At 41.1% G+C, this 60948-nt stretch overlaps 1 protein-coding gene across 1 annotated transcript; it reads left to right on the top strand.

The window, feature by feature from the left end:
- Positions 1 to 263: 263 nt before the first annotated feature.
- Positions 264 to 38171, top strand: otud7a (OTU deubiquitinase 7A). Its single transcript, XM_015964446.3, has 13 exons — positions 264 to 403; positions 18386 to 18526; positions 22489 to 22642; positions 24818 to 25003; positions 25087 to 25305; positions 27801 to 27902; positions 28144 to 28271; positions 28607 to 28719; positions 29554 to 29681; positions 30015 to 30164; positions 35508 to 35622; positions 36104 to 36188; positions 36476 to 38171. The coding sequence occupies exons 3-13, from the start codon at positions 22558 to 22560 to the stop codon at positions 38027 to 38029; spliced, it is 2865 nt and encodes a 954-aa protein (XP_015819932.1). The 5' UTR covers positions 264 to 403; positions 18386 to 18526; positions 22489 to 22557; the 3' UTR covers positions 38030 to 38171.
- Positions 38172 to 60948: the final 22777 nt, after the last annotated feature.

The raw sequence follows: 60948 nt of genomic DNA, 5'->3' as shown, positions 1-60948 counted from the left end.
GAAAAACATGAAAAATAATACTTTCAATAAACATGTTAAATAAACTTACTAGGGCAATCACAAAATCACAGTGCCATCTTGTGGTGAAACTTTGAACAAAAAAGTTACTTAAACTGCATTTACAGTTAATCTTAACGATTCAATCTTATAATTTCGTTTGAACACCTCTAGTCTGTTCTCCATGAGCTTCTTTCTCACAAATAGCGCCCTCTGGCGGCTCAACGCAGGAGGTGCCTACGGCCCTGACGTCAGGACGCTTGTGGAGGAGGCGTGGCGTCGTTCTGCTGCAGCGGAGAAACATGACATGAGAGGGAGGGAGAGAGGCAGCCTGGTAGGAATAAACGGTTCGTCAGAGGTCGGGATGAAAACGTAATGATGGGGAGCGATGACTGAAGCCACCACGGTAAGAAGCCGAGCCGACCGGGTCCATCCTGTCATGTCTCCTTATTTCCTGTCTGAACGATGCGTGGCTCGTTTGCTTGTGAACACAAAAGGCTGCTCTGCAGAAAAGTGCACCTGCCGTGATGCATGTACGTGCCTCGGTGTGCATTCAACTTCAGCTTCCGTACGATTACCTATATTTTAGGTCGTAGGCAAACTCACCGAGGCCCCGGGTCTCCTCGACGGCTCGGGATGAGACGTTTTCCCCGGTGAGCTGGAGTAAAACGCTGTAGATGCTTAGTCACAGAGCCTGGTTATCTATAGAACCATATAGCCCACATAAGACAGCTGGTTACATTTAGTGATAGTATCACACCCTCTAAATTCACCCCCATTTAAATGATTTTATTTATTTTTTTGTCTCTGAATTCAAATAAAACCCATCTCGGTGTGATTTGGGCCTTTACGTGTTGCTGGTGATTAAATATACAACAGTCAGATGTCTCATCAAGTAAATCACAGCAGTCCTACTTTTGTGTGCATATCAAAACCAAACAGAAGGCCTAACAAATGTGCAAAGCCCTCTCTGCCTAGTTATTGTTGTTCACAATAAACTCCCCATGTCTGCCTGTTAAGATAGGGAGGCCAGTGATTCATTGCTGTGGTATTTTTAAAGCCTTACTCGTGTTCCCTGCATAATAAAACCATTACTAACAGCTTATTTTTGAGTTATTCTCTCATTGAGCAGATGACGATCAGGTCAACGTCAGCGTGTCAACTTTCCTCCAGCTTTAGTCAGATTTGTGGGGCGAGCAGCCGGACGGGAGGCGTGTGTGATTTAGAGGTGTCTCAGATAGTTGGGACTGGGCTGCAGAAATAGGGCCAGGCCAGACCATGCCAGGCCATCCAAGTCCACAGTGCAGCAGCAGGACACGGGGGAGACAGTGCTTGGCACCTGATCAGTTACCACAGTGAATTCTGTTCTTGTCTCTGGCATTTAGCGGCAGAAAAACAAAGCAGAGGCGACTGTTGTTGTTCAACTTGGGCTTTCATGTTGCTGAGGCAGTGCTGCTTCATCACACCGTTCTCTGATGGATACAAAATGACAGCCCTTTGCAAACATCTGTGCCTGTTGCCCACTAACTACATCAACAACCCGAACCAGAGAGCCGCCCCTCATCCTGCGCAGCACAGCTTGTATTGTTTATCTACATTTGGACACATTTTACACCCAGTTTTTAATATGCATTTAAAAATCACTCGTTTGAGCTTCCGCAATTCTGTCAAAGTTTCGTCCACGGTGGACATGTCTGAGTCAAGTGGCCACTGCAATCATGGTCCAATCACTGCTCGGCTCTTGAGTGGGACCTGTTCTTCAGACGTGTCTACAGGTAAGAAAGGCCGTGTCAAGTGTTGTGTCTGCAGGCTGAGGGGGGTCGGCTGGAGGTCAAAGAGGGGGGTCGGGTTCTTGTAGACCAGCTGGATGTGGTGGAAAGTGTCTGTCTTAGATGTGAGCTGTGCACGGGCCTACGCAACCACAGGACGTTCGTGATGGGAAACAACAGCATTAACCACTGCACCACCATGCTGTGTTAATATCTCCCTTCAAAACCCTAAAAAAACACCGGTTGGGAACATCTTGTGTGCAGGAAACAGGACGTCTAGTACAGGTCTACGTCTGGTTTCCCACCTGTACTTGATGCAGGTACTGGTTGCATGTGTTTTTCCTGACTTTGCTTTAACAACAGCCAGCTGCAGGTTTAGTTGAAAAATTGTGAAATTCAATCAATTGTGATAAATTTAGTACACACAATTGGTGACATGAATACTTTATATGTGGCATGTTGTCCAACCTGAGCTGTTCTGTGGCTGCTGTATACAGTTAGTCACTTTTTGCAGCAAACAGTGAAAGTGACAGCATTGTTGCCCCTGTGCCTGATTAAAATTCACACGTTATAAGAAAATAAAACAAACTAATTAGAAGGATAGGCCACTGGGGAACGTATGAGCAGTCAACCTGGTGACCATGGCTCTTTGAATGACCTCAGTTTGAAGAAACAGAGTTTAGCCCTGATCAGACTGACAGGCTAAAAGCTAGTCACTGTAGCTTGCCAGCTACAAAGTCGACGTCTGTGGTCATAAACAGCTCTCATCTTCAAAATTTCACAGCAGTTCATACAAGTGCTCTTTTATAAATCTGTACACTGCTGTCAAATTAGTATTACATGGTTATTACGGTTGTAACGTAACCCTTTGATGCATGAATTATGAAATCTTCAACCATGATTTTTTAAACAATCTTTTTCATTAATCTTTATGTGTGAATGAAACAAATTTCATATTTACATATTTTTTGTAACATTTCATTTACACACAGTTTATTACATGTCCACCTCAGTGGACAGCGTGCATTCTGAACATGAAATATGTTGGCTTGACTTACTGAAGTCCAAATGGAGGGGCTCACGTGCAATAAAGTCTTCAACAGCTGTGCTTAATAGCAAAAATAAATAAATATCAATTTTGAGTACCTGTCCACTTTAGTGACCAATTAGATGAATATGCATTTATTGTAATTATACCCTAAGGTACAACAAAACCGAGGGTGCTCCCACACCACAATAATGTAAGGGAGGTAGAAAAGTCCATGGCATTAAAAAGACATTGCTTAAACAAGCCTACAATTTACTCTTTAGCTATCCTTCTTCCTGTTTCCCATCATGCACTGGTGTCATGGTTCAACAGTTACAGGCGACGGTGGCAGAGGTGTTAAGTGCCCATATCGTAACCGGCGGGTTGTGGGACTGAGTCCCACTCAGTCTGTTGCAGTCACTTTGTCCTTGAGCAAGACACTTAACTGGAGTTGTCTGCTGGTGGTGGCTGGAGGGACCGGTGGCGCCAGTTTTCAGCTGCCTCGCTTCTGTCAGCGCGCCCCAGTGCAGCTGTGGCTACATCGTAGCTCATCACCACCTGGGTGTGAATGTGATTGTGTGAAAGGGTGAATGAGTGATTGTGTTGTGAAGCGCCTTTGATGCTCTACACCAAAACAAGCCATTTTCCATTTCTGGTTACAGTGTCAACAAATGGTAAAATGGCCTCTATTTATAAGGTGCCTTCTAGGTTCTACAACCCCCCAAGGTGCTTTACAATACAACCAGTCACTCACACTCACACACACACACACACACACACACACACACACACACACACACACACACACACACACACACACACACACACACACACAAACACACACACACACACACACACACACACACACACACACACACATTCACTTACGCATAAACAATTCAAACAGCACTATTAAAAGAACAATTTTGATGGGCATACGATAAAATAAGATAAAAACATACAAAGGGAGCAAAAATATGAATGAAGATGCGTATGAAAACGTGTGCAGTTGTTTTATGCAGTAATCATCTTTGTTGTTGGCCACACACAGACTAGCCATTAGCATATCAAACTAGTCAGCTTTACTCTGTGTTTTTCCAAACTGAGGCTTTCCAAAGAGCCATATACAACAATTAATATGTTCTCCCTATAAGGTATTTCCCAAATGGTTAAGCATGAGTTTGGTTTCAATCTGAAGAATTAAAATCATACTTTGTCTAAGTCGAGTCTAAGTTCTAAAACCAAAACTTTCTTTTAGAAAGAAAGAAAGAAAGAAAGAAAGAAAGAAACAATCTTTTAAATAGCGCCTCTCAAGATAAAAATCACGAGGCTCTTTATATAAACAAAAAAATGATAAATTAAGTATAAAAAAGATGACAAAAAAGATACAGAATATGTTTTACAAGATCATTTTTATTCACTCTAAGTTTTATTTAAAACAGGTTTTTCAAATGTAATATTTCCTTTAGCAATTATATTTTAGTGTGTGTAAATGGAAAATATAGCGCCTTTCAGAGTCAGGGGACTCTAGTGATACACTACAATGTATCATTCATCCTTTCACACACTGATGGTGATGAGCTACAATGTAGCCACAGCTGCCCTGAGGCACACTGACAGAGGTGAGGCTGCACAACACAGGCGCCACCGGTCACTCTGACCACCACCAGTGGGCAAGGTGGGTTAAGTGTCTTGCCCAAGGACACAACAGCAGAGATCTCTGTCCGTAACTGCGATCGAACCTGCGACCTTCCGATTACTGGACAACCCATTCTACCTCCTGAGTTACTGCTGTGTGTGTGCATGCGTGCGCACATGCGTGTATGTGTGTGTGTGTGTGTGTGTGTGTGTGTGTGTGTGTGTGTGTGTGTGTGTGCGCGCGCATGTGTGTGTGTGCGTGCATGTGTGTGTGTGCGTGCATGTGTGTGCGTGCATGTGTGTGCGTGCATGTGTGTGTGAAGCTGATTGTCTGGTGCTGACTCTGAGAGTTAAGTGGCTCCATGGAGACATCCACCACTGGAACATTCACCTCTCCGTGCTCAGAGGGCACCGCCGTCCCCTCCTCTGGCACCAATCAGTGAAGGTTTATAAATCAAACAGATCCCTGCTGCCCGAGACATCCTTTGGTAACTCAATTTAGATTCACGCAGCACTACGAGGTCTGTCGTTTCTGTTCATTCAGAAAAATAGGTCACATTTCTTTTTGTCTGAAAACGATCTCTCCATTCGCTGCCCGGCGTGATGTCATTTCGTTATGCTTTCATTCAAATTAAATGTTGTTGATAGTAGATTCATAACAAAGGTAAGCCAGGCACAATGCTGACATAGAAAACGCTGTGGTGGTGTTTATTAGTTTGTTTATTGCATCGTAAGCAACCTAATTACATTTGTTCTGTAAGTAAAAAAGAAAGAAAATGTTTAGTAATCTTTACTTTATAAGTCATCGGATCTCTAACTAAAAGCAGTGCAGAATGTAATTTATTTCAGCCATTAATTACAAATTTCCCTGATAATGAATTATTTCCATCTACAGAAAGGCAGCCGGATGTGACTGAGCAGGTTAACGGTGTGTGAGTGTTTCTGAAGCAGGAGATGCTGTGGTGTGTTTGTGACAAGTGTGTTTGCTGCTTTTTACCGTTTTCTGCTGACCTTCATGTTACAAGCAGCCCTATCCTTCATTCCCATTGTACCTTAAACAAAACACAGTTTTTTGCATCATTAAAACACAGCTGTGGAAACAAATTTCCAGCAGAAAGTATCTTGCGTGTGACGCGGCTGAGGACATGATCTGGATCTGCAGAATCTTCAGAAGTCTTTCTTTGTCAGAATACTTTAAAACAGCGCTCTCGTTACTCGTCTTATAGTTTTAATTCAGCATATTTTTATGTTTGCTTGTCTTTGAAAAAAAAAGATTCATTTTCTCAAACAAATGTTTGTTTTATTGAAGCAGGAAAAGGAAATTCCTTATAACTTAAAGTGCAATAAAAGCTGTTTTTCATAGGTGGGGGAATAATAACAGTTGCTATAAAATGTGCAAAATGTAAACAAAGGCAGTAAATGTGAGGGAAGGGAGGTCGCATAATAGAGGAATGGAAGTTTAAAGGAGCATATAATTTAAACAGTGTCAGCAGCTCCTATGGTACTGAACCATAATAGTTGAATAACTTTAGTTATCACTGGTTGATGTTTTTTTATATAAATTATTATAATTGAATGATTTTGTCCCTTTGTAGGCTCTTATTTTGAAATGACTTCCTAGTGAGATGCTTTTTGTCTAAACTAAGGTTAAACTCTTGTGCATCTTAAAGAATATTTTTAAAAAGTCAGAGATGGCAGAATGAGGGCAAAACACACTGGAGGAGTTTGACACGTATCAAAAAATTAGCCATTACTTTTGTTTATGACAGAAATCTGAGCCTGCAGTTCCCTTAGAGCTCTCATTCGCTGAGAAACTGTGTAACGCTTGCTCTTTTTGAAATACGATAGGTCACTCTGAGTTGCATGTGCATGCTGAACGTTAAAATGCTCTTCAACCCCTATCGCCTGCATTAGCAGCAGAAAGAAAATAGCTCTGCTATGTCACAGGGTAAATTAGCATTTCTGGACCCGCCCTCCTTGGCTTGCGACCACAGAAGGCTGTACAGATTTAGCAACCAGAAGAGGGCAGACGCCATATTAGCTAGTGGTAGCTATTTATTAGCATCGTTACAACATGGTATAAGATGTTTGGGCTTGTGCCATTTGACAGTTGCATTACTGTTAGTCAGAGGCGAGACGTTTTCACATTTTGATTATTGATCAGTAAGACTTGGGAGTCCTGTCTTTTTCTGCCCCCTCCAACCCCCTAGTCCAGGGGTTGGCAACCTGTTCCCATCAAGGAGCCATTATTACCCATTTCCCACAGTAAAGAAAACACTGGGAGCCAAAGCAGCCGCGGCGTTGTGGGCGGGGTCTACCCTCAGACAGCAGAGCTTCTTTAACCAATCACAACAGCTGACAGCAGCCAGTACCGGTCGCTCGTGTACGTCAAAGTAGGGCTGGGCGATATGACGATTTTAGACCGTTTTACGATCTACACATCTGACGGTCTGTCATTTTTGAGACACCTTTTTATCACGATTCACATCTCTGCTGTTGAATTTCTGCCTCTGAATGAAAAGGGAACTTACCTCAGGCGAATGACACGCCTTTGTTTGACCCTTAACCAATCAGAGTGAGTCATAGTAATATATTAGTGCCCCGCTTGTTTTCACCTGTGTGTGAACAAACGGCTTCGCCGCGGTTGAGCGACAACGAGGTTTTCGTTCCGAAGAGGAACGCAGGGTTTCCTTAGCGCGCGGCGCTAACATCTCAGCGACGTGACATGTCTCGGAGAAAGCGTAAAAACACGTTGGACGCTTCTTCTGAAGCAGGAAAATAACACCTCTTCTTAAGCAGAGCACAACATCGCCTCGGCTCGTTCACCCTCTGCCGAGCCGGTGTCGGTACAGGACTGAGCTCGGTCACTGGGTCGTTGGAGCTGCCCCATGACTGCCTGATGGAAAACCAGCGGGTTTCATCACACACGTAGTTTCTTGTTTTTGGTGGGGACCCCCTGTATTTTACCGCTCCCTCCTGCAGTCTTCCCCTATTACAATTTAAAATGATTCTGTAAATTCGTGTATCAATAGAAACAATCTCTGCCTCTGCCAGCTGCAGTAAACGTAGTTTCCAAATAATAAGAGGTGCATTCATCTGTGTATCTCCTTTGATCCACATTAGTGATATTTTCAGCACCAGAACAGTGAAGCAAAGAAACATTCCTGAGTTTGTTAGTAATTTTATTTATTAGGTGCATCTAACCTGTTCTATTTTTCTCTGAAATGAGATCAAATCAGTGCTTCTATGGGTTGTCTCCACTCTGCACTGGAAAGTTTTACTTTATTTAGAGACTTGTTGCAGAAAATATTCAGAATGCGCAGTTATTTGCTACCACAAGCGATCTCTGGTCCAGCCGCACATCAGAGCCGTATTTGAGCTTAACTATCCACTAAATGAGCAAATGGGAGCTACATAGTATTTTGAACAAGTTAATGTTTGCACAATACGTTTGCAATTGACATGTTTGCACTTTAAATATGTTTACGATTTTAATTTATGTTAAGTTACTTGAAAAACGAGAAAAACAGATTTTTGTAATTGTTTCTCTCAGGGCTTTTATCATCTCTGGTGTGAGTTTAAAATATAAGTGTGTTAGCACTGTGCTGATTATCCCTAATATGAATAAATGTTTATTTATTCAATGTTTCTCTTCTTTAATACGCAATTGAAGTTATGCTATCCATGGATAAAAAATCGTGATAAAATCGAAATCGTGATAAAATATTGGAAAAATCGTGATATTCTATTTTTGCCATATCGCCCAGCCCTACGTCAAAGTTATCTTTCATAAGACGATAATCAATAAAACGATTTATATATAGTGGATCCAGAAGTTGTAGCCCGTCTCTGCCTACAATATTTTGATATTATTCACCCTGTTGGTGGTTTTACTGAGCAGGTGCCACTTTTGTCATACGTTTCTTTTTAAAACATGTTTAGACGGTTCAGAATACAAATCCAGGCTCTGCCACGTTTGATTGTTGTAATTGAACTTTGTAGGTGGGGAAGGTCAGAAAAGGATCCGATCAATTTGTTTTTACCTCGTTTACAGTGACGGAGATAACGGTGCAGTGCGCCTGGCTCTGGTGTTAATCAAGTTAAACTATATCTCTTTGCAACAATTTTAACAAGAAAACAGAACAATTAAAAGCAGGGCTTGTGTTGACCGGATAGTTCCTGTATTTGACCGTTTATTTTGACGGAGAAAGAATAGAAAGAATTACCCCGACGCATGCAGACGAACTGACATTTTATTCGTTTCGCACATCGCAGATGTAGCTAAATCACTCAAGAAATGATTCCCATCTGAACATCTGAGCTGGACACTGCTCAGCACAGCTCACTGTCAGCGTGTACTACATAAGGTACACAGCGAGCTGAAGATGTGGAGAGGGGCTTGGAGCGCGTCGCAGAACCAGAGCGCATGCAGGAAGATTCCTCCGACTGAAGCGAGACTTGTCACTTAGAAAGTGTTCCCTGATTATGAAACTTTGGCTGAATAGCACTTGTTCCTGTCTCCAATGTGGCGACACATCCAGGAGCCGTCTGAGGAGAAGCCCAGAATCTCACATCCTCGTCAGCTCAGAAAGCGCCTATGATTACGCACAAGCGTGACGCGTCAACCCGGTCTCACAGTAAGACCGGGTTGGAGCTGTTCAGGTTTACGCAGACAATCTTTACATTTAGAATTGGCATACAGATGTAAAATTTTTGCAGTAAAATATAAAGCATTTTATTTAAATATCCATTCATTATTTTACAAGCACAGAGAGCCGCATCAGATGGATGGAAGAGCCGCATGCGGCTCCAGAGCCGCGGGGTGCCGACCCCCGCCCTAGTTCTTCGATAAACTTCTACCCTCTGAATCAGGAACGCAAGAGCTTTGTTTCCTCAGAAAACTACTTTGTATTCATTTATACTATAAACAACTGCAAATTTGATTGAAAAATAACAAGTAAATGAGCCCTTTAAAGGTGTGTATCACTGAAAGCGTTTTTTGAAATTATTTCTGATATATTTATAATCGGTCACTCTTGAGATTTTCATGCAGGCTGAACATGAAAATAGTCTCCTACACCGATGTCCTGCATTCACTCCTGATAAAAAATAGACGGTGAAATGCTAGGATTTCAAAAGCCTGCAGAAATGTTAGCGTTAGCAGCTCCACCACACAGCTGAACTCCCCCAGGCTTGTGTTATTTGTGGGGATCAAACGCCAACGCTGCAGAGCAAAATGGAGTCACTGGTAGAGTCGCTTTGCTGTTAGCCAATCAGAGGCACAATGTCCAGATATCAGGAAATAAGACTCCAAATCCTGCCGTCTGAAGCTACCTTCTCCTCCAGTTGTGTTGTACTTCCTGCATCTGAGCTCCCCCCCGAGTACAACTTACAAGGCATTCTACTAGCGACCACGGCAAATGTATTTATTAAACGAGTGTTCCACATCTTTGAAACGTGAACTCTGGATAGTGTTTCCCATCTTAATGCGGTATCACGATTTAAGTATTGACCAACATGATTATGATTTTCCTTTTCATTAATTAGCTGGTCTATAGTTTTTTTAGAGGCATTTGTGATTTTTGAATGACCTGAAAGTTCTTTTCAACTAGATAAAAGACTGTTGATGTTGCGTTGTGATGTCCAACATTTAGGGTTCAGTAGAGAAACATATTAGCCTGGAAAGGCTGCAGGACGCCAGAGCCGATCACACAGAGCAGCTAAAGCAGGAAGTGCACTTCAGCTGTATTTACTCTAAACATTTCTGCTGTGTGTTTTCATTTATCCTTGCACAGAACAGCTGTTCAGCAATCTGAGCTTCCTTTTTATGTCTCAGATAGTATGAAGTCAATATAAATGACTGATTTACAGATTTTAATGTTTTATTAAAACGGCTGAATCAAAAACGACCTGATGCGATGTTTGCGGTCTACTCGTGAATTCCCACCTAGTTAGAGATAAAAAGTGACTCACTTAACAACAACACACTCATGTTAGAGTTACTAGAGTCCCAGTTAAACCATCAGCCCTGGGTAATTACTGCTCTGTTACTGTTTATCACAAATGTTTTTGCTTCTTCTTTTTTGTTTCTCTATACTTGTGAGCTAAGTATACAATACGATGAATTGAATTGGTACAAACTCAGTCTGTCTTCCATATATATATGGAAGACAGACTGTTGGGTTTATAGGATTTATTTCCTCTTATTTAAAGAAATTAAAGCAGGCATAAGTTGTGATATGTTTCTGATCATGTGAAATGAATGTAATAATAATAACAATAACAATAATAATAATAATAATAATAATAATAATAATAATGCACCAGTGGCACAGTGGTTAGAGCTGTTGCCTTGCAGCAAGAAAGTCCTGGGTTCGCTTCCCGGCTTGGGATCTTCTTGCATGGAGTTTGCATGTTCTACCTGTGCATGCATGGGTTCTCTCGGGGTACCCCCCCCCCCCCCCCACCCCCCACCCTATGTGGACAAGTGGGTTCAGAAAATGGATGGATAGATAATAGTAATAGGGATGTAAGAAAATATCGCTATCGTAATATATCATGATTTATTCCAGTGATATTACATCGATATTGAAACGCCATGTGTCTAATTTTTTGGAAGAATTTACATGCAAACGTTTGTGTATTTTCTTTTCTTTTGGTGCAATTCAAACACCGGCCGCTAGTTGGCAGCAGTGTGCAATGGGTTCTGTTTCCACCATTGAAATGTAAATCCCTCTATTGTGGTTCAGATCCCTCATGTTAAACATGCTGAGTATCAGTTTGGACTGTTTATTGAATATTGCTACAATAAATTCAGTCTTAAAAAGTTGCTAATAACGTCTGACTAGATGTATATCATGATAATCGTATCGTATTGCCAGAATTTCACCAACACACGTCCCTAAATAATTATACTAAAAAAATATCAAGTTAACATATTTTCTCATGAAAATACTTTTAAAATAGCTACTATCGGCCTGTTTGGAGATTTTGAAAGAATCACAGCTTTTTTACAGTTGGCATGATAAAGGTACAGTTTTTAAAAAAAGTTATTGTCTGACAATGTAAATTTGTTAATTTACAAGAAAAAAAATAATTTGAGATTACAATTACAAATATGTCAGAAGAATTTATGGATTTTACATAATTAATAAACAACCTTAAATAACAAAAGAATCAAACTTTTTTTGCCAAGTTTACAACTAAACCACATTAAAGAACAGCCGGGTTATTTTGTGCAATAATTTCATGGTAATCTCAAAATTTGCCCCTAAATAAATGTTGTTTTTTAGTGTTCTGTCTCATTTATGTCCAGAATACCGCTGGTGCTCGTGCTCTCCTTTACAGCTTTAATGAAAATTTACCTCAAATATTAATGCAACGAAGCGCTTTAGTTCAAAACCGACAGCCTGCGGACCAGACCGCATAGAGGCAAAGTGACATTATTGCTTCCAGCAGCATCTTTCTCACAGCAGGTGAAAAACAGCACTTTTAAAAAATGTTATGTTCCAGGAAGTTATTGTAGAATAAAGTCTGTGTGTAAGAGTTCAAAATGATCTCATAATCTCAGCATCATATGTAAAACTTTGTGGCCTCGATAGAGCGTTTAGTTTGTAGCGAGACGTCACAACATCCCATTATATGATGCTGGTGAAGCGAGCCGAGTCCTCAGCGTTCTAATAGATCGTGTTGATTATTAAGTATTGATGCAAGGTGGAAATAATGCATTTTCCTGGAACCGTGCTGCTTTATTTCTCCATCATAAATCACAGCTGATTGTTTTTCCATTGCTTTATTTTTTCCAACTTCTGCATCTGTTAATTGAATTCACCAGTAATTGGATGTCTCGTACCTACGCTAAAACATCCAAGCTGCTGCCGCAGAAATGACAGGCTTCTGTTTCCCACGGCAGAGAGGGTGTCCTGACATTTTGCTGTGCACCAACATGTACGGGGCAGGGATGAGTGCCATCTTTTATTAGTCTTCTGTGTTTTGGCCGCTCTGTGTGGAAGCACTTAGCTCTTAGATTGGTTAACATTTTCAGGACAGCGAACCACACACACATAAGCACGAATGTGACTTTAGTCCTCGTTTGCCCTGAAGAATCCACAAATATTTAGCCCAACAGAGAAGGATCAGACTGAGGTTTGACCAGTAAACCAAATATCCAGACATTTGCTGAATGAATCCCCCTGTGGCTGATTTACTGAACTGGACTCAGATTTCAGGTTTTATTGGACCTGCTGACAGATCAGACCACAGCTTCCTGTTACACAGAGCTCTTTTATTCACATCTTGTATCTTTTTTCTTGTAGCTGACAAATACAAATAGCTAAATTTGTTGTTTTTTAGAATAAAGAATAAAAATATCCCATCACCAGATGTTGTGCCACCGGCAGCTTGTCGCCTCGTGACTCCCAGTTTCGTTCGACAACCATCAGACTAAACAAATTTACACTTTGTGGAGTCAAGACGGTGCAGCAGGGGAGAGGCTGGCAAGAATTTACTTGGTGTTCAGTCACGCATGACCTCACAGCGTCTGTGACTTTTGTTTTTTCTTTTTTCTCGGGGTCTTTAATCTTTTTTTTTATCTCACTCTGAGAATAAGCAGGTTAAAAGCCTCCTGTTTGGTTTATAGGAGACATATTATGACTTTTTCCCCTTAAGTTATAAAAGTTCGATGGTTGATACAAAACATTCATAAACTTCCTAGCACTAAATCCCTTTGACATGGAGCCATATCAGCAGTTTTATTCTTGTCATTTTCAGTACCTTCCAGAATGAGCCGTTTCAGGGCTCTGTCTCTTTCAGAAAACAAGGTGCAGCTGGCCACGCCCACCCATCCTCCGCTCAGGCTGCTATAAGCTGAGAAGCTCAGCTATCCAGGAGGAGCTTGGATTAGAGCCACTGCTCCTCCAGCAGCAGCTCTCTTTTGGGCATGAGAAGTGGTTTATTCTAACTTCCAGGTTTGTGACATCACAAACAGAGATTTTTTTTAAACGGCTTGTTTTAGATGAATAAAGCCAAATAGTGACAGAAACGTATATATTTTTTCACGTTTAGATTGTTTATAGAGACAAAAAAGACCCACATGGTAGCACAAAAGAATGCAATATGTGATTTTTGCATTGCACATCTTCTTTGAAATGTTAAGGCATGCCCAGCTGCAGATCAGCTCATCCAATAAAAACAAGTGTGCATTAGTTCTGAGCATGAGTTCATAGCGTTATTAAGCTTCTGATTTTTTATTATATGTGTGTAATTTAGGACCGCATATAAAAGGCACCTAGGCTGGATTTGGACAAAAAACCCAACCCTTCAGGCTGACTTGAATATAGGCTAAATAAGCCTGTAAAATACATAATTAATCAAACTGTTAAATGTAGTGTTTGGGTCCCTGTTATAGATTTAGATATTATAAGGTTAATAAAACATTAAAACATGTTTCAAATCTGCCAAAACAGAGACGCCATAGTACTTTCTACATGTTGCTCCAATGTATATTTTCACAAAACGATTCAAAAGTGTTGAGAACTGTTATTTATACTAAATGTTCAGTTTTTGCATGGTTCAAGAACATGTTATTGTGATATGTTATGTAGATGTTATTGGGGTAAAACCAAGATTTCCTTCTAAAAATGATCCTGTTTGGTAACATAGTGACCAATCTTGCTCAGCAACTATTGATCGGAGGGACCGGTGGCTTCTGTGCTCGGCAGCCTCGCCTCTGTCAGTGCGCCCCAGGGCAGCTGTGGCTACATAGTAGCTCATCACCATCAGTGTGTGAATGTGTGTGTGAATGGATGAATGATACACTGTAGTGTAAAGTGCTTTGGAGTCCTTACTCTGAGAGGTGCTATACGAGTGCGGGTCATTTATCATTTATCATTTGATGTTTTGCATAAATCTGCAGCACAATGGTTCAATTTTTAAACATACTTTCTTATCTTGTTTTTGTCTCTTTTGAGACTTTATGAGTATTATTTAATACCTTTTTATTTATTTGTGATTAAAACAATAATTTCCAGAAGAATTTAGAAGAATCAACAATCAAAATGCGTAGTATCCTTATTTGGTGAAAGTTTATGTCTTCGATTATTTCCTTCTGAGTGTCTCTGTGGGAACATCCGATTGGCAGCTTTATTATTTAGCACTAATAATAAGATGAAGTGCAGAACTTGGAGTGTTTGTACAGTACGCTCACCTCCCACCTGCTGCGTTACAGCCTTACATGTGGGCGATCTCTGCTCACTATGGAAACATTTATCTCAGCTGCCGTGTTTCTGTAAAATTCATGCAAACATGTGCATTATGGAAAGACAGAAGCCTGCAGCCTGTTTGCACATTTTAGTGAAAGTGTAAGAATGACAGAGATGGTTGTGCTGCAGCGTGTTTCCTGTGGCCGCTGGTGTTGATCGTCATGCTTTTTTACTCCACCGACTTTCTTTGCTTTCAGTTTAGATTCTAAAATCCTTTATATTTATTTAGTTATTTATGTATCTGAAACACCTGACTGAAGAATTCAGATTATTGTTGGATTATCTTTCAGCATCTGTACATAAACATGCCTCATGTGCATGAAGGCACAGAGCCCTGATGGGGCAGTGGAGGAGAACGAGGCAGCGTTTCTGCTCTGCTGCAGCTTCAGAGCTGGAAGATGAAGCCGAAGCAATTAGGAGAGATGGTGGAACATCGGCTGCTGCACGACCACACGTTAAAAGAAAAGACCACAAGATCAAAGATCGAGCGTGCTGCTCTCTGACACAGATGTACCTAGCGAACCTCTTCTTCTCATGCACGACACACTTTTTATGTTCTGGCTTCTGTTTTAGGATCTTAAAAATCTGTTTTTCTACTTGTGTTTGCAGATTTTTCTATATATTGTTACATATTTAAACTGAGGAATGCAGAAAGCAAAAACTTTCTGTTTACTTGAGGGTTTCATGTTTTAAATGGGAACAAATAAACTTCTTATTCATGTCTAAATATAAATGAGCTGTTCCCATCTCATCAATAACAAGTTTAGGAAAGTTGTAGCAGAAAGAAAGAAGAAATCTTGAAATCAAGGATGCATCAATCCTTCTTAAAGCAGCAGTTTTCCCCTTTCGGGAATCCTGTAGAATGATCTTTTAGAAATCCATTAAAGCAGTTGTCATGAAACGCTCAACATGGACTGCTGAATCAATGACTGAGTGAATTGACTTTGGTTTATAGAGAAGCGTGGTGACCATCAGTGGTGACGTGGGATTATGGGAGAGACAGATTCTGACGGTGATAATATAATAATAATAATAATAATAATAATAATGTAATACCTCAATTTGTTTATGCTTACCTGCCCCCGTCCTGTCAGTCACAAAGTGTGTATCTGTTAGCAGATGTACCTAGACAGATGTAGAGTTGGTGGCATCTCTTATGGACAAGTAAGTCTTAAAGGTCAAATTTACTCGTGTTTTCAATACATTTGCAGCGGTCTCTAGTAATCTCTCCTGTGATTGGCTAACAGCAACGCGACTCTACCACTGACTGCTTTGCAGCTTTGACGTTTTATCTCCACAAATAACTCAAGCCCGAAGGAGTTCTGCCATGTGGTGGAGTTGTTAATGCTAACAGCCCTCCCCGTCGTGAGTCAAGATAGGTGAGTCCATGAATGTTAAGTGACAGTGTGACGTGGATCTGTCAGGCTTTTCTAATCTAGAGTTGCATCGTCTTATTTTCTATCAGAAGCTGATGCAGGAGATGGGCGTAGACCCTAACAAGAGGTGTTGCTTCCAGCCATAATCACAAAAATAGGGAGTGGGGCGTAAGGTGCAATACATTTCTCCGCATCTAGATGGTGTCCTTTGAGAAAAAACTCTGGATATCCACTTTACTACTAATACTACTACTACTACTACTACTATTACTACTACTACTACTACTACTACTACTACTACTAATAATAATAATAATAATAATAATAATGCTTTTTATTTATAAGCACCTTTCAAGGAACACAAGGTCACTTTACAACAATAAACAACAAAGAATCAAAGTTTAAGGGCTTATACAGATTTTCTGTTTTGTTACCAATACTTCTTTCAACTCCAATATAGACTGATCATATATATATATATATATATATATATATATATATATATATATATATATATATATATAGGGATGAGTACCGAATTCGGTACTTTTTAAGGTACCGACCGAATTCCATAGTACCGACCGAACACCGATTCACGTCATTTCAAACGGTGCCTCGTTTCGGTACTGCCAAGACAGTTGCGCATGCGCAAGAGCGTTATGTTGCCGGTCCCTGCGAGCCCGTTGTAAACAGAGCAAGCATGGTAGAAAGAACGCACGCTAAAGCTTGGGTCCACTTCACTAAATGTGATGGGTAACTGGGTGATGAAACTAGCGACAGACAACGATCTAAGTGAGACATCCTCATCTTAATCTGCTCCAGTAGGTAAATAAAATGTTTAAGATAACGTTACCTTGATTTGTTAGCTTCCGTTTCGCTAATGGTGCGTTCGCTTTCTCCTCGGAACTCCGAATTTCTGACTAGAAGAACATGAACGCGCTCTAAAGTTTGGCTTTACTTTACTAAATGCGACGGGTGAATGGATGAAGGTAAAACCAGCGACAACGATCTAAGTTTGAGGCATCATCGTTGATCATATATATATATATATATATATATATATATATATATATATATATATAGGGATGAGTACCGAATTCGGTACTTTTTAAGGTACCGACCGAATTCCATAGTACCGACCGAACACCGATTCACGTCATTTCAAACGGTGCCTCGTTTCGGTACTGCCAAGACAGTTGCGCATGCGCAAGAGCGTTATGTTGCCGGTCCCTGCGAGCCCGTTGTAAACAGAGCAAGCATGGTAGAAAGAACGCACGCTAAAGCTTGGGTCCACTTCACTAAATGTGATGGGTAACTGGGTGATGAAACTAGCGACAGACAACGATCTAAGTGAGACATCCTCATCTTAATCTGCTCCAGTAGGTAAATAAAATGTTTAAGATAACGTTACCTTGATTTGTTAGCTTCCGTTTCGCTAATGGTGCGTTCGCTTTCTCCTCGGAACTCCGAATTTCCGACTAGAAGAACATGAACGCGCTCTAAAGTTTGGCTTTACTTTACTAAATGCGACGGGTGAATGGATGAAGGTAAAACCAGCGACAACGATCTAAGTTTGAGGCATCATCGTTTTAATCTGCTCCAGCAGCTAAATAAACTGTTAAAGATAACGTTAGCTTGATATGTTAGCTTCCATTGCCACCGTTGTTTCCAGCTAATGGTGCGTTCGCTGTCTCCTCGGAAATTCTATCTTCCCAGTAGGAAAAATCAAAAGAAAAAGGACGGCAAAAGGAATGAAGATACACAGTAAATTTAGTTCACAGTAAAGATGTTTGCTTCAGTTTAATTATCAGCTTATAAAACTACAAGGACGATGTTAAAATACAAACTTGTATGTTATTTATCGTGATATTTATCAAATATGGTTATATATATATATATTGAGAAAAATATATATTTAATTATAAAAGAGAATTAAAATAATAAACACTCAAAAGTATCGAAAATTGGTACCGTTAAGTACCGGTATCGACTCGTAGGTACCGGGAATTAGTACCGGATCGATTCAAATGTCAAAGGTACCCATCCCTATATATATATATATATATGATTTTTTTTATGCAAGAATGAATTTATGGACAGGAAAAAAGATTGTTCAGAGTTTGATTGGCTGTTCAGGCTGAATATTTACTACTTGTGCTGACCTTTAATTAAAATCAGGTTTTCACAGATATGAGGGACATCACAGGTGGAATTTGACTTAAATGTATCATCCATAAATATCAAATTCTTGTTTTTAAGACAAAGACGGTGCAAAAGTCTAATTTCTTTTTCATTTAATATGAAATCTGTGTGTTTCAGGACTCTGTGCTTCCCTGGAGTATTCCGCTCCTCTCCTCTGCTGCTGCTGCTGCTGAAGCCATGGACTAGAGCCACATCTGCTCCTGACGGTCCTGTGGTCATCAGATGGCTTCACTACAACTGTCAGCCAAAAGTCACAATGTAGGTTTCAAACAGAGTTGTTTGCATTCAACTCCATAAGACGCCTGAAGCTATAGACTACTGCATTAGTAGATAATAATCTCTTTTTTTCCTTGTGCAGATTGTCTCTGCATGCACTCCATCTTTATAAAGTTATGTTAAAGAACATTTGGCCATCTTTTGTCTCACATGAATTTACGGTAATCTGGTTAAAGTTATTAAGTCATAATGGTACAGAATATTGGGTTTGTTTCCCCTTGTTCGTCTTTAATGTCCACGATTGGTACGTTAATGTATTTGGTCTGACTGAGACAGACTAATAGACTCCTAAAGCAGTTTATTATTATTAGTAGTAGTAGTAGTATTTATTATTATTATTATTATTATAAAAACTGGTTTATGCTGCTTAAAATGCTAAATTCTGCAAATCTGTATTTCATATAGTGCCTTCTAGAGTCCTAGAACCCCCCAAGGCTCTTTACAACTCTATTTGTGAGTCAATGGTCATTCGCCCATGCGCACACACCTTCACACTCTAGTGGTGATGAGCTACAGTTTAGCCACAGCTACCCTGGGCGCACTGACGAAAACAAGGCTACTGGTGCCACTAGCAGTCAATGTTGGTTAATGTTTTGCCCAAAGACACAACAGCCACAAGGGCTCGAACTTGCAACCTTCGATTACCGAGCAGATACTTAACTCCTCTGTCGCTGTTCCCCGCTGTTTACTTTCACTTTATTATGTTTAAAGCAATAAGAGTTCTAATAACAAGAAGTAATCTTACTAATAATTGTATTAAAGTAATAATGCTAAATGGTTGACTGTTATTTATTTTTCAACATTTCCTTAATTTTTTAGAATTATTTTTTTACTTCATTTTTTTTCTTTTACATAAAATGAACTTCGTCTTCAGTGAGTAAAGAGAAAATAAATGTTGAATTTACTTAAATAAGTGATGTGAACTGGTTCCACAAAAGATCAATAAACATGTAATTTTATCATAACAATCAATAACAATTTGTTCAACTTTTTACATTTAAGCAACTAAAGGTTTACTGGAAACAGTTGACATCACCTTGTTGAGTACATTCATCCTTTCCTTTCTTACAGTGTATGTAGACTAAATGTGCTCTAAGTGGTTTATCAGTCAGATAGTAAAAAAACACTTTAAATATCAAGAAATAATCAAAATAAACTTTTGTAAACTATATCAAATCTGCATCGCTGCCTTTGATTCGGTTCAAATCTATTCCAACAAACACGTTATATTAAAATAATCAACCATCTTATAAAACCGGTTTAGGTTTGATTAGTTGTTATTAAGTTAACATGATCTTAGTGCTCACATAGACCAACATTTTTATATAAATGAAATGAAAAAAGGTCATTTCAGGACAACATAACTCTGATAAACAAGGACTTATGTTTTTCAGACTTTCATCCAACATTATTAGAGCAGAAATGTCATCAGAGATCTTAAACTCATTTAAGTGAGGGGATTTGTGGGTTTTGTCTTCGTGCTGCTGGTTGTTTCAGAGCCTCCCGTGCACTGTGGCAGCCTGATTTATCAAATGTGCCAAATGTCATCATGATTAACAAGAATCTGGACACCAGACGTTCCTTTGGCCCACTGTGCTGTTTAATGTCAGCTAGAGAAACCCACTTGATGGTGTTTCTGAGTCAGAATTACCTCCCACAGGGAAACCAATCTGAATAATGCTGCTCTTAAGGGAAAAGCTGAGGTCATGGTTTATAATAATTTGCTATTTTTGGGTCCTGCTCCACTAAACCTAAAGATCTGCTTGATTTTTATGCTAAGAAATACTCTCTATTAACGAATACTTTAATGTTAATTGTGTTGAGTGAAATTTGCACATATTTTACCTGTTGAATGATTTGTTCTCAGATTATTGTAGAACTTTCTGGTTTTTAAAATGAAACACTGACCTACTGGCAACACACAAAAAATGTCTCATAATTTCTTGCTGAAATAAAAAAATGTATTTTTTAAAGATTAGTGAGTTTTCTTCCTGAAAATAAACTAGACTAAATGATAAAAATCCTATATATTAAACTCCTATAATAATGAGAAAATATATGAAGATTTCTCTTTTTTTATGTGTCCTAGTCGGCTGTAAATCAATCAAGGTTGATGTCTGAGTGCCAAAAAGAAGCCTTTTAGTTCTACTCCCACGGCTTCAGCAATAATGCCTTGCCTGACACAAAACTAAATTGGAAATACTTTCCGTTGTTTTAAAGCTGAATGAACACAGAGACAGAAATGAAAGAGAAAGGGGGAGAGGAAAGGAAGAGTTAGTGGGCGAGGGGGAGTTAAAAATAAGCAATAAAGGATGTACAAGAATCTGATTCTAGACCTGCTGTCATGACTCGAGGTAAGTGCCTAACCCAAGACATGCAGAATCATCACACAAGTCCAAGGCAGTAAAGTAAAAATGTCTTTATTGTAAACGGTAACTGAAAACCGCACTGTGCTGAGGGGCCAAGACGGCTCGAGTGTCTGAGGTGTTCCGGTAGATAAGGAGAGGAAGGGAAGCCGGGGAGGTCGCTGGGCAGAGGGTGAGAGATCCAGTAGGAGTGAGGCAGCAGAGGGAAGTCCGAACAGGAACGGCGGAGGAGGACGGGACGTATTGATGAATGCCAGAAACGAAGACAGCGAGGGTGAGAAGATGACGAGGTGATCCTGAAGGAGACAAAACAGGCGTAAGGGATAATCCAATTCCAAATCCAAAAATACTATCCAAGGTCAATAATCCACAAGTCGAAGGCGAGTCAAACGCGAGTTAGCAAAGATCAAAGTTTCAAAGTCGAGTGGCTGGTGCTACCTGAACTGGTACAATCATCCGGCAAAGTGAAGTGTCTCCGTCCTCCTTTTAAACCCGCGTTCCTGATTAGGGAATCGCCTGCAGCTGTTGTTCCCTCTGCTCCTCACCTGCGGAGAATAAGCTCAGATTCTGGTGAGAGGAGATGGTGTGATTCACCTCTGCCCAGGGACATGACACCTGCAGAAAAAGAGAAAAAAATGGGACACACAAAAATACAACAGAACCAAAATATCACTGCGCCAACTGCATGAGGATATATTACAGTAGCTGAAAAGCATACAGTAATATTTTATAGTGCATTTAGAGCCAACCACAGCCTTTGGTTGGACTTTGGATATATAGAAGATTTCTGCTGCCCTATTATTTAATCATATTGTCCTATTATTGTTCTGTTTTATTGTTATTGCATCTTGAATAAAATACTTAAATGTTATTTATCTGAAGCTTTGTTTTGTGCTCTTTTTTTAATGAGAGCTTGGACTTTTGTGAGTCATTTCTTTTTAAATTAAAAGAAAACGTTAAAAAAAAGCATTTCGAGTAATGGGTTATTACATTTTATTTTAGGAACATTTTAGTAGATTTTAGCCCATGCATTTGTGAACAAATGGAAACAGTCCTGTCTTTGATTTGAATAACGATTGTCAGTGGAAGATGTGCAGCTGCTCGGCCCACTGATGGAGTCATGCACTGGTGACTCTCAGCCTCCGGACCACGAGTCTGCAGCACAAAGGCCCGGAGTCAGAGTCTCCGACCTGTAGGTGTTTGTTTTCCCGCTGCCGATGCTCTGAGCTCACTTCTTCTGTCACCCACTCAGCCTCAGCTGGAATGAGAGCAACGCTTGGTCTCATTGGTTCCATCAGCCAAGGGAGGGAGCACATCTGCATGTTATTTACGACCTAACAAGGCCATGCTTGTTGATCATTAGAGCTGCCGTGGATGTTTGTTAGAATGAAACTGCAGAGGATCACACCCGCAGGCTGGAAGAATCTAAATGTTGTTGCTCAGTGGATGGAAGGTTTCCTCCTCACAGAAGCATCAGCACAAACAGACCGGAGCTACTGGCCGGGTCTGTTTTTGTTCTAACAGTGAACAGTTGACTGGGCTGTGATTTTAGTTTTTATTTGTTTTTGTTTCTTTCAGATGAGAACGTGAAGGCTGGCGTCCACCAAGGCCACCGCTGCACCGTGGGCAGCGCACACACATGATCACATGACTCTGGACATGGACGCGGTCCTGTCAGACTTTGTTCGGTCCACGGGGGCGGAACCGGGTCTGGCTAGAGACCTGCTGGAAGGTACGAGACCAAAAGGGCCTGATTGTTCCGTACGAGGGGGAAAACAATAAAAGAGGAGATGTTGGGAAAATAACAGACACAAAAGGATTGGAGAGAAGAAGAGGGGTTTGGAATGGGGCCGACTGGCTGATTTAAGGGTGGAGAGGGGATGTGACGGGTTTACGAGAGCACTCGTCCATTCACTGGAACTCATTGAGGAGCGGAGTGCTGAGATGTAGAGCTACTAGTAAACGATAGAAACAGAGCTAGAGTGGACAGCACAGTGGAGAGCTCAGTTCAAGGTCTTACAATTAAACACGTTCAGCTTCAAATGGATCTGGAAGTTCAGACAATCAGAATCCTCAGAGAGCTGTTCCAGTAAACAATTTAGTAAACTAGAGTTTGACGTCTGCTTACGTCTGCTTATGTTCTCATGAACCTGCCTCAGTGGAATATTTGCAGGTACTTGCTGAGAGGAAAGCTTTCAAAATGTGCAGACACTGACCTGACGACCTCCGTCTTGCTGCTGGTGACATGTGTGGCTGCCCTCTACAGGCTGTTTTAGGAACTGAACCTCCCTTCACCAGGCTCTGGCCTTAATCGTTTCCATTTCAGGGATTTTTTTTTTTTTTTTTTTTTTTTTTTTTTTTACAATTTTAACAGGAAGCAAAAATAATAAAAACTTATTCTTTGGTGAATTTAATTGAAGTAATTATTTCACGTGCTGTGATGATGGAACTGGAGTTGAGTGATGCTGCAGCTTTCCTAATGGATCCATTCTGCAGATGATTTTTAATGTTTTTTTTCTCTGACAGCCATTAACAGTGAAGGTGCAGAAACAGTGGTGTCCTCCTGAGCATTTCCAGGATCCTCTCTTGTATTTCTGCTGGATCCGTGCAGCTTGTTGTGCTAAAATCCATTTGGTCAAATCGGTTAGCATTGATTGGCGCGAGATCCGGTGACCGGCAGGGTTCTCGGACCATCATCCTGTCTGAGAGTCGGAGGCGACTTCCATAGGTCTCTTAGACAGAAGGTCCATTAGAGGATTCTGTTTCACAAACAGGATCTGGTTACATGCAGAGGTTGTAGTTGGAGGCTTTTAATGTGTTGTTAATTTTTAAAGTGACTGATAAGTTCCCTTTCGGCTGAGAGAAATTAAAGAAACTATTTAAAAAGATGGACTTCAATGGATTTCTGTTCATCAGGATTTAAAGATTCAGCCTCTCTTGCTGTCTTTATACTGAGGCATCATCCAAATATGATATCTTGTTCTCACATTTATTTTGAATTTACATTTTCTTACATTTTTTGTGAGAAAAATAATTTGATTTACTAAATTAATCTGACAAACTTCATCATTCTCAACAACTTTTTGATTTTTTCTCTTTGATGTGTGTGATCAGTTATTCTCTTGTTTTACCTGCTATGGTCATCATACACATCAGAAATGCATTCAAAGTGTATTTTTGCATACACACACACACACACACATTTGTGCATGCATACACAATTGTTTTCTCACACGCACACACACATGTTTGCATGCATGCACACTTGCGTGCACTCACACGCACACACACATTTGTTCATGCATGCACACTTGCATGCACACACGCACACACACATTTGTTCTTGCAAGCACATTTGTGCACACACACACACACAATTTTGCATGCACACAAACTCAACTTTATTTGCTTTTTAATATAAAATACATATAAATAAAAAATAAGAAAGTTTCACCACAGTCCAAAATAAAAATGTACAGATTGGAATTTTCTTCCCAAAATATTAAGACAAAGCAAAATCTCTGTTGTGATAAAAGGTCGAGCTTGTTCATTGTGCTTGTGTTCAGTTGAACACAGAGGTTGTCTCAGCTGCTTGTATGTGGAGCAGGAGCTTTAAAACTGCATCTTAGAGTCAGATTTAAACTTCATTTGAACAACTTCAGCCTTAGAAAACAGAATAGGACCACCAAGGTGAAACGCTGATGAGTCTATGACAAAAATCATGCCAGTGCATTCTGGGATTTGTAGTTTCAGTGGGCATCTTTACTAAAAAGCCACCCTTATAAAACATGATCTCCAGGGCTGAAACTGATATGAAATCAGTTTTTTTAAATAAATCCTAATGTTGAGCACATTTTTTTCATCAGATTCTAAATTATTTATTATTATTATTATTTTGCTCCTGCAGGTAAAAATTGGGACCTCAGTGCTGCTCTGAATGACTACGAGGAGCTCCGGCAGGTCCACACTGCCAACCTGCCGCAGGTCTTCAATGAGGGCCGCTACTACAATCAGCCAGAGGCACGTGACACACCCACCCATGTCAACAAGATCGACAGGCCGTGTGCACAGAAGCAGGAGGACAATGCACAAGGTAGTTAGGCTAGCTGAATGTGCACTGAGTTGAAGTTTTCTCCTGAGCTCATATGTTCAAGTCCTCCTTGTGGTCCGTTGCAGAAAAGCGTTTGTCCCGCGGGATCTCCCATGCCAGCTCCGCTATCGTCTCCCTGGCACGGCTGCAGGTAGCTAACGAGTGCACCAGCGAGCAGTTTCCTCTAGAGATGCCCATTTACACATTCCAGCTCCCCGACCTCAGCGTCTACAGCGAGGACTTCAGGAGCTTCATAGAGAGAGATCTGATTGAGCAGTCCACCATGATGGCTCTGGAGCAGGCTGGTAAGTTTTATATTAGCACCTCTCCTGCAGCTGTACAGTAGAGTAGCGGAATATAGTTGGTGTATTCTTACACTTTTATTAAGGTCCAGAGATATCGCTGATCCAAACCTGAGCTGGATCATTAATCTTTGGACCGGGCCCTTAGAATCAAAAGAGGTTGTTTTTACTACAGGGAATTTTATTCAAACACATTGTATTGAATTAGAGACAAGAAGAGAGAGAGGTGGGACGTTTAAGAATATTTATTTTATAATTATTCGAAACAATCACCAGGACTAACTCTCTAATGATGGATGTAGATGAATGTAATGCTGAAGTGTTGGTGTGTGTGTGTCAGTTCAGAATCTCCATCTGGTGGAGGCGAGTCTGAGTGCGAGATGTTGCTTTGCTACTAACTGACCGAAGATGGATTTCAGGAGGAAGACATGAGACGCGATCTATGCCGGTCTACGTACCGTGCTAGAGACTTCCTTGTTAGATCCGGATGCCAGGTTTATGGACCCTCCTTGTGCTGGAGCTGGTGAAACAGCGGTCGGCAGCATGACAAACCAGTCTGAGGATCATCTCTCGTACAACGGCAGGGTTCAGCATCACGTAGAGACAGTTCAGCTTTTATTCTGAAGGAACCGTCGTCTTGTTGATAAAACGACAGAATTTTCCAGCTTGACAGTTCTCAGCTTAAAAGTAGAAAATACAGTTGGCCAGTCTGTACTTCACTTAGCGATGATGGACATCAGATGGATTTGAGAGCTGGTTGAGTACTTGTTAGAACTCCGTTGGAACTGCGTTGAAAACTTGTTGGAACTACGTTGGAACTTAGTTGGAACTAACTTAAAATGGCGTTGTTCTGTTTTATTAAACTTAGTTGTTTTTGATTCTTAGCCAATCGGAGTGGACAGATTAACTAAACACCACAGAGCTCTGCCACGCATCAGAAAGGAAGTTCTGATTGGATGAGTGAACAATGTGTCATGTGTTTATCTTATGTGGATCAGGATGTCTAGCTCAGTTAGCCCAAAGTCCTGTTATTCATTAAACACAAAAATCATAACATTGTGATTTCACAGACCGGTCACCTGATTATTATTGTCCAACAGTTGTTTTGAGTAGCTTTATTAGAAATAAAGTTCTTTGATTAACTAATGAAAAGCGTTCTTCGTCCTTCTTCTGTCTTCTTTGCTGTAATGTAAACATCGGAAGCAAGCGCACGACCTTGGCAATTTATGCACACTGTCACTGTGTCAAAGGGCAGCTGTTAAGGGCAGAAATGGCATATTCATAACGCTACAGTAGGGATGTTAAAACATCCAATCCCTGCATTGCAGTTTAGATTACACTGAAATGCTAAAGCTGCTGCACAGGATGAGACGGATCAGATCAGAGCAGCAGCATCTGGAAGGAAGGCGATAACTGATTCAAAGCATCCCAGATCCCACAGGATTCCTGTCCCCGGTGTTTGAAAACCATCCAACTCTGATCAAGATCTGGAATCCACCAGCCTGCATGAACATTGCATGAATCATTTCTTAATAGAAGCTGTCGTCACAGGTTTATAAATGTGTTTCTTCACCCTTTATCATCCTTAAAATGTCTCAAAATCAGCAGGATAACAGTTCCGTTTCGCACAAAGTCTTAACAAGTGAAAGCAAAAAGTGCAAATTGAGAAAACATCTGCGTGCTGATTGCAGCGACACTGAAGGCTAAATCATTCAGAGGCTCTTGTGTGTTTACTGTTGCTAAATAAATGATGTGTTTGGGTCTCTGGGGCTGGGAGTGCGGAGGCCTGCAGAGCTCTGGGCTGTGAGACGCTCCTGGAGCCGGAGCAAGGATGTTTAGAAAAGTGAGAATGAGGTAGAAAACATTCAGACTGGAACGCTTTCTGCCTCGTGTTCATTTAGTTTATAACATCTCCTTCACTAAATTATAATATTTATCACAAGAAATTAAAAGTTAGCAGAAATACTTAAGGTTGAATAAGTCTTAAGTTCACTTATGAGTTATTTGAAGTTATTTTATCTGTTTTTATTTACATTTGTACTTTTCTGGACTCTGTAAATGTTTGCAAACCAATCCCATCATCATAAAACAGATTAGAATATTCTTTACAGGATTTAGTTTCAGTATAAATCATTAATCCCAAGAAGCAATAAGATTTCTTTTGTTGCCCAATTTGAGCATCCTTGTTGCCCTCCACTGGGATCATCTTTGGAGAAACGATGAAGTTGTTTTTTTTTTTTTAAGTCCTGGAAATAACATCTGTTAGCACTGAGGGACACTTCTGCAAACCTAACGGAGCTGTGGCAATTATCTGATGTTTTCATCTTCAACTGGAGATTTAAAGGATTTGAGGCAGAAGGAGACATTAATTCCTAGGGTAGCAAACAGGTGTGCATGATTGATTATTAACATTTGGCAAAGTCACAAAATGACAGAAATAATGACGGTTGGAAAATTAAAGAATTTATTTCGACATCTTGATGGCTGTTTGTGCACAGGACGTCTGAACTGGTGGTCCACCATGTGCATCAGTTGCAAGAAGCTACTTCCTCTGGCCACCACCGGGGATGGGAACTGCCTGCTGCATGCTGCCTCTTTAGGTGAGTCCTATATGTTAGTGGTGACGTCCTGAACTGAGAGGAGTCATGGCTAAGGATCGTGCACGCTCCCCCATGTGGCGCCTGGTGAAGGCTGAGTTATCTGTCCTGACAGCCTTTCTCTGAGGAAGGCGAGGTCACCTCTGAGTGACAAGAAGAAGAATATAAACTCGGCTAATCTGCATATCGTCTTTAGTTAATCATCAGTGTGCGGTGATGTTAAACGTGTGTGTGTTTGTTTAAGGGATGTGGGGCTTCCACGACAGAGACCTGATGCTGAGGAAATCTCTCTACACCATGATGAAGAGCGGGGCAGAGAGAGACGCTCTGAAGAGGAGATGGAGGTGGCAGCAGACTCAGCAGAACAAGGAGGTTGGGGAATGCGTTTAAGTATTAAGGCGGTCAAACCCTGCCCTCTTCCCAGTCTCCCGATGTTAGATGTTAGATTTTTTTTTTCTTTTAATTTATTAGAAGGGAAAAAAAGTGTGTCACCAAAGATAGCTCCAGCAAAGAAGCAGCCCAGATGCTCATGTTTTAAAAATGCCCGAGGCGTCCCTTTGGCCCACGTATCTCATAAAACTCAGCGTTCTGGTTTCGCTGCAGAGGAGAAACATTGTTGCATGACAGCCATCTTTTTCCTCTTAATACACATTTCCTCTTCAATCAAATATAATTATTGTGTAAAGACGAGGTGTGTGTTTGTGCAGTCGGGCCTGGTGTACACAGAGGAGGAGTGGGAAAGAGAATGGAATGAGCTGCTGAAGTTGGCCTCCAGTGAGCCTCGCACTCACCTCAGCAAGAACGGGAACACCAGCGGAGGGTAAGATCACCCCCCCTCATAGTCATGCATTCATCCCCTACCGTTCCACATCACTTTATAAAACACGAAACAGTGCCATCTACTGGCCACCACGTGCACACATGGGCTTCCTCTGAGCTGTGAGAAACTTTTAGCTGCAGCGAGTTGCATAAATAACCGTAAGCATGTTTTTTTTATGCTACAGAGGCAGACTGGAAACTCACTCTGGTTTCCTCCTCCTACGCAGACACACCTTGTGGTTTCTCAGTGTTTCCATATTCATTGAAATAAACAAATATGTGTTCTTACACACTTTAGAAGCTCTGGCTGCAGAGCCAGTGGAATAAAATGAAATGTGATTAAAGGTTTTGTTTTTTTGTTATTACAGAGAAATCGACTTTAATATATATGTGAATTAAAGCATCAAATGCAACTAGAGCCACTAATCTGACCATTAAAACAAACATTACAGTCCTGAAGATGGTGACATCACTGGGAATGTCCCGTGCAAGGGAGTAATTTACTGGTTTATTGTGGAAGCTGTAACCAAGTATTATCAGGTTACCGCTGTTTGATGGCTGTAGTGTGAGAGCCTCTGAATGGGTTGAGTGGGTTTCACTTATTAAGAGGCTCTTCATTAGAGGCGGCCGTTTGTGAGGCTGAAAATGTTATTGTTGCACGTCCTCGATGGCTCAAGAAGTCTGCCTCCGCCTCGTTCTTCTGTCCATGAACAAAGGTCACCAAAGGAGAAATAAGTCCAAGAGGATCTGGCTGGGATCAAATTGGCTTACTGTTATAGACATGTGTTCCATCTTGTTTGTGAGTGTGTGTGTTGCATGTGTGTGTTTCCCTCAGGGTGGACAACTCTGAGGATCCGGTCTACGAGAGTTTGGAGGAGTTCCATGTGTTCGTGCTGGCCCATGTGCTGCGCAGGCCCATCGTAGTGGTGGCCGACACCATGCTCAGAGACTCGGGAGGAGACGGTAGGCCACACTCATTTTTTTTCTTCCATGGCTAAATTTGAAATGTTGCGATAAAAAAGTTTACTTGCTGTATGGAGAGTGTCTAAATGTTGAAAAATAAGTCAAATTTTCAAAATAAAAGTTGAAGTTATACATCCATAGTAAAGCTTGAAATAAAAGTTTGAATATTTGAGGCTTTTTCAATAATCCTCACTGTTTTGGGCTCAGGGTGGGATTAAACAGGGTCAAACTAAAATGTACATTTTGACTTTAATCTCAAAATGTGAAAACATGAATAAAAACCAAACATGGCGACATGATTGACTAGTACCCTGCTCTGTTTGAACTCCACAGCGTTCGCGCCCATCCCCTTTGGAGGACTCTACCTGCCCCTGGAAGTGCCTCCGAGCCGCTGTCACTGCTCCCCTCTGGTCCTGGCCTATGATCAGGCTCACTTCTCCGCTCTGGTGTCCATGGAGCAGAGAGACCAGCAGCGGGAGCAAGGTAAGCAGACCCAGAGGTAGAGAGCCACGGTCTGACCATCCTATATGAGGTGAATAATGGATGAGGTGGTGGTCTAATTACCTCAGATCCATTTTCTAAATCAGGCGTCAAACAGAGAGTGGTGGACATGACATGCTGTATCTACTGACTGGTTAAGAGGTGGAAAGATACTTAAAACTGCATCACACTTCTCACCCTAAGCCACTGTCATGTTTCGCCTCACGGGCACGTCGATGGCGTTAAGTTGTGGCAGAGACTCTTGTTTTTGTCTTGCCCCACTCCGATGCCGTCGCTCCCACTCCGGATGCGTTGCTTATTCTCGAGGTCAGAGCGTTCCTCGCATGGGGACTCCTTTAATTGACAAACAGAGTAGATCTCCTTGACAACCGGCCTCAGTAGTCACGCCACTCTTTCCATGTCTGGCTCCGTGGGAGGAACTCGCCTGTCATTTGCGTGAGCAGCCGGGTAATCTGTCCCCGTCTCAAGCACAGACGCCCTCACGCAGAACCTATTTCCTGAACGTGTGCTGCTCATGTTCGCAGATAAACACCACCCCAGATGCACACGGCCACTAAAAGTCACTACTTTAATCCCACTGCAGCACTTTAAAGTCTGCCTGGGTGTTTTGGTTTGGTCTGAAAGAGGAGGTGTCTCCTCTTGTCCACCAGGTGGCGCATCCGTCCAGACTACTTGCTTTAGCTCAGCCACAACCCCCCTGTGTGGTTGTACTTTTTCATCCCGGTACACTCTGTCCTGGTGTGATAAGATCTCAAAGTCTGCAGTCTCTTCAGGATGTTATGGAAACACTTGTACTCTTAACTTGATGCAGTAGCGTGCTATGTGATAACTCCTTTTATGCATAACACAGATACAAATCTGCACTATTCTGATTGTGTGTGTGTGTGTGTGTGTGTGTGTGTGTGTGTGTGTGTGTGTGTGTGTGTGTGTGTGTGTGTGTGTGTGTGTGTGTGTGTGTGTGTGTGTGTGTGTTATAACAGGATGACCTAAGACGTTACACAAAGAGTTTTTTCCACGCTATTTTCTAACCAGATACGAGGTTCATATCTAGGAACAGATGCCAGACGGACAGGCGGACCTAATCTCTTCACTGCTAATTAGTGCAGAGATACCCGCCCATAAACCCTCATCACATCACAGATTATGGGCTGGGTCCCCGGCAGCAGGGGCCCCAACCGTCTAACAGCCCCTCCCATATAGTCAGACCACTGTGCGGACATCTCAGGTGCTTTCGTTGGGTCTTTTGGCCGTGTGTGTGTGTGTGTGTGTGTGTGTGTGTGTGTGTGTGTGTGTGTGTGTGTGTGTGTGTGTGTGTGTGTGTGTGTGTGTGTGTGTGTGTGTGTGTTCAGGTGTGGGAGGCTGGGCCTCTGTAAGGAGGATTATAGCTGAGTCCCTCCTGTAGCACCATTCTAAATCCTGCTGACTGATGGTGCGTTTGCTCTGCTTAAAGGCCCCTGGCGTGGCGTCTGAGACGTCACTGATGATGAATGGTGAAGAGAAAAAAAGCTTAAAGCTGGCAGTTATTGCTTTAAGATCAAAAACTTTCTTTTATTACTGTTTTTATGAGCTAAACCCAGAGAGATCTGTCTGGTGGTTTTCTAGAGTCCGGCTCAGAACTTTGGTTTTCCGTCCCGGCCCGCTGCTGCTCACCTGCTGTGTGATTATTAACGACTGACCCCTCAGTAGATGCTGACGCTCTTTTATCTCCGTGTTTGTTTTTTGGTGGTCAGGCAGCGATTGGGAGGGACTGGCCCTCTGAGCTATTTTAAGCTCTGGTCCCAAAAACCTAAACACTTCCAGATTTGCTTTGGCATCAAATCACTGAACTCCTAACGCCCACCTAGGTGAAGGAAACGGTCCGAAGACCACCTACCTGAGATCTTACTGTACTCGTCTAATTCTGCTCATGTCTTGACGTATTCAGTCTTTTACTGACTGCAGTTATTCTCGTATACATAGAAACAGCTTCAGCTGGACAACTCAACCTGGTATTGCATCAATTTGCAACAATACAACTAATTTACTTTAATGTTAAAAATGAATTCATTTTAAAATCCCAAATAGGGATAGACTGAAATATAATATTTTTTAATGGCAGACATACCTCTTTAGTAGAGCCGAGTCAGGCGCATCAGACTAGAACAATAACTGTTCTAAAACATTATTGTAAACTAAATTATCTTGTAACTTAACAGTTTTATACTTTTTACTTGGTCAGTTTATTGATTTGTTTCATTTCGTTTGCTAAAATGTTTGATTTTAATTCTGCACACAGAATGAAGATTTAACAGTTTGTTAAATTCAGTGTTCAAAAGCTGCTAAATGTGCCTCCACTTTAGTTATTAGTGACATTTTAGCATGTAAATAAGGTGGGAAATGTCCATATTCCAGCCATAATTGCTACATTAGGTGACAGCATCAGCAAACCGTGACCTCCACATATTGGCATCGGTATCTGCAGTAGAAAACTCCATATCGGTCCATTTCTGATCCCAAATAGCTTATCCAAATTCTGTCTTTGAATTCTTATTTATCTTGAATTTGTGTTCTTTAATCTGCTGAAAATCCCGTTAAAAATTAGATTTTGACGTAAGTCAGCCAAATTCTAATGCTAATGGAGGGTTTTCATTAGAGGTCAACCGATTTTGGTTTTTCTATTGCCGATACCGATATGTAGAGGTCCAGGTAGGCAGATATGTGCCAACGATTTTTTTGGGCCAATTTTCATGGCTGATCTCTAGACTTTTTCCACCTTGTTTTCATGTTAAAACGCCACTAATATTATATATTATATATTATCAGCTGATGCTCAACATTTCTGAAGCTGTGAGTTTCACCAACAGTTTAATCTTAATTTTGTGCACTGCTCAGTGTTAAAATCAGGCATCTATTTAAAGTTAATCAAACAAATCAATTAACTGACCAAGTATTCAAAATTCAAAACTGGTAATTAAAAAGAAATTTTAGGTGCAAATAATTTTCTAGACCATTTATTTTGCAAATGATATTCAGAAAGGTAAATATACATCCAACAATTTTCTCTGCCTGCTTTTCCACACAGGGTAGCAGGGGGGCTTATGCCAATCTCCAGCAGTCTTTGGGTATGCAGGTGGGGTACACCCTGGACAGGTTGCCAGTCCATCGCAGGGCAACACAGAGACACACACCACGGTATCCGTGGGTCCTTAAAAAGTCTTAAATTTGCTTTTCCAAATTTAAGACCTTAAAAATCCTTAAAAATGACTAATAATCCTTCAATACAGTTTCCAAAGGTCTTAAATTACCAAAGACCCAATAAACAAAATTATTTCATTTCTATAAAATTTTCGTGAATTTCTAGATAGTGTTCAGCATTTTTTGTGTATGTTATTGACAAAATCTGAACCATACACATTCAGTTGGTTGTGAAAGAGGGCTATTTTTAGATGAGCACATTAGCTGGTTAAGCTAGTGGGAGCTTGCACCAAGGAGAAGTGCAAGTTTAATGGTAATGGGATGGCTAATCCCACGTTTGTGACGTGGTTAGCACCAGTTCCAGGCAATAGCTGGAAATTATTGCTTAAATTTAATTTAAAAAATTGCTTACATTTGGTCAAAGTCGCCTTAAAAAAGGTTTTTAAAAGTCTTAAATTTGGCTCCCTTAAACCTGCAGATACCCTGACACACACACACACACACCTAAGGACAGGGAGAACATGCAAACTCCATGCAGAGAGGCCCCAGGCCAGGATTCAAACCCAGGATCTCCTTGCTGCAAGGCAGCAGCACTAACCGCTGCACCACTGTGCAGCCCTAGTAAAAATACATTTAAATTAAATCCTGCAGCATCACTGGGCTGCCCGGGGTGTGCCTGATTCAAATCAGCTTTGCTAGGGTGGTATATCGGCCAATGCTAATCTGGTAAAGTTTGGCCCGGTATATCGGTCTGCCCCTACTTTCCATGCAGGCTTGTTTATGTGCACAACGTGGTGATGTGGAAATCTGCAGCTTTGCAGTCAGCAAATTCAAGAAATGTTAAGGAGTGTTTGCCCATTATGTTTGAATCTCACTGTTTATATAAAAAGGATGGCTAAGGGGCTTTTCCCTCCACATAGGGTTTTTAATAAAGGAAGTTGATCTTTGATCCTTGATGTTTCACAACAAAAAAAGGTTTATTTAGTCAACTTTAGCAAATAAAGTGGAACCCCCAACACCTATTTGCCTTTTTGTCCTCTCGTTAGTCTACTGCTTGAATTTTTTTGCAGAGTAAACACAACCGGGCAAGCTAGCTTCTATGTAGCCCCGTCCACAGCCCATAAGGTAATGATGTCATCCATTCATAAGCTATGGTCATCCAAGGACAACAAAATAAGTCTGGGATAGCAAATACGTTACAGCACGTGCTGGTCTCCCACAGTCCAACTGGCATTATTGAATTTCTGAGTTTGGACCCGGCTCAAGCTGGAATAACTGCACACACAGCACTCTGGAACGCAGAGAACGGACAGCTGCATCATGGGAGCCAGGACGCCACCTCACAGGCCTCTGTTTGCCTGCTGGATGACCCAAGTGGGAACTGAGGGGGAGGTTCTCGTGTTTGTTTGAGTTCAGACTGACTGACCTTTCTGGGCTTAAACTTCTTGGAAAGACATTTCTTCCAGAAAATCATCATTTTCCTGTCGGTACACCGTGTTGCCATGCCAGCGTCCTCATTACCGTTTGGCTGCCTTGCTGCAGGCATTAGTCATGCATTATTTCAGGGAGGTGGTGTAAGCCTCATTGTGATTTTTTAGGTAAAGACAGATTTCTGGACAAACATCGTTTGTCATCAGCGCTCCTGGAAGAAATGGCCTGACTAAATCTGTTAGTGCTACTTTAGCAGCACCACGCTGACTCGCAGCAGCGTGTTGACTCTCAGCACACTGAGGTTCTGCATCCCTGTGAGGCCGACGGAGCTCGGCACAAGGAGGAGACCGCATCTTCCATCTGGATCTGACGGGGAAGGCAGGAATGTCCTCAGCCTGAACATCCTGTCTCTGTCTTTGCTGTCACGTGGACAACAGCCCTCACATTCAGTAGGCTGATGAGAGCCGTCATGTGGGACAGTTAGCTCAACTTGTACTGTTATTTTAACACACACACACACACAGTAAACTCCTGTATTGTGTACACACAGCAGGCTCGTTTCCCATGAGAGGAAACCCGGTTAGGTGTTAAAAACATTTTCCTTGGATGAATGTACTTCCTCACGCTGATATCCCACTCTCACAGGAATGTGGGAACACTGACAGTCATTATGATCTGTTGATGAAACCGTGCCCGACTGATGGCGCTCATCTCTTCCAGCTGTAATCCCTCTGACCGACTCTGAGCACAAGCTGCTGGCGCTGCATTTCGCCGTGGATCCCGGCAAAGATTGGGAGTGGGGAAGGGACGACAATGACAACACCAAGCTGGCCAAGTAAGTCCCCGTGTGCATAAAGCAGCTCCGCGCGAGGCGAGTGAGAAAACTGTAGGGACTAGAGTCTGATGATGAGCTCTGGGGCTTCAGTCACTTCAAAGACCAAGAGCAGTGATGGGATTAAATGTGAGTCACGTCAGGCTTCTTCCATGTTTCCAGGGAATGACCTCGGAAAAACGGCAGCAACACCGTCTCTGAGCTCATTTTAGAGCTTCGGATTCTCCTCAAAAAACTGCAATATGAACAATAATGAGACACACAGGAAAAATGCTCAAAGCTCCACTTTACACCTCCTTGAGATGTTTCCCACAATGCACTGCTGTAATCGACGTTCAGTTGTGTCTAATAAGTTTATTTGTATACAGTTTCCTCTAAACTGTGATTTTGTTTTGAACCTATTCTGTTAAATTTCCCCCTTCATTCCCTCGAACAACCTTTTTGATGTCTTGTTAAACGTCCACGTTTTATTTTTTATTTGTAGTCTAATCTTGTCTCTGGAGGCCAAACTCAACCTGCTGCACAACTACATGAATGTAACATGGATCCGAATCCCGTCTGAAACAAGGGTGAGTTTTTCTCCACACGCGAGTGTGTGTGTGTGTCGAGTTTGTCACGGTTGATTTAGCCTTGGAGGCCCTCACTCGTTCCAGATGTTCTTGAAGCCCTCGAGTCCAGTCAGTCGGTTTTAATTAGTCAGAACCCAGTAATCCCTCACATTTGTACATGTGCTTTTTATGGGTCATCAGATTTGAGCAATTAAGCTCTTTCTGTCCATTTGCTGTACGTGGAAGGAGTTTGTCGGGCCATCATCACTCTTAAAGCTGTTTTTGTTTTCTTGCTGGCTCTTTTGCAGGCTCCCCTGGCTCAGCCAGAGTCTCCCACAGCCTCTGCAGGTGAGGACGTCCAGTCTCTGGCTGAGTCCATGGACTCTGACCGCGAGTCTGTTGGCAGCAACTCCAACATCAACACCGGAAAGCCCAGCAAGGAGAAGGACAAAGACAAGCAGCGCAAAGAAAAAGACAAGGGTCGGACCGATTCTGTGGCCAACAGACTCGGAAGCTTCAGCAAAACTCTTGGCATAAAGCTGAAGAAGAACATGGGAGGTCTTGGGGGCCTTGTGCACAGCAAAATGAACAAGTCCAACTCCGGCTCGGGTCGTAACGGGGAGAACGGAGAAGGGAAGACAAAGAAGAAGGAGTCTAAAACAACCAAGGGAAGCAAAGAGGAGTCGAGCCACTCAACCAGCTCCACCTCCTCCGAGAAAGCCACCAGTCCATCCCCTACAGACGGAGACAGGCCCTCCAGCTCGTCCCCAACAGAGAGACAGGACAGTGGCGGCAAAGGCTCTGGGGACAAGACCCTTGAAAGCTGGAAGTACAGCACAGATGTCAAGCTCAGCCTCAATATCCTGCGGGCTGCCATGCAGGGGGAGCGCAAGTTCATCTTCGCAGGACTCCTGCTCACCAGCCATCGACACCAGTTCCACGAGGAGATGATCAGCTACTATCTGACCAACGCCCAGGAGCGCTTCAGCCAAGAGCAGGAGCAGAAGAGGAAGGAGGCTGAGAAGAAGCCCCCCGCCTCCAGCGAAGTGGCAGCAAAGAAACCGGAGCACGAGAGCGTCTTCCAGAGGGAGAGGTCGGACAGCTCGCCTCCAGAGAGCTGCTCTCCCATCCTGCCCCACCACACCCACAACACCCCCCAGCCCCTGCTGGCACTCAAGACGCAGGGCAGAAACAGCCCCACCCCTGCAGCTGCTCTCATTCCTGCCCCGGCACCTCCTCTCACCCCACCAACAACCTCGCATCACGTTTCTCACCCGGCCCATGCGCCTTACTCCTCCCCCAGCATTGGTGCTAAGAGACCCGGGCCCATCCCTGTGTCCGCCCATTACAGCCATACGCCGCCCATTCAGAGGCACAGCGTCATTCATTTACAAGATGTCAATGTGCAATCCTCCATCTTCCAGGACGAGCCCTACAAGCCTGTGGTGGGCACCCTAAAGACATGCGCCACCTACCCCCAGCAGAACCGCACCCTCTCTTCCCAGAGCTACAGCCCGGCCCGACTGTCGGGGATCCGCACCGCCAACACCATGGAAACGCTGGCCTACAACATGCCCGGCGACCACAAGTCCCACACCTACACCAACGGATTCAACGCGGGAGACATTCAGGACTGCCTCGAGTTCGCTGACGAGGACAACTTGTCTCACAGCTGGCTCGGCCAAGACAAAACCAAAGGGCGGAGCTCTGGAAGCCCTTTGTACTGCTTTCAGCAGCGCCGCTGTAAGAGGGAGAACTGCTCCTTCTATGGGAGGCCAGAGACGGACAGCTACTGCTCCTACTGCTACAGGGAGGAGCTGAAGCGCAGGGAGAGGGAGGGCAAAGCGCAGAGGCCTGTCTAGCCATCACCACCGCTTCAGCCACAACACGGCCTGCGGGAGCCCCGAGGGGAACCACGCCACCTGCGCTCTGCATTTAGAGTCAGCCCGATCGCGAACATTTTTTCTAATTTATCGAATAATGCTCGTGCGTTCTCGTCCACCTTCCCCCCTCGTTAGTGGAGATTTCTTATTTTCCGACGGGAGGAAGCAGAACTTGAATCAGTGAGCAGCTTTGGCCAGATTTGATGTTTCTCATTTATTTTTGTCTTTCTTGAATTTAGTCTTTTACTTGTTTTAGAGTAAAAGTTGATGTAATTCTCTGTACGTGACGAAAAGCTCTTTATTTTTCAAAGCACCGAAGATTTGCATTTCATCAGGGAAGGAACATTTTAGCTCTTTTAATCAGTTTGAATGCAATACCTCTGCCTGGGTCTTGGAAGTCTCTGCGGGAGGTTTGTAGTTGTTTTGCAATCAAAGAAAAATTAAATGGGAGAACGGGGGAGGGGGATAATATCAGACTTTAAAGCAATAAATTGGTGATTTCTTTGCTACACTCTCCCGATTTTGTCTATGCACCAATGTTACGGATACTGTAGGCTAACTGTGTCTTGTAAATTGTAAAAGTGTCACGGTGTGCTTTTTTTTGTAAACAAATTTGAAATACAGGAATTAAGTGTGTAAATCTTTTAGATCGTAACGCTGGGTTAGGATGGCGTGTTTACGCGGTCATTCGTTAAGTGTACTTTTCGTTCTTCGCCCATGTCTCCAGGGGTCAACGTCAGGCTCTCACAAGCGTGGTGTTGGGTATGATTTCACATCTTTGCACGTCGACAACCTCCCAAGCTCCACAAGCACTGCCAAGCTGGCTTTGTTTTCAGAAGTACAGATAATTACAAACCAGAGTTTTCTACATATTCTGTGCCAAACACCAAATAACGTTGTTTCAGCTCAGCTGCTTCTCACATCTGAAGTGTGTAGGGTGTGTTTTTGATTACTGGTGTTAGATGAGGCAAAATGTGAGTCGTGACAGCAGGATGGTGTGTTTTCATTTTTTCAGTCTGAAGTATGATTACGTGTCTGTTTTTCCCCCAGCACACACACACACACACACACAATGTGAGATTGTCCATCTTCCATGTCTTAGAGGCCGCTAAAAGAAGCACCTGCTGCTACGAGCACCTTCAAGCCTTTGTGATCGTCAGTGCTTTAATCAATCAGCGGGATTAAAAAATAACAATAACAGTGCGGGCCTCTAAGTGCTTTCCTCTCATTTTGACATGACTTGTGTAAAGATGCGGTGTTTGTGTTTGTCCTGATGATGCTTGGATAACGTACCATGCTGTCCTTAAAGTGTGTCCTGGCCAAGGATGTCCACCGCTCCCTGGGTTTGCTTTTGCCTCTCTCTCTCTCTCTCTCTCTCTCTCTCTCTCTCTCTCTCTCTCTCTCTCTCTCTCTCTCTCTCTCTGTCTCTCTCTCTGCAGTGTTGCTCCTCTTTGTCTCTGTGTGACTCGAGTTTGTGGACTCTCACCATGTTAGGACTGTAAGATATGATTTTGTATTCCTTTAAGAGTTTTACACTAAATTATTAATTTGCACATTAGGTACAGATGTATATATATATAAAAATAGTTTATTGTTACAAACGTGGTGTGTCTGTGTCGTTTTGTTTTTGCTGCACGCAGGAGGAAAACAGGTAAATAAATGAAAGTTTAGATTTTATTAAGACTAATAAGCTGCTGATAAAGACTTCCTCATTTTAAAAATTGTTACTCAGACTGTTTAAATTCCCCATTATGCTTTAGGTGAATCTACCATCCTACATGTCAGTGATGCCAGGATCCTTGCATCCTCCATATTTACTAGTTTTAGTCTTTAAATGTCTTTAAGACAAATAATTCTCATTTCAAGATTGTCTTCAAAATGTTGACTAATGATGAACTAATAAAGGCTACCGAGGCTTTCCAACAACATAGCAAATATTACTCTTATTACCATGAGGCAAGGCAGCTTGTTTTATAAAGCACATTTCATTCACAGAGGTAATGCAAAGGGTCCCTTTATTAATGTTACTTAGTGCAATAATGTTAATGGTAATATTAAGTAATGCATTACTGAGCAGACACGCCCCTGGCCCTTTGTCCTAACATTTAGGACATTCGATAGTTAATATTGGGAATGTTAATAATTGGGTCTTTTGGTCATTAATGCCTAATGATGCACTAAGTAACATTAATAAAGGAACCCTTATTGTAAAGTTTTGCCAATGTGCTTTACAGGTGCTAAATAAAAGTGGAAGCATAAAACAGTACAAGTTAAGATCTAATTTAAAATACACAAATGAAATTAGATTTAACAAACGAAAAAACCAAGTTTAAGTCTGAGCAGTTACAGGTGGTGCAGCATCGCTGGAAGCAGAAAACGTCTGCTTCTAATTTTCTTTTAAAAGTTGCTATTATTCTTAAAGGAGAGAAATGTTTGACTGGATTAACATTTCCAAACAGGGAGTTTATACCTAATGGGTTTCTGTGCACGTGTTTTGAACAAAAACACCTTCCTTGTTCCAGATGATTCGTTGGAACAACCTCAGTTTGTTTAAAACAGATTAGGATCTAAGTGGATTGACAAACTGACAGCAAAGACTCGGATTACAACAGATTACTGCCATTTTAAAACCTCAATCCTAATAAATTCAGAAGTTTAGGCAAAAGTTGCTTTAAAAACGTGTGAATTTCACAGTTTTTCCTGCAGAAAGTGCCTCATGCTGCACCAAAAGTGAGACAACTAGCGACTATTATTTGTGCTCACAGACAACCACTGAGTTAGGACGTTACGAGAACAGTGTCTGCATGATATGGTGTTAAATGTCTAAGACTGGAGTTAGTTTAGGGGGGTGCACTTCTTTTTTTAGTCGTTAGCCATTAGCATGTTTCCACAAAACCACTCAGGGGTGGGGGTGTTACTAATTATGGTTAAATACCTAAAACAGCCTCCTTAAACTCAGGTTTGTGCTGCAAAAGGATAATTAGTGGGCTTTCGTGGATGAGTCAGACAACATAGTGAGACGGGGGGGTGGGAATGTCAAAGAGTTGAGGCTGTGGGGCTAGCTGCCATGTGGGAGAACGTTCCAGGCAGAGCTGTTACCAATTCCTGTGAGACACAGGATGACTGACATCTAACTGGAGAAAAGACAAGAACCGAGGCAGTTAAATGAAGAGAAGTAATTTCTGTATCATCGTCTGTTATTCTGAGTCGTGGGGATTGCAGCCAGCAGAGAGGCCCAAGCCATCCTTTCCCCAGCAACCTCCACCAGCTCCAGCAGGGAGATTCCAAGGCATTCTCTTGCTGATCTAATCCTTCCAGCGTGTCCTGGGTTGACCTGGGTGACTTCTGCTGGTGGGATGTGCCAGAAACACCTCCTCTAGGAGGCGTCCTGCTTAAATGCCGGATCCACCTCCGCTGGCTCCTCTTGATATGGAGGAGCAGCATCTCTACTCCTATTCTCTAACCAACATCCAAGCTCCTCGTCCCTATCCCCAAGGCTCAGCATGGGTGAGGGTAGGACATAGGTAATTCAAACCAAGGAACAGCAGTAACACTGTTATCCTCTGTATTTCTCAGTGGTCATAATGTTCTGGCTGTCTGGTTTATAATGTTAGACAAAAGACGTTGTCAGTTACGTAACACCAACATCAGTGTGTGAGCTATTATTAAGTAACATTTCAGGATGTACAAACACAAATAATGTATTCAGTCCTAGAACTGAATTATTTTATATTTAAATACTTTAAAGCAAAATAAAGAAATGAATAAAACTGATTCTAAGGCCCTAAAGGTGCATTAGATATAAATCAGTTTTACATCCGCACATTTTCTCTTCAGCATTTAACTTTAAATTCTGCAGTGCAAAGAACAACAGGGTTTAAATTAAATGTAGAAGTTACTTAGAGAATGCTAAACAGAAACTAACATTAGGTATGTGACATGGATCATTACTGTGCAGCTCATGGAGGCTGCAGAGCTCTTTTCAGTTTGTTCCATTTCCTTGAGTCTGTTGCTCTGATGCTGCTGCCCAACCAGAGGCTGCAGATAAAGGTTACTATTGGTCCTCCTAAAGTCCAGAATCTTCTCCATGGTCTTAAAATAACTTCGCTGTTCCCACTAATTCCCTGCTCTTAGCCTCTTCTCCACCACTAACCAGTGTTTCTGCAGATGACAGGAGCTGCAAGATCCATAACATTGGAGCCTTATTCAGAGTTGGGCTCTGGTGTAAAACCACAGCAGTTTTTACGAGGATCTTCACATTTTAGCAAGTCATCTGCGTCTGAGCTCTGTGGAGATGAAACATGGGAAGATAAAGTACTCGTTTGGTCTGAAGAAGATCCAAATTTGGCATCTGGCAAGTTTAAAAAGAACCTTTACGTTTTACACTGAATTAATTAATTAACAGAGTGCATGCATATCAGCCACATCCACAGAAAGGACTGTACAAAGTAGCAGGGATTAGCAAGGGTAGGGTAGCAACAGACGACCAGAGAAAACACACGGAGGGATAATTACTGGGGAACAAGTGAGTGAATACAGATTAGGGAGTAATAAACAAAGAGACTTTAGGGAAAAGAAAAATACTCAGAAAGCAGAACAGAAGCTCAGAGAATAAAAAAAAAGCATTGCTTCCATGACAATAAAATCCTGATCTCTACAACTGAAAACCAGTTTAAATGTTTCGGCAGCATTTGTACTTCTGGATTTTACAGCAATGTGACCTGATGCTGGCCATGATTCGGCATTTCAGATCCAGTAATGAATAGAAAAATGGGCAAAGAACAAACTCACAATTTGAAATATATATATATATATATATATATATATATATATATATATATATATATATATATATATATATATATATATATATATATATATATATAGACAACTGAGCGGATGAATTGGAAGCTGTATGGCAGAGATCACCAACCTGGTGCCCCCAGGTGCCCGCAGGCCTTTTCTCTAAACAACACAAATCTACAGTAAACAAAAAAATTCTGCTGCCATCTTTTTTTATTACAAATGCATTAATATAAATTTAAAAACTACAATATTCTTAAAAACCAAAACAAATGATGTTTATTTTACATATTAGATCAACCTGGTAGCCCTTCGTATGGCTCAGTAGCCATGAAGTAGCTCTCAGCCTCACAAAGGTTGGTGACCTCTGCTGCAGAGTCTTGTGACACATGCATTTGACTCACTTCTGCAACTCGGACTCTGGATTAAAGCAGCTAATTGTATGAAAAGCTGTCCGTTTTAAATACCAAATTCACTGAGAAACATTTTTTACTTATTATTTATTAAATATGATTCTTTTCCTCTGAATTTCACATGCAGTATACACTTAGTATCTAAGACTAAATAGTCGTTTACCCCCAATTTCTTCATTAACCACTGATTAAAAGTAGACGGGATTAGAAAATACAGTCAATTACACATCACCCATCTCAACGCTAACTGTTAGCATTAGCAACTTCGCCACACAGCAGGACACCTTCAGGATTGTGTTATTTGTGGTGATAAAACATCAATGTTGAAAAGCAAACGTGTTGAAAAAAATGAGTAAACTTGGTGTTTAAGGATTTATTTAAAACTGTTTTTTACTTTAAATGTTAGCCAAAGCAAAGCACTATTTGCACAAGCGTTACTTTTCTTTTCTAAAATTATTTGTTTTTAATTATTACTACTATCCAAAATGCAATAGCAAACAGAAATAGGTTTGCAGGTCGTTTATCTCCAGCTGCAAAACTTTGTTAACATTAATTAAATATTCTAGTTTCCGTTTTATGTGATGCATATCCCCCCCCCCCCCCCTGCAAATATTTTATTTATTATCTTTCTGTCCAAAATCATTGAAAGGGTGGCTTTCAAGCAGATCACAGAATACCTCTCACAAAACTGTCTGCTCGACTCTTACCAATCTGGGTTCAAAAAGGGCCACTCCTCTGAAACTGCTCTCTTAGCAGTGAAGGAATCCTTAAAGGAAGCTAGAGCGACTGCCAAATCCTCAGTGCTTATCCTGCTCGACTTATCGGCTGCATTTGACACTGTCAACCATGGCTTCCTTTTGTCCACACTCTCTACCATGGGCATCACAGAGAAAGCACACGCCTGGTTTGAATCGTACCTCACAGGATGATCATTCAGTGTATCTTGGCTTGGACAATCCTCTACCGTGCACCATCTTGCCACAGGAGTCCCCCAGGGCTCTGTATTAGGATCTCTTCTCTTTGCCATTTACACCACCTCACTGGGTGAGATCATTCGATCACATCGCTTCTCCTAACACTGCTATGCAGACGACACCCAGCTCTATCTGTCATTTCCATTGGACGACCACACTGTCTCTGCACGAATATCAAACTGTCTCTCTGACATATCAAAATGGATGAAATCCCACCATCTCCAGCTCAACCTCTCTAAAACTGAACTACTTGTCAACCCAGCAAAACCATCCATACAGCACAATATCTCAATCCAAAATGAGTTCCTATCACTGGCTCCTTTAAAGGCAGTTCAAAATCTGGATGTTGTGATTGATGAACACCTGACCTTTAAAGATCATGTTGCCTCTGTTGCTCGTTCATGCTGCTTTGCGCTGTATAACATACGAAAGATGAGACCATACCTAACACAACATGCCACCCAGCTCCTGGTGCAATCTACTGTCATCTCCCGCCTCGATTACTGCAATGCCCTTCTAACTGGTCTTCCAGGCTGTACTGTGAAACCTCTTCAAATGGTCCAGAACGCAGCAGCGCGTCTGGTCTTCAATCAGCCAAAAAGAGCACACGTCACCCCTCTGTTCATTGAGCTCCACTGGCTACCGCTAGCAGCACGCATCAAATTCAAATAGCTAACACTAGCATACAAAGTCCGAGATGGTACGGCTCCCATCTACCTGAATCCTCTTGCAAAGGCTTACGTCTCGGCCCGGCCGCTCCGGTCATCACAGGATCATCGGCTAGCAGTGCCTACACCACGCTCAGGACAATCCAGACTCTTCCCATGCATCATTCCACAAATGTGGAATGAACTTCCAAGCACTACCAGAACAGGGCTTCCTTTTCAATTTTCAAGAAACTCCTGAAGACTCTGCTCTTCAGAGAGCATCTTCTTAACTAGCACCTTCCCTGTACCCGTCCCCCCTCTCTACTGTCCACTCCTTTGTTCCCTCCTCTCCATGATTGATGTCAAGTTGTTGTTATTGTTGTTGTTAGCCTCAAGGGCAACATGTCGATTATCACTTGTAAGTCGCTTTGGACAAAAGCGTCTGCTAAATACATAAACATAAACATAAAAGTTCCAAATGAAGAAAGTCCCCCTTAAAAATGTTTATTGTCCAGGTAAGAAATTGTCTCATAATGGCAATAAAGCAAAAATACGGAACGATAAAACTGCTCTATTGTTCTAAACTGTAATATTTCCTTCTTTTGTCCTCAGTTCTCAGCAGAAAAACCGAGACCCAATCTACCTGAGAGGATTTACAGGTCTGTTTTCAGCAGGATGGCTGCCTTTGCTGCCCCACCACCACCACCACCCACCAACCTCCCATAGCTAAGCCTTGTTCTCAGCTAGTGCCAGCCTCCAGTATCTGCCCTCATCCAACCCGCTCTGCGAAATCTGACGCCAGCCGGTGCACTGGAGAGTGGGTGGCATCACATGGCCCTAACACACAGGCCCCAGTGTGATGGAGACCTCTACCGCCGTGGCTGCTGACCACCTCTCTTCCTTTTTCATTTATTTATTTTTTTCCACTGATTCTCAAAGCGTCGCCCACACGCACACCTCGGTGGAGCACAGACCCTTTTTCTGCCTCTGGAGCCTCCCACGCTTTGAGTGTGACAGGACTGGCACCACCCTCCTCCTTCTCATTTACCTTTGCTAACACTAATGCCTCTGATTATTCACCACAAACTTTCAGCATCATACCTGGAAGCTGAGAGCTGATGATCCAAAGAAAACGTGTGACTGTAGAGATAAACGAGTCAAAGCGAAACCACCACCCCCGCCCCCACATCCTGTCTGCAGGGTGATACCAGCAGAGTGTTCCCACCGCTCGCATAAATGCCGGTGCTTTGCCCTGCATCTGCAGCAGAGAGCCTCACTAAAGAGAAGCAAGTGTGTCTTCTTTGTAGTAAACATACGATAAAAAGGTATGAAACTCCTCACCCACACAAACCCAACGTCTGTTTTGTAACAGTGACATACGACTGAATGTTTTCAGTCTGTGGTCTGCTGCAGACCAGAAGTTTCACGGCCTGGAAAAGATGCAAGATTTGCATATTTGGTCCCGTTTTGATTGATATTTTTAACAATAAGAAAAAAGAAACTATTAAGATTTTAAATGTCATTTGCCACCCAATGATGTGACATTGAACACGCTCCAGAAACACGCCGTATGTCATTCCTCAGCATTGTGAGTGCTGGTGCCAGGGGCGACAGCTTGTCTGTTTGTGAGGCTTCAACCTGGTCTACAGAGGCTCCTCGTGCAGAATTTTGCTGCACATGTATTTTTATTTCTTCCTGTTACAATCTGCATTACATTTGACTCACTGTATGCAGGAAAAGCCACGCCTGTATGGCAAGCCAAATGAGCATTTATTCTGATATCAGGATATCAGCCAGAATTGTCATGAACATGTAAGCCATTTCTGTCCACTAGTTAACTAGTTAGCCATGTCTGTGTCAACTAGTTAAATAGTCACAGCCTAAATGTCAACTAGTTAACTAGTAAGGCCTACATTCTCTCTAGTTAACTAGTTAAAATGTTTCATGTCTTACTAGTTAACTAGTATTGCTCAGTGTGTTCACTAGTTAACTAGTGGACAAATCAATGTCCACTAGTTAACTAGTTAAAACACATTTAGTTTTTACTAGTCAACTAGTAAGGTACAAAAACTCGTACTAGCTGACTACTGAATGTAAAAATCCCACTTGTTAACTTTGCCCAATTTGGCCAGCCGCTTGAGCATTAATTCTGATATCTTGTCAACAGGTCAACTAGTTAACTAGTGAGGGTCAAAATGTACACACTAGTTAACTAGTGAACACATTTTGACCTTCACTAGTTAAATAGTTGACACAAAAATGGCTCATTAGTTAACTAGTAAAGGCCAAAATGCATACCAGTCAGCTAGTTGAAGGTATTTGTGTCTCACTAGTTAACTAGTCAGGGTCAAAATGAGCCCTCCAGTTAACTAGTGGGAGACAGAAATGTTCACTAGTTAACACATTTTGGCTTCACTAGTTAACTAGGTGACACAAAAATGGCTCACTAGTTAACTAGTAAAGGCCAAAATGCATACCAGTCAGCTAGTTGAAGGTTTTTGTGTCTCACTAGTTAACTAGTGATGGCCAAAATGTGCACACCAGTTAACTAGTGACAGAAGAAATGCCCACTAGTTGACAAGTGAACACATTTTGGCTTCCTAGTTAACTAGGTGACACAAAAATGGCTCACTAGTTAACTAGTAAAGGCTAAAATGCATACCAGTCAGCTAGTTGAAGGTTTTTGTGTCTCACTAGTTAACTAGTGACAGTTCAAAGTGTCCACATGTTCACTAGTGAAGGCATAACTCCTAACTAGTTAACCAGTTGGAGTAGGTCAGTGCCACTAGTTAACTAGTGAACCATTAATGGCTCACTAGCTAGCTAGTTGATTGTAGCAGGCTCACTAGTTACCTAGTTGATGCATCCATTGTCCAAACTAGTTAACTAGTGAGGACATAAATGTATACTAGTAAACTAGTTCAACACTACATTCACACTAGTTAGCTAGTTGCGCAGAATTCTAATTAGGAGGCGGAGAATTTCTCAAATTAAGACTCTCTATTGGCTCCCTGTGTCAAAATAAAATATGACAACCAATCACAGTGCGGAATTTTGCAAAATCCCACCCCAAACATTTGCATGCGGCACACAAGTTAACATGCTGGCCAGAGGAACCTCAGCTAGTGAACTAGTGGCTTCAGTGTGACACTTACATGTAAACTTGTGAAGGTGGAACTGCTCACTAGTTAACTAGTGAGGGTACAAATGTCCACTAGTTAACTAGTGAGGTGCAAAATAAGTGTCACTAGTTCACTAGTGGGTCCCAAAACGCCCACAAGTTAACTAGTAAGGTGCGGATATGCTCACTAGTTAACTAGTGAGATGCAGATTTGCTCACTAGTTAACTAGTGCGCTCTAAAGCGCCCACTAGTTAACTAGTAAGGTGCAAAAAAGCATCACTAGTTAACTTGTAAAGTGCAGATATGCTCACTAGTTAACTAGTGGGCCTCAAAAGGCCAACTAGTTAACTAGTAGGGTGCAGATTTGCTCACTAGTTAACTAGTGAGGCGCAGATATGCTCACTAGTTAACTAGTGAAGTGCGGATTTGCTTACTAGTTAACTAGTGAGGTGCGGATATGCTCACTAGTTAACTAGTGAGGTGCGGATTTGCTCACTAGTTAACTAGTGAGGTGCGGATTTGCTCACTAGTTAACTAGTGAGGTGCGGATTTGCTCACTAGTTAACTAGTGAGGTGCGGATTTGCTCACTAGTTAACTAGTGAGGTGCGGAATTGCTCACTAGTTAACTAGTGAGGTGCAGATATGCTCACTAGTTAACTAGTGAGCAAATCCGCACCTCACTAGTTAACTAGTGAGGTGCGGATGTGCTCACTAGTTAACTAGTGAGGTGCGGATTTGCTCACTAGTTAACTAGTTACACCTAAAAACACATACAAGCTGACCATTTTTGTCCACTAGTTAACTAGTGGAACAATTGAAGTTTCACCACTTTACATGTGTGGCAGTGCAGCAGCTCACTAGTTAACTAGTGCCTGAAACACAAATTATGCATATTCTAATGAGAAGGCGGGCAGAAGACTCCTGTTGGGTATAAGAATCCCACCCAGTCTAAAACTTATGTGCTGTGGCCTCGCAATCACATATTGATGGGTGCCCCTGAGCGCCAAGGCTTGCACTCCTAAGTCATGGTTTGACACCTACTGCTTGGTCGTTGCGGCGTGTTCGAATCCCGCAGATGGCATTCCGCAATTGCCGTAACATTATTTATTTTCTCTTTGTGTTGTAATGTTCAAAGTTTTATTGTTTTACTGCTTTTATTCCCCCCTCCCGAATCAAGTAAAGCACCTCGTTTGGTGTCGTGTAAGGGAGATCAGATGGCGAGTTCAAGTCCCATTGAGGAGAATTGGAATTTAGTGTGCCAGTTATCTATTTTATTGTAGTTCATTATATATATATATATATATATATATATATATATATATATATATATATATATATATACATCCATCCATCTTCCCAAGAAATAGATCAAATGACACTGAGGGAAAAAACTGAGGTTATTTTGAGCTAGCACCAGAAGGCAAGTTCTCTAATTTTGTTTAAAATACAATATATTAAGTGAACTGTCCATACGTTTTTCCTATTTGTAACAAATTGTGTACTCCAGAAAAACCTCCCTTTGGAAGTCACCATATTCGCACAACTAAAAACTTTTCTAATGTGTTGATTAGAACCTTTCTTATCCAGTATTTCAATCCCCCCAAGTTTTAGAGAAGGCATCTGTACATTAAGTAACACATAAGTAGAGTGAGCTCTCATTAAGTCAATGATACCCAAGGGTATGGCTTGGCTTTCACAACCGAAGCAAACTCTTTGTATTTCAACAGAATGTAATTTTTTCATAAAGTTTTCAGAGCTATAAAGGTTACCATTACCATCCAAAAATACACCAATGAAAATGATGCCTCTCTCAATCAAGTTTGTTTTGTATAAACTTTTGTTATTTATGGTGATTTTACTGATATTCCATAGCCTTTCTTTGTGTTGGGAGAAATTGTGTGTATGATAGAATTTCAATGCAAGTAAAGCTTGTTGGTAAAACAATTAAAGTTTCACTGGCAATTTAGAGACAATGACATTATAACTTAGTAGAAATGTTAAGCCCCCTACCATTTTAACAATGTTATGTGTGATGAAATTCCACCGATTCAGACATTTCTAAACATTTTTGATCCATTTGGCTTTAATTTAGATTTAAAATTTAATCATGTATTGCTCATCAGTTTGTTTAGGCATAAAATTTCGCTTTTGTCAACATTTAACTTAAGTCCTGAGGCGTTGGAAAAATCCTGAATTGTATTTATGCCATTTGGAATCTGTGATTTATCTCTTAGGAACAAAACTGTGTCATCAGCTATTTGGGACATCTTCATTTCTTTATTAAACACTTCTAAGCCATGATTGAGGGAATATTTAAAAACATTAGTTCAGCAGCGATCAGAAACAAGAAACAGGAAATTGATCAGTCTTGTCTTGCACCTCTTAATATTAGAAACCTCACAGATATGTGGATATAAGATAATTGAGCTGTTATATCCTTAAAAAACATACCTTCAACCTTCGTAAAAGAGTCTCCAAAACCTCAAAGATTAAGGGCTTTTAAATTGAAGGTGTGCTCAGTAGAAATAAATGCTCTGTAAAAGTCAAGGAAAATCATTAAGGCATTGGTATTTATAAAATTTGAATAATCCACTAAATCTAAGACTAATCCGATGTTAGAACTGCTGTGATGTTTGAAATCCATTCTGGTTTTCACTTACTATTTAACCTATATCCTGTTTTAGTATTTTGGCATATACTAACAATAAAATTTTGTAATCAATGTTTAAAAGTGAAATGAGTCTCCAGTTTTCTATTTTCAAAGGATCTTTATCGGCCTTAGGCATCAACGTAATCAAACCCTGTTTCATAGTTGTTGTCATATCTTGCCTACATATACAGATCTTTCAGTTACCAGGCTCCCATTACCAATTAAATCACCAAAGATAAAACTCTGCCGAAAGACCGTCACTACCAGGTGATTTACCCAGCTTCATTGAACGCACAAACGCTGTAATTTCTTCAAGTGAAATTTCAACTTCACACCAATCTTTAAAGGTATCAGAGGAGCAAACAACTTAATATGTTTCAAGAATCTGTTTCATTTGTTTTGATCAAATTTTGAGGAATGCAATTCTCTATAAAAAGAAGTGGCATCATTGGCAACAGGGTCAGAATTTAATTTACCATTAATATTAAGGGCTACTATATTGTTTCTTTTTCTATTACTTTTATATAAAGCAAAAACGTAGCTAGAGTCCCCCCCCCCCTCTTCTCTAACCATTTAGCTCTAGACCTTATAAACGCACCTATAGCTACTGTTCTTTTAGATTAGACAGGGTTTTCAGATCCTCTTCAGACGACATTTGCTCAGATATTAAGGGATGTAATTTAACAAGTAAGTTATGCATTTTATTGGTTTCTTTATTTCTTTACACCAAACTCTTGCTGATTCCCGAACTTTATATTCAAAAAATGCCCACTTTTGAATATAATTCATTTGCTTTTGCAAATTCATTTTCATTTTCAACCATCAAATTCACACTTTCTTTTAATTTTCTGCCATCCAAAAGATTGTTATTAAATTTCCAGTAGCGTCTAATACTTTTAACTCCTTTAATTTAAGACTTATTAATTTATGATCAGATAAAGGAGTATGAGAATGAGAAACCTCAGCGACACATTGTAATCCACATGCAGACATGAACCATAACTCAATTGGAGACAGAAAACTCCTACTTGTGTGTAACAGTAGGATTCCTATATCTCCACACATCGGTAAGGTAGAAGCAGATAATGACATCTGTAGCCACTTCACAAATCAAGCGCGCTTTAGACGAGACTTGCGCTTTTACGGTCATTTTATTGGCTGGAAGGTTGCTAGGCGACGGAACTCCTGGATCTGAGCACCAGCAGAAAGGAATCCGTGAGGAGACAAGGGTTTGCGAGCGGCAGTTTCAATCCGTGCAGAGAAGACAGTTTGCGCGTGAGGAGAAAATCTGAGAGAAAAAAGCATAGAATCTGAGTGGGAACACAAAGATTTAAGAGAGAAGGAGAAAATCTGAGAGCAAATGTCGGAGAAGCTCAAATGGAAAGAAAACACAAACGAGATTGTTCCAAAAGCACAGAAGCGTCTACATTTTCTGAGAGTGATAAAAAGGATTGAGCTGGACCAGAAGCTACTGGTGACATTCCACAGAGTCACCATAGAACAAGTGGTGTTCGCTGCAGAACCACAAAGGTGGAGCTGCACCAGAGTCAGCCCCGCCCATTCCATCAGAGTCAGTCCAATTCCTTCCAGTTGTCAGACTTGATAGCATTCTGGAACCAAAGAGGGTGTTATAACTAAAAAATGTAAGATTGAGGACGGAGTTGAGAAGTTAATTGAACAGTTTTTGTAAAGGTTCCATATAATTAAAAATCAAACTTTTGGAACTTTTAATCATGTTATATTGTCATTTCCTCATGAGAAACACGCCAAAGCCATTTTTGGCCTCATCCATGCATTTTCCTCCCATCTCAGCTTCAATTTGGTCTCCTCCCCCGAAGCGGGTCTGGTCTTGGTTCTCAAATCTGGATATTCTGTGAATTTTCGGACAAATTATTTCTGAAATGACTTCTACTGAGATACCGCCGAAAAATCATACATCCCATCTACAAAAACACACTAGATAGGACAACTAGATGTAACGCCGCTTCATTTTTATTTGATGTGGTGGTGTAGTGGTTATGGAGTAAGAATCACATATGCAGTTTTGCGCAGGTTCGCCTTCCAGCAGCGGGAGCAGTAGGTAGTTTACAATCCCTTTTCTTCATTTCTAGCTACACTTGTCAGTGCTATGTTTACAACAATTTACTGGTATACCGTTTAACATATGATGACTAATGTGTTTATTTATTTATTTGTTTATTTAGCCAGTGTGAGTCCATTTGTGAGCAGAGTTTCAACTAAAATGCTGTTTAGGAACGACCAAATTCAAAGAACTTTTAGAGACATAAATATTTTGCTAAAAATAAACATTACAACTAAAATATAAACAAATTAAATGTTTCAGCTGGATAAATAGATTGCTGCCGATCCAACAGAGAATCGAACTGGCATCAGCTGAGGGGAAAGCAAAATTCAGAAACAGACGACCTTACCACTGGACTACCATAACCAACTCAATAGTCGTCCATGCTGTTGTATGATACTATTGTTTGAGCGGATGCGGGTAGATATTCGCTAGAAGAAACCTTTTCATTTTGGGATATATTCAGGCTTTGTCATGTAGCAAGTTATATTTATCTTGTTTAATTGGAGCATAGAACATAGCATTAACGACTGAAATATAGAAACAGCCGTAATTCATGTGGGTCAGGTTAGTTTGCGATAAAGTTGAAAAACAAAAACGGAAGTCAGTGGGCTAGGCTGAGTTTGCGTGAATTGGCGGGGCTGACTCTGGTGCAGCTCCACCTTATGGTGCCTTTGTGGTTCTGCAGCGAGCACCCTCTCCCATAGAAAGCATCCTGACGTACTCCATCACAGCATGGTACGCAGGAAGTATGCAGAAGGATAAAATCAGGCTGCAGGGGGTGATCAACAAGGCACAGAAGATCATGCCCCCTACCGAACCTGGAGGAGATAGCCAGCTCCAGGTACCTCAGCAGAGCGGAAACGATCGCCAAAGATAAATCACACCCCTACTCCCACCTTTTTGAACTGATGCGGTCAGGCCGCAGACTCAGAGGACACACGACAGGGACGGAGAGATTTAAACGGAGCTTCTTCCCGAGAGCGATCACGGCCATCAATGACTCTAAGAAACTGAGACCCAGTCGTAAAATCTCCAAGAAACCAGGGAATTCCAGAAAAAAAGGCATAGACTGATGTTGTGCATCATTGACTGCATAATGAGAATACGTGAACAATGTGTGTTAATATGTATACGTGTGCATTATTACTACTGATTTTCTTCTCTATCCTGTACTTTGCAACATGGGATTGCCACTCAAATTTCGTTATACTTTGTATAATGACAATAAAGCCTTTCTGACTTATGACATTCAGAAACAGCCTCAGATTTCTGATGCTCAAGTTCTCAAATTGTATCTACAAGTGTTCTTATCAAAAGCTACAACTTTTGGCACATATTTATCTCGCTGGCCGAGCTCATCCCTCCTCTGCACACACAGCAGCACTATTAATTCATCAGCTGCTGTGCGCACTAACGATCATTGTGTTTTTCTGTTGAGCAGTATGAAGATTAACGAAGTAACTCTGCCCACTAATCCGTTACATATTTTGTTTCTTGTTGACATAAATACAAAAATTATGCAAAAGAAAAGAAGTAAAATAATGTACAAAACAATAGTGTATCAACCAGGATTGAACCCGCGACATTCACCATTGCAGGCAAACGCTTAGCTTACTAGACCACCAGCTCTGGATGTCAGAACTACTTTGCAAATTCATATGTTCAAAACACCATGACTGCTGGCAGGCTTTACAGCAACGTCTGTAAAATAGAGCCTTTTTTATTATTATAAACTTGTCGCTTCCGTACAAATGTGAAACAATATATCTGACGGAGATTTCTGCAGAGTTTCTGCACTTTCCTGTCAACAGAAACAGACATGCTGTTTGCCGCTGCCTTCCGCCTACAGGCTTTTTCAGACTAATAACTGAAAAACTAAAGACTGTACACGTTAACTGAACAAAGATTGCAGCAATACACCACAACTTTCTCGCTACAAATGTCGTCAAAATATATTTATATGCTCAAACGATCTTAGTTTATCAAATTTTCTCTTAGAACAGCCTGAACAGAGTCCGCCATACTTTCTCTGTTTCTCAGTCCTAAATGGACCAATCACATTGCTGTTCTGCATTTCTTCATTTGCATGTAAAGGCCGGATTTGCTCACTAGTTAACTAGTAGGCAGTACGGCAGTCGAACTAGTTAACATGTTACACAGAATGCCAGCCGAGTGTGTATTTATTCAAATTCCACTAATTTACTAGTTTTAGGGGCATTTTTCTGCAGCTAGTTAACTAGTGACAGTGCTTTGTGTTCACTAGTTAACATGCAAGGCTCAGTTTGCCCTCAATAAGCTACTGAGAAAAAATTATAATGCAGATATGCTCACTAGTTAACTAGTGAGTTCGTCCAGTCCCATTACAAGTGAACCAGAAAGGCCAAATATGTCAACTAGTTAACTAGTGAATGTAAATTTGTCACTAGTTAACTAGTAAGAACACATTTTTACATAACAAGTAAACTAGATTGCTCCAAAAACAGCAACTAGTGTGCGTCTTGTGCGCACTAGTTAACTAGTGAGCAAATCCGCTTGCTCACTAGTTAACTAGTGAGCAAATCCGCACCTCACTAGTTAACTAGTGAGCAAATCCGCACCTCACTAGTTAACTAGTGAGCAAATCCGCGCCTCACTAGTTAACTAGTGAGCAAATCCGCGCCTCACTAGTTAACTAGTGAGCAAATCTGCACTTCACTAGTTAACTAGTGAGCAAATCCGCACCTCACTAGTTAACTAGTAAGCAAATCCGCACTTCACTAGTTAACTAATGAGCATATCTGCACCTCACTAGTTAACTAGTGAGCAAATCCGTACCCTACTAGTTAACTAGTTGGCGTTTTAGGGCCCACTAGTTAACTAGTGAGCAAATCCGCACCTCACTAGTTAACTTGTGAGCAAATCCGCACCTCACTAGTTAACTAGTGAGCAAATCCGCACTTTACTAGTTAACTAGTGAGCATATCTGCGCCTCACTAGTTAACTAGTAAGCAAATCCGCACTTTACTAGTTAACTAGTGAGCATATCTACGCCTCACTAGTTAACTAGTGAGCAAATCCGCACCCTACTAGTTAAGTAGTTGGCGTTTTGGGGCCCACTAGTTAACTAGTGAGCATATCTGCACTTTACAAGTTAACTAGTGATGCTTTTTTGCACCTTACTAGTTAACTAGTGGGTGCTTTAGGGCGCACTAGTTAACTTGTGAGCAAATCTGCACCTCACTAGTTAACTAGTGAGCATATCCGCACCTTACTAGTTGACTTATGGGCGTTTTGGGGCCCACTAGTGAACTAGTGACACTTATTTTGCACCTCACTAGTTAACTAGTGGACATTTGTACCCTCTCTAGTTAACTAGTGAGCAGTTCCGCCTTCACAAGTTTACATGTAAGTGTCACACTGAAGCCACTACTAGTTCACTAGCTGAGGTTCCTCTGGCCAGCATGTTAACTTGTGTGCCGCATGCAAATGTTTGGGGTGGGATTTCACGAAATTCCGCGCTGTGATTGGTTGTCATATTTTATTTTGACACAGGGAGCCAATAGAGAGTCTTAATTTGAGAAATTCTCCGCCTCCTGATTAGAATTCTGCGCAACTAGCTAACTAGTGTGAATGCAGTGTTGAACTAGTTTACTAGTATACATTTATGTCCTCACTAGTTAACTAGTTTTGACAATGGATGCATCAACTAGGTGACTAGTGAGCCTGCTGCCATCAACTAGCTAGCTAGTGAGCCATTAATGGTTCACTAGTTAACTAGTGGCACTGACCTACTCCAACTAGTTAACTAGTTAGGAGTTATGCCTTCACTAGTTAACTAGTGTGCACATTTTGGCCATCACTAGTTAACTAGTGAGACACAAAAACCTTCAACTAGCTGACTGGTATGCACTTTGGACTTTACTAGTTAACTAGTGAGCCATTTATGTGTCAACTAGTTAACTAGTGAAGCCAAAATGTGTTCACTAGTTAACTAGTGCACATTTATGTCTACCACAAGTTAACTAGTGTGCACATTTTGGCTATCACTAGTTAACTAGTGAGACACAAAAACCTTCAACTAGCTGACTGGTATGCATTTTGGTCTTTACTCGTTAACTAGTGAGCCATTTATGTGTCAACTAGTTAACTAGTGAAGCCAAAATGTGTTCACTAGTTAACTAGTGCGCATTTATGTCTACCACAAGTTAACTAGTGTGCACATTTTGACCCTCACTAGTTAACTAGTGAGACAAATACCTTCAAGTAGCTGACTGGTATGCATTTCTGCCTCTACTAGTTAACTAGTGAGCAGTTTTTGTGTCAACTAGTTAACTACTGAAGCCTAAATGTGTTCACTAGTTAACTAGTGCGCATTTCTGCTGTCACTAGTTAACTAGTGGGCACATTTTCACCCTCGATATTTAACTAGTTGACACAAACATGGCTAACTAGTTAACTAGTGGACAGAAATGGCTTACATGTTCATGACAATTCTGGCTGATATCCTGATATCAGAATAAATGCTCATTTGGCTTGCCATACACCTGTCGTCTTCACCGGTGGTCGAATAAAAGAGGGGCAGATGTGTGTGTGGGTGTGAGACCCGTGCAAGGGGACGTGGCGTATCATAAACTTCATACGCATTTTGAGGTGACCAGAAGTAAAAATCATTGTTTCAAAATATTAATCTGCATTCAGCTTAATGTGTGAAGGTTTGTTTTAAGTGGAAATACACACCAAACGTTGATTATCTTAGAATAGTTTACATTCTATAAGCGATTGCCTTTAAAAGGTTTCTGTTTCACGTTTTATCAAAAAATAACGCTTCTCTCAGCTGTGTTTGTTCAATGCACCCAACAATTATATATTGTCATTTTAAAGCACGACTCAGGAACGTTTCAAATGTTTGTTTTTTTTTCAGAATAGTGAGTGTAACGTCCACCAATGGTCAGTTTTCACCTACAGACTGACCTACATGCCACCGGTCATCTGCAGACATAAACTCCATTCTCTAAAGTGGATTTTACACCCTAGCTTCCAACAGACCCAGAAGGAAACTGTAGCCTTGTTGACATTTCAGGAGGAACAAGATGTCTGGCTGTGTCCCCAAACAAAGCCTTCTTTTGATAACACTGCAGGATTGCTCACTCTCTGAATAAAGTGACTATTTTCAGCTCATATTAGTTAATCAATCGTGAAATGAAATGAGCAATGATGGTTGATGAATAATAATAATGTCTTGATTAATCGGTTCTTAAATTATTAAGGTTGATTAATCTGTGCTTGAAGGACCGAAGTTTGAAATGAATGTTATTATTACATTGAAAGATTTATACATGATGATCGGTAATGTTTGATACGACAAGTGAATCATTATCTACACTCAGACACAAGGTTCATTAGAGATAAATTAAAGTTCAGTTAAACGTCATGACACAGATATTTTCTTAGCCACAAATCAGAGCATCCTGTATCTGAAAGAAGGCATGATGTTCTGTTTGCTTGTTAACACCCCTTAACATTGCACGTCCTGGTTGGCCAAGAAATCATAATATGAGAATATTAAAACAGAGCTCACTTGATGGTGAGTCAGTTCTAGAGAAAGCTACGGACAGGTCATCCGGAGCGAACCCTCTTTAACCCATCGCATCTTTGACAAGCTGTCAAAAATCTGTTACAAGCTACAGCTGACACAGCAAAACGGTTCCTTCAGCTTTCAGAAACAGCTGTTCTAGACGCAAAAAATGTCATCTATCTGTTGTGATCTGGGAGATGATGGGAGATGACTCTGGACCGACTTGGTCGTACTGCGGTCTTTTCTACGAACTTCGGTATCTTGGGGTCACCCGACCCCCCCAACATCCCGGATCCGAAAGGGAGTCTCCTCAGGGGTACATAGAACACAGCCAGATTGCGTCTGATGTGGTCTTGATAAGAATCAACTTAATGCAAACCAAATGATTTTCACACCCAGAACAGTTCTTCTAGATACAAGGTTCTGATAAACACACACCATTCAATCACCGTACATCGCATCCCATCCTCTTAGATTCATCCAACAAAATAAATTTCCTATCTTTTATAAACCTGACTCTGTCTGAATTGAGATGAAGTGTGTTTGATCCCTGGAAAAAGCAAAGAATCCTGGAATCTTCTGATTAAACATCCAAAGACCAAGCAGGTTGATATTCTATATTTATATAGAGTATCACAGCTTATTGGCCATAAGTAAGGGTAATATATTAAGCTTGAAAGCAACAACATTTACCCTCTACATGAGACATAGTATTTGGTTTGTAAATAATGAAATAGCTTCACAGAGGTTCATTAGTTGTAGTTGTAGAGCTTGTGGGCTTTTTTTTTTGTTTTGCAAGATGTCTAGACATATTTGGGTTTGTAATAATTAAAGAAAATTTCTTTAATTAGAAAACTGTAGATAAACCATAGTCTCAACTCAAACTGACACACGTTATTAGAACTTTATGACTTAGAACTTTATGACCCACTGCTATAAATCCCTGCATGTGAACGTGTGTGTGTGTGTGTATGTGTGTGTGTTGTGTGTGTGTGTGTGTGTGTGTGTGTGTGTGTGTGTGTGTGTGTGTGTGTGTGTGTGTGTGTGTGTGTGTGTGTGTGTGTGTGTGTGTGTGTGTGTGTGTGTGTGTGTGTGTCATCTGGACTTGAATGAATATTTTAGAGTTTGCAGTGCATCATCCATTTACCTGTTTGTTGTGTTTGTTCAGCAAACTTTTCTCAGAAACAAAAACGAAGTAAAGAGTCCCTCTTGCACTTTCAGGCCCCATCCATTCTTGATACCCCAGCAGTTACAGTAAATATTTACACGTGTGAAATGTAGGAACAACGTGAACTTCCTGTTGCAATTTTAGAAGTGATAGCACATTGCTCCTTTTTTAATGTATAAAATACTTTACAGTTTGATTTTAGAACCAGAATCTTATATATATATATAATTTATTTCAAAAAATTTGACTTTCTTTACCCTTTTAATATTAATATCATTTATTTGTATCAAAGTTTTGAAATTTGTATAACAAAACATCATAAAACTAGATTTTTCACTGTTATTAGACCACAATTAAATTTTTTCATCTCTGTTTGTACCACTTTTATCATTTGTTCAACATTATCTCTTGAACAATAAAAAGTTGAGTCATCTGCAACTAGAGTGCATTTTAATATATTAGATGTAGCAACTATATAATTTATAATAAATAATAAGTAGTTTAGGGCCTAATACTGACCCTTGTGGTATGCCACAAGTAATATTACATAATTTTGGTTTGGTGTTGTTTGAGCATATTGTTGTCTGTCATTTAAACGACTTGGTATCCATTTTAGGGCCATCCCATCTGATGTCATATTTATCACAAGAAAGCAAAGAACAAATGTTTATTTTATGAATTTATTTCAATGTAAATCTCACTATATCATGCATACGAGTTATGACAACATACATTACTCAACAATCTGTTATTTTTTGTATTTGCATAGGACATGGTCACAATATATTGTCTGACATGTAAAAAATAATGCCATAAAAAGGTCAAACAGAGCAGCTAAGACCAGCACATTAACATGTGTGTAGAATCCAAGGAACTGTACAACTGTAATACTTGAATGTAGTGATTTTGGTTTGCTGAAAAGAAAAAAAAACTATATATATATATATATATATATATATATATATATATATATATATATATATATATATATATATAAATCAGACACCTGAAGGTTTAGATGAGGTCAAAAGGAGGATGTACTGGCCATAGCTGAGTTCAGTTATTTACAGAACAGATTAAACTGGTGCTAGAAGCGGGGAAGCAGCACCACGGAGTCACTACAACAGGCAACTGATGGTGAGGAAAATCACAGAGGTATCCAGAGGGCAACGATTACACAGAGGAGGTACACTGAGGACAAACAGGTACAGGAAACCAAACCCAAAAGCTGGTGGAAGGTCCTTTTTATTCGCCAGTAAGGTCATGGGCAGCTCTGCTGGCCGCACAAACCCTGTAGCAAACGAATCCTTTACGGGCAACGACATCCTACCGACATTCTTCAGAGGAAGGAGCAGGTGCACCTCAGTGTCAGTCCAAACATACAAGTACCAGCAGACCAACTGCTCCGTCGCTGTTCGACTCATTCAGAGTTCGTTTGAACAACTTTTGTTCATTCAAGTTACTTTCAAAAGTAAAAAAA

The sequence above is a fragment of the Nothobranchius furzeri genome, chromosome 4 (genome assembly GCF_043380555.1).
Source record: "Nothobranchius furzeri strain GRZ-AD chromosome 4, NfurGRZ-RIMD1, whole genome shotgun sequence".
Lineage (NCBI taxonomy): Eukaryota > Metazoa > Chordata > Actinopteri > Cyprinodontiformes > Nothobranchiidae > Nothobranchius > Nothobranchius furzeri.
Note: the sequence above shows the minus strand (reverse complement) of the source record. Positions and strands in the feature narration are given on the sequence as shown.

Bases quoted from the DNA above. Each gene is read 5' to 3' on its own strand.
- otud7a (XM_015964446.3), top strand. From the start codon at position 22,558: ATGACTCTGGACATGGACGCGGTCCTGTCAGACTTTGTTCGGTCCACG. The intron at 27,903-28,143 runs GTGAGTCCTATA...TGTTTGTTTAAG, and splicing joins GCTGCATGCTGCCTCTTTAG to GGATGTGGGGCTTCCACGAC. The intron at 36,189-36,475 runs GTGAGTTTTTCT...GCTCTTTTGCAG, and splicing joins GAATCCCGTCTGAAACAAGG to GCTCCCCTGGCTCAGCCAGA.